Source organism: Pyrus communis, chromosome 8 (assembly GCF_963583255.1).
Source record: "Pyrus communis chromosome 8, drPyrComm1.1, whole genome shotgun sequence".
NCBI lineage: Eukaryota > Viridiplantae > Streptophyta > Magnoliopsida > Rosales > Rosaceae > Pyrus > Pyrus communis.
In genome coordinates, this window is record NC_084810.1 from 11,114,489 (window position 1) to 11,186,577 (window position 72,089).

The 72,089-nt window shown below is 36.9% G+C and overlaps 3 protein-coding genes across 3 annotated transcripts; all 3 read left to right on the forward strand.

The window, feature by feature from the left end:
* Positions 1–28,460: 28,460 nt before the first annotated feature.
* On the forward strand, positions 28,461–31,361 carry LOC137741488 (uncharacterized). The gene is made up of 5 exons (XM_068481192.1): positions 28,461–29,131; positions 29,436–29,735; positions 30,007–30,234; positions 30,285–30,494; positions 30,828–31,361. The coding sequence occupies exons 1-5, from the start codon at positions 28,655–28,657 to the stop codon at positions 31,230–31,232; spliced, it is 1,620 nt and encodes a 539-aa protein (XP_068337293.1). The 5' UTR covers positions 28,461–28,654; the 3' UTR covers positions 31,233–31,361.
* A 5,929-nt stretch (positions 31,362–37,290) lies between these two features.
* Positions 37,291–39,643, forward strand: LOC137743313 (uncharacterized). The gene is made up of 3 exons (XM_068483180.1): positions 37,291–37,431; positions 39,137–39,237; positions 39,319–39,643. Exons 2-3 carry the CDS (start codon positions 39,144–39,146, stop codon positions 39,462–39,464), a joined length of 240 nt encoding a protein of 79 aa, XP_068339281.1. The 5' UTR covers positions 37,291–37,431; positions 39,137–39,143; the 3' UTR covers positions 39,465–39,643.
* A 5,791-nt stretch (positions 39,644–45,434) lies between these two features.
* LOC137742946 (isoeugenol synthase 1-like) lies at positions 45,435–45,905 on the forward strand. The gene is made up of 2 exons (XM_068482882.1): positions 45,435–45,623; positions 45,741–45,905. The coding sequence occupies exons 1-2, from the start codon at positions 45,435–45,437 to the stop codon at positions 45,903–45,905; spliced, it is 354 nt and encodes a 117-aa protein (XP_068338983.1).
* The last annotated feature ends 26,184 nt before the right edge of the window (positions 45,906–72,089 follow it).

Sequence of the window (72,089 nt, forward strand, 5' to 3'; positions counted from 1 at the left end):
CCTTCTCTGCTCGCAAGCCTCATCCCAAAATGCATGCTTCTCTGCTAGAGCAAATGAGTCTGCTAGAGTTAGATCTTCTTTCATGATCATCTCTCTGAACAATAGGTGGTTTGCTGGGAGTCATTTTTGGAAGGCTACACTTGCTATCGAGTCGTCGCATCCAACGATCTTCGCCTTCTTCGCTTTCAACCTCTTCACGTAGTCGCGGAGTGACTCCGTTGGGTTCTTCTTCACGTTGAACAAGTGGTCGGACTTTTTCTTGATCGAGCGGTATGATGAGTATTCTTTGGTGAAAACTAAAGAAAGATCATTAAAACTCCAGATGGATCGTGGTGGCAAGGTGTGAAGCCAATCTTGCACCTCACCTTGCAAAGTAGTGGTGAAGATTTTGAACATAAGGGCATCGGTGCTTCGATAAAGCACCATCGCGCTTCCGTAATGCTTCAAGTGCCTCTCCGGATCTCCATCTCATTTGAAAGATGTAAAGTGTGGCATGCTAAACTTACATGGAGGCTCTGCCTGCTCAATTTCGTCCGTGAAGGGTGACCTGTTTATGTTGGTTATATCTTGCCGTAGTGCTTCATCGGCTACTTCGTTGCGTTGGAAATCACACAATTGTTCATTGAAGAGTCTCTCTACCTCTTCTTGGATTTGCCTTTGTTGGGGTAACGGAACTTTAGGCTGCCTCTGGTCTTAACCGGCTGGTCTAAGCTGTTCTTCTATGTTCTCGACTCGTCTACACTGCAGTAGCGAGGCATATGGTAATCTCCTAGTATGCGAGGGAATTCTTTACAGTCTACCGGTTGAACTTGAGCTAGATTGAGTGACCGCTTCTCTCCATCCATCATGTTGCCTGCTCTGATGTGATGTAGATGATACTCCTTACAGGCCTAGCTGCGAATAAATGCTTTGCCTAGAAGGCTGCTTATGTTGACCATCAGAGTATGGCCCTAACCGTGAGTGTATACTTACCCTTAGGCCTGGTCAAGAGTGCACGCTCCTCCGTGCACTAAGATGGGAGTATACGTTATCTCGGTGGCCCAATCGAGAATGTACACTACCCGAACACTCGGCTCGTGGTTGGTCGAGTAGCTGCTTGCTAGGATGCTTTTGGAAATGCTCGTCTGCCCTTGTCGTACTTCGGGACACCTCATCTGGGGTACGTTGGATCTCGGTGCATTGCAAAAGTTGATTCACCAAGGTCGTTTGTTGTGCAAGGGCGCTCGTCAACTCTATGACTTGTCAAGACAAATGTTGTTCGCCATTTGGATTGGAAGAGCTTGGAAGGAAAGCGCTTCCTTGAGTAGTGGAAGGGTGGTAGACTCCAAATGCAAGATTTAAGTTGGGAAATGTCAAATCCGCAGAGAAATATGGTGAAAATGCCCCATGCTCGATGGTTGGTCTGGATGGTTGAGATATTCTTGGGCTGACTTGGGTTACTTGGGAAACCATGGGAGCAGACAAGGCTACGGAAATAGGCAGGGCTACGGGAGCAAGCAAGGCTGCGAAAGTAAGCTGCTCGATGTGTAATGCACGCGGGTGCGAGGCTTGGGCTATGGCTTTGGTGTTGTGGGCTTTGGATGGCATAGCTTGGACTTGGGCCCGTGCAAGCTTAGATGGCACGCCTCGAGCAGTGGTAGTGGTGCCATGAACCGCGCCACGGGTGGTGGTGGCCGTGGTGGCCACCGCGGTGGTTGCCATGGTGGAGTCCCGTAGCGATGGTGCCGCTCTTATGATCACATTTAGCCTTGTGGATCGCCCGATCCCATTTCTTGAGTACTGGAAATTTCACTTATGAAATTTTCTAAATTTCTAGCCATTGTATTTATCTTTTACGTTTTATCAAAGAATCTTTGCAAATAAAAAATTCTAATAATAAGAACGTATGAAAATCTACAAATGGACTAGAAAATAGAAAACCCTTTTGATGCGAGAATCTTCTACGAGTGTGTGACTCTTCTCTCAATGAAAACACAAATTTCTGGATGCAAATTTCTTCCTCCTTGATCTTGGACAAAATTGCACCTACAAAACAAATAACACCTTAGTAGGCCAATTTCTGGATGCAATCTCAATATGCCTCAAGGGTATTTTTGTCCTCTTATATCCAAAAATCCACGTGTCGCCTTGTGATTATTTTTGGCTCCACAAACATAAGCATCGATTTGACTTAGTAGGCCAAAAACATATGAGCACCTTCCAATGAAGTTCTTCAAATTGGAGATGGAACGAAATTTAGAGAAAGTAGGGGATCTTGGAGAAAAGGTATTGGCCCATTGGGAGTGGACTTGGTACGAAGGAAGAACTTAAGTCTTAAACCCAGTGACAAGAAACTCATATCTCAGCATGACTCAAATTAAATCATCACAAAGGAAATCACCACAAGCAAATATTATCCACACTAAGAAAAACACTTAAAAAAAAGGGGGGGGGGGGGAAGAGAAAGAAGGAAGTAGAGGCGTTCTACCTCATCCACCTAGGGATGGCAACGGGCAGATTGGGTTCGGATGTGCCATCCCCATAACCGAACCCGTTTAATTTCTCCGAACTCGAAACTGTAAAATCCCCAAACAGGGATTCCCCGTAACCGAACCCATTGGGTTCAAATTCCCCATTGGGTAATGGTTTTCCCCATTATGATATTTCTATCTTGTGAAAAATTAAGCAAATGTTTGTAAAACTTTCTATATCAATGTGTGGAGAGTATACGAATTCCATATCAATGTTTGTAACACTTACATATGATTTAAATGTGTGGAAAGTATATGAATTCCATATCAATGAGATAAGAGACCTTGTATGGGCTTATAACTAGTTGGGCTATTCTTCATATTGTATATTAGTTTTAAGGTGAAACCTCAACTTTTTTATAGTATCTGAGCATGTCCCATATATAAATTCCAACGAAAACACTAACAAAATGGACTCCAAGATATTTTATTTCTTAGGTAGCGTTTTTTTCACAATGCCATTTTATCCTTCTCCACAGTCCTTACTTTTTTTTAACAAAAAACAATCAATTAAGACTACCAATTATTTGAGTCTTTTTGTAGGCCTATTTGATTGAACAATCTAGGGTTTAGAGAGAGAGAGGGGCCGACTACACTTAAAGAGAAGAAAGATTGATTTAATTGTGAGGTGTGTTTGATTCACTCCATCATGCCTTTATTTATAGTAGTAGGATAGGTAAAAACCTTTCCTTTAGTATTACAACATTTAATAGGTAATCAACTCCTAATAAGAATATAAGATACACTCCCATATCTACTAGGATTTACACAATCACATTCCTATTCTAAATATGACTACAACACTCCCCCTTGAGTGTGTAAATACTTAACAAACCATTGCATCAGATCTTCAGCAGATAAGGTAGAATAGTTGATGAAGTCATCGGCACAACAGGTGATCACGAGTCTTAAATTTAATTGAAGTATGCATTTGTAGTAAAACTCACAAAACCTCGCTATGGTAAAACGTAAGGCATGGGAAAAACCCATAGACTAAGAAGAAAAGTGAGAAGTATGCATAATGTCTTTAAACAAACGTCAAACAGGACGAAGGTAGTGAACTCAACAGAGTATGATCATCCCAAGATGAGTGCCTCAATAAAACCTTGTTAGGTAGCAAAAACCCTGTGGAAAAAATGCTCCTAATCGTAGGAAAAAGAGTACATTAAGATCATGTGAGTATGATTCTAGATACTCCTCCTGAGTTAGACATAACTTCTAAATAAGAGAACTATAAGCTATTCAACTCAGATAATTTACGCATACCGATTCCTTGGACGAGCTTCTGAAATGCAGACTTGGGCAATGACTTGGTGAAGAGATCGGCTAGGTTGTCCTGGGAACTGATTTGCTTGACTTCAATGTTCTGATGCTGCTCCTGTTGGTGTGAGTCAAAGAACTTTGGCGCTATGTGCTTAGTGTTGTCTCCCTTAATGTATCATTTCTTTAATTGCTTGATACATGCTGCGTTGTCTTCAAAGATCATCGTAGGAAGGTCAACAACTAATGTACGACCACTAGTGCTTTGGATATGTTCCATAACTTCTCTTAGCCAAAAGCACTCACGTGATGCTTCATGCAGGGTGAGAATCTCAGCATGGTTCGACGAAGTCGCAACTAGCGTTTGCTTGGTAGACCTCCAAGATACAACGGTGTCTCCAACGGTAAAGACATAGCCCATTTGAGAACGTGCCCTATGTGGGTCAGACAGATATCCAGCATCTGCGTAACCAACAAGGCAAGAATCAATCCGAGGACCATAGGCGGCGGCAACACTCGGAGATTTGTGGGTATAGAACAAGCCCAAATCCGTTGTACCTTTAAGGTAGCGAAAAATGTCTTTAACACCATTCCAATGCCTGCGTGTGGGTGCATTGTTGTATCTTGCCAAAAGATTACCAGCGAAGGAGATGTCAGGTCTACTGCACCGAGCCAAGTACACTAAAGCCCCAATTGCACTTAGGTAAGGAACTTCAGGTTCCAAAATCTCTTCCTCATCCTCCTTTGGACGGAAGGGATCTCGTTTAGCATCTAGTGTCTGAACAACTATGGGTGTACACGAAGGCTTCGCTTTATCCTCATTAAAACGTCTCAATACCTTTTAGGTGTAGTTCGATTGATGTACTAGGATTCCATCCGAACAATGATCAATCTCCAGGCCGAGACAGTATTAAGTTTTCCCAAGATCCTTCATCTTAAATTCCGATTTCAAGTGTGCCGCAATTTCCTCAAGCTCTACAGGAGTCCCAATGAGGTTCATGTCATCGACATAAACTACAACAATTGCAAATCTGGAATGTGACTTCTTTATGAACACGCATAGGCATAATTCGTTGTTCACATAACCCTGACTTGTCAAATATTCACTCAGACGGTTATACCACATCCGCCTGGATTGTTTCAATCCGTAGAGTGACTTCCTCAACCTAATTTAGAGAGTGTTTTGTGATCTAAAACTATTTGAACCAGTCAATGGAAGTCATTCTGGAACTTTCATGTATATTTCCCTATCTAGATCCCCATAAAGATATATAGTTACCACGTCCATAAGCTGCATATTTAGTTTTTCAGAAACTACCAAATTGATTAGGTAGTGGAACGTTATAACAGCCACGACGGGGGAATATGTCTCCTCGTAATCAATCTCAGGGCATTGAGAGAAGCCTTGCACTACAAGTCGTGCTTTGTATTGCACTATTTCATTCTTCTCATTATGCTTCCTCACGAAAACCCACTTGTAGCCAACGGGCTTCAAGCGTGGTGGTGTAGGAACCATAGGTCCAAATACCTTATATCTCGCGAGCGAATCGAGTTTGACCTGGATTGCTTGTTTCTAGTTTAACCAATTGGTTCTATGTCAGCATTCATCGACGGAACGTGGTTCAATGTCATCGCTAAGCATGATGTCAGTAGCTATTGAGTACACGAATGCATCATCGACGATCTTCTCATTCCTATTCTAAACCTCATCCAATACTGCATAGATCATCGAAATCTTGCAATTCTCAGGAGGTCGGCATGTTTCGTCTGAAGCATCACCGTAATCTAGAATAACCTCATACGTTGGAACGGATGAGTGAGCGATGGTCAGATTCAAACTAGGGTCACTAGTTGGTGCCATTTTCCTCTTCCAGGGTTGTGAATCCTTTGAACCAAGGGTCTGCCACGCTTAAGGGTCGGAGCAAATGATTAGTTAGCTGCCAATGTACATTGTCGCGTGGAAGGTGCGACCTCCCCACCTTCAGGGACGGTCCTACGCGGGGTATATCTATCCTTGCAGGTGTGTTTGCAGCGGGTATATGTGATCTTGTCAACTTTGCTAGATCATTAAAAGCATCCAGCATGCTTTAAGCAATGCTCTTAAGATCTATAATTCATCGCACCTCAGTTTCAGACTGGGTAGTGCGGGAATCTAAATGAGACATAGTGGAAGCATACCACAACAATTCGCAGTGTTCTACGGGAACGTTAGCATGCTTATGCCCCCTAATGATGGGAACACTGTCTCATCAAAGTGACAATCTGCAAAACGTGCGGTAAAAAGATCTTCTGTCAAAGGTTCTAAGTAGCAAACAATTAATGGCGAATCATAACCGACATAGATTCCCATTTTTCTCTGAGGACCCATTTTGGTACGTAGCGGCAGTGCTATTGGCACATAAATGGCGCACCTAAACACCTGTAAATGCGAGACGTCAAGCTCGTAACCAGTGACCAATTGTAACGGTGAATGTGGTTGAGTAGCAGTGGGCCTCAGGCGGACCAACATAGTTGCGTGCAATATTGCATAGCCCCAGGCAGATACTGGCAGTTTAGTTAGCATAACCAAAGTCTGAGCGATCAATTGAAGGCGCTTTATGAAAACTTCTGCCAGGCCGTTTTGGGTGTGAACATGGGGTACAAGATGTTCCACATTAATCAGGTTAGATGGGCCTGAGGGAGTTGTCAAATGAGCTTTCTTGGGTATTAAGTTAGTAAAATAATGTTGTTCACGCAAGATGGTGTGCGTGGTTACACTATCTGCCAGACAACTAACTTCCCCACTAGACATACCTAGAAATAAATTGATTGAATTGGTCACATGCATAAATATAAGTCCATTCATTCAATTAAGCAATTTGAGAAAATAATATCTATTCAAATAACAATCCATAATTCAAACAAACTAAAACCAAACAAATTATTCCAAATACTTAGAAAAATTGTTCAAAATTAAACCATAAACCTAGAAAATAAGGGGGTAGGGGCTGGCCACTCTTAGTGGGTTCGGCCACTAGGGGTAAACACCCTAAAAACATGGCTAATTTATTCATCTATGGGCATTGATGCCTCCTGAAAATTCGATATCTCTATTGATGTAGTTGCAGCTTCCGAATGATCCACATGTGCAAAGTTAGACTCACGAAGGGAATGATACTTAGCAATAGCCTCAGGGGAATCTTGGCATACACGTGACTAATGATCCCTTCATCCACAGTGATCGCACATGTCCAGTTTAGTAGAAGTAGGCTGAACGAGAGCTTTGCCCTTGTTCTTGAAGTTTGGGGCCTTAGGGGCAAGTGGTGGACGCTGCTGGGTCGTATTTCCTCCTTTAGGTGTGGCACCCTATTGACCTTGGACCCGTGGTTCGGCTTGCCGCCCATTGCCACGATCACGAGTTTCTTTCGTTGTTTATGGTTGCTAGAATGGGTCGCATGTGTTTCAGTCGGGGTGTTCGAGCCAGTGGGTCGCGCTTAATGATTCTTCATCAAAAGTTGGTTATACTTTTTCAGCGAGAAATAGAGATCAAATCTGAAAACTTGTTGAATTTTTGTGCCATATATTGTTGCTGCAAGACAATATTGGTGGCATGGAAGGTCAAATAGGTTTTCTCTAGGATATCTGATTCAGTTAGTTCCACTTTGTAGAATTTCAACAGTGAACGGATTCTACAAACTTCAGAGTTGTATTCATTCACGGACTTAAAGTCTTGGAAATGAAGATGCTGCCAGTTGTGTTTTGCTTCAGGCAAGTATATGTCTTTCTGGTGATCAAAACAGTCGGCCAGAGCAAGCCAGAGGGTGCGTGGGCCCTCCTTAGCGAGGTACTTAGTTTGCAGTGCATCATGGATGTGTCTTCGAATGAAGATTATTGCAATAGCCTTCTGAGCTTCGTCAACAGGTTTTTCGGCGATATGTGCCTCGATGGTGGCTCTAATACCCTTTGTAGTTAGATGGAGTTTCATGTCTTGAACCCACTTCAGATAGTTTCTTCAGAGACTTCTAGAGCGGAGAAATCGAGCTTGTTCAAGTTCGACATTGTCCCTAAAACAAAGGGAAAAAAAAAACGTGATTAGTCATATGGTAAGCCATAGATATATATCGTAGAACATATAGGTTCTATAGACATGTATTGGTTTAATTTATGCATGAAAACTACAAGTTTCATATGGTATGTTTTGAATGAAAACTTCGGGTTTCAAAGGCACTAAATTTGAAACTATAGGTTCAATTTAGTTTTATGAACAATTAGTTCATAATGAGAGGTTCCTGCAAGAAACACAGAATGCAATATACTAATTTAAATATAGTGGATTTGAGGTTCTTCGGGAACTCAAGTGTGAGAGCTTCGTTACTACGAAAGTATGTTACGATTCAAAGTATAAAGAACAAATTATTGCATCGTTAATGTCCAAAAGTGATCTTTAGGTCAATAATTTTGGATTCATTATCAGATTAATGGATTACAGGTCACTTTTAATTAATCAATAAATCGGTCCATATGGGGTCGATTGTAGAAGCAAAATAATATTAAAATAATATTATTGGGTCGAAAACATAGCCCCAAAAATAATTGGGCTCGGGTTGGGTGCCTTGAGTAATGGGCAAGGCCCTAAAAAGGCCTCAGGAGTGGACTGCAGGCCACGGGGGGTGGGAGACACCCCAACCGCAGTTGGGTTTCATGTCTAAGCTGAGGTGGGGCACGGGTCAAGGGAAAAATCCTAGCCAATTGGGCTGGATTCGATGGCTGCAGGTCAAGGCAACGATTGGGCTCGGGGCTTCAGGCCCTGCCAAGGTTAATTACAGGCCAAGGCCTGGTTGCTGCTTCCACAGTGATGCTGCGGTGGGTGTGCCACATCATGTCCAATTCCCCTTTCTTTCCTTTTTTTTTTTTTCGAAATCCCCTAGGGTTTAGGAGACCTTAAATATGCTTCTAATTTAATTTTATACATTGACTCACATATTCCACATAACAATTTAATTGTGCAATGCATGAAACAAATATATATATATATATATATATATATATTGACAAATATATGAACATATACAATATATATATATATATATATCGTAAGGAAAATATAAACATAGAGGAGTTCATGCATCATGGGGAATGTGTTCATGCTTCGTGGACGTTTCAAATATCTTCTTTTATTTTAAGTGTACTTGATTAGCAGAAAACGAATAAGCCTTTGAATTTTGTAGAAGATCGCCTCCTCCTACGATGCTTCAATTCCTTAGCTTCTGGCAAGAGCGTGCTAATAACGTGTTGTAGGCCTATTTGATTGAACGATCCAGGGTTTAGAGAGAGAGCGAGGGGGCCGGCTACACTTAGATAGAAAGGAGATTGATTTAATTGTGAGGTGTTTGATTCACCCCTTTGTGCCTTTATTTATAGTAGTAGGATAGATAAAAACCTTTCCCTTTAGGATTACAACATTTAATAGGTAATCAACTCCTAATAGGAATATAAGATACATTCCCATATCTACTAGGATTTACACAATCACAATCCTATTCTAAATATGACTACAACAAGTCTCCCTTTTTGTTTTTATAGGTTGGTGTTTTTTGTTGTGATGATTCAAAATATGTCATTTAGGATTTCATTAGAAGTATTGGAATCACGAACAAAAAATTCGAAGTTGGAAATATTTAAACAAGAGTCTCTTAGGGTTTTATTAATTTACTATAAATTCTAAATGTTAAGACTTTAAATTCATAACACTTTTTAATATAAAGTAAAAAACAATATGTGAAGAGGGGGATTAGATTATAGGGATCTCATGATTATGATGCACAAAATATTTTTAATTACATGAATTACAGGCCACTTATAAGATAGACTTGTGTATGCTCCTATTACCACCAATTATTTCCATCTTAACCACACTATATGCAAAGATGGAACCATAAAATACCAGAAAAATATTTCATAATGTTGAACAATTGTCAATTCTTCAAAAATTTCAAAAACTCTAGCCGCTCTCTTCTCACACTCCTTCCTCTTACTAAAATCCTAATCCCAAAATCCATAGCCACCGGCCCCTTTGTGAGAGCCCGTATTTTATATTTTCAGCTAGTGAAAATCACTGCTATATTTGTATGACAGGAGCTTGTTTTCCGGGATTTCGAATCCACTGTCGATTTACATCACCACGCAGCAACAACGGATCAAGATTAGTTCATTTGGTTTTGATCTGTAGCCACCCAAGCCAACGAATTAGAGGCTAGTGTTGGCCGCCTCATTTGTATAAACAGGAGCAATGCTCAATGTATTTATACCATCAAGTAGCATGTCATGTAAGAGTGCTCACGTAGAGAGTGAGGGGAAGGGAAAAGAAAGAAGAGAGAGGAAGAGAAAGAATTCACTTGGTGGGGTTCGGTAGATAGCTTGTCTTGACGAGGTTCTAGCTATCGATTGAGGTGAGTGGTTTATATAGTGCTGCAAAACTTCTTATTTTTCATACATACAAAACCACAAAGTATTGTGGGTTTGATCTATTTCCAAATGTCCCTCTATTTTAAAATCAAGAATGTTTGATTTCGTGTATTGTTTGATATGTACAAATGCATATTGTATGGATTGTTGAGATTGTTCATGGAGCATGAGAACTTTAGCATTGGGTTATCTGTGTGATAAATAAATGTCTGGATGAGAATTTTAATGTTGGGTTATCCGAGAGATAAATGTATGGCACACGAGAAACAGTAGGGCAAAAAGGCCAATAAAAGGGTTAGGTTGTGAGCCGCATTTTATGAAGGATAACGAACTCGTGAAGGGATAATGTGATGTGAAATTATGTGGCTAAAACTTTGATATTATTATATATTTTATAGTGTGGGTAGAATTAGCAAGCTTGACTGCATATCACATATTCTAGTCACTAGGCGACAATGGTTGTTGCTCACCCCTTACCCCTTTAGTTTCAAATGAGTAATTTGGCAAGACAGGTGTTAGAGGGAGATGAGTTTGTAGAGGAGGGAGATAAGATTTTTTATTTATTTGTGTACATCTGTAAGGATTTTCAGATTTTTTGAAAAAGATTGTTTCATTTTCGTTATTTCATTTTGGGCTTTTATCAGAAATAGTCCTTGAAATTGACCCACCCCATCCACGTAGCAATATTTAATTAGACTTATAGGATCCAGTTATGTGACATGTCGTCACTTAACAGAATTTTTAAGTATTTATGTGGATTGCAGAATATCTAACTTTCATGTGACTTGTAGGACCCAGTTATGTGACTTGTAGGACCCTAGCCTTCCTCATTCCTTTTCTATGGATTGCAGAATATCTAACTTTCATTTTAGTATTTCTGTCAATAAGTACCTCCTTGGTGTGGTTATTTGTGAGTTTCTCCTATTAAGTATTTTAACTTGTGTTGGTGTGCTATTGGCTCTTCCAATGTCTACTTGTTTATTATAATAGGCATTTTTGTCAATGTGGTTGAGAATATAATTCATGTTGGTATGGACATTACATGGTTTGTTATTAGTTCTTCTTTGGAGTCGTCGCTGCGCATTGTCAATGAGTGTCTTCATGTTCATTATATTGTAGGTCTTGTGCATAGAACTTCTCAAATGCCAATTCGTGAAAATTGTTCGACCTTTTAATCAGGAATGAAGTTCCTTTGTCGTTGGAGTGCCTTCTCAGTCTTCAGTGTTTGGGTATGGGTGATTTCAAGACTTGGATGCATTTCTTTGCTCATCCTCCAGCTTGTCTCGCGTTCAAATCTACAAGTACGGAGTCAACTAGTTTGTCCTAGTTGGTCTTTTATATTTTGGTAAAGTGTCTTTAGATTGAAGACCACTTTTGAATATTATCTCTACTGTCTTATTTGATATTTGTAATTTTTTTTTTTCAGACTCATTGATATTTGTATAAGTTCTTTATTATACAATAAAACCACTATCGTTTCGTCTAATAAAATTGTGTTTTATCGGAGTTGAAAACGAAATTTTGTTACTTCTTTATATCTTATCTCACATACTCTCTCTCCATTTTCCGAAAATATGAAAGCTATGATCTAATTATTTGTTAATAACAACCAATACATTTAAATAAAAAAAAAAAAAAAAACCAAAAAACTCAAATTTATTAAATTGAATTCAACAATGTATACTTCCACTTGTTCGTTGTAACCGAAAACAATTACAGAGATGCACATGTGATATATGTATATTGAATTTTCAAACAAAGTCCAGTACGGACAGCTGCCTCTAGTGAACCCATGCTGTCTCCTACCAACTATATGTGTGCCCGAGTTCAAATATCTCCACATAGAAGCCACCAAAAACTTTGATTTCTAAATTCTAATGCATGGTTTTAGCAAATTTTTTTCCGAGATGCAACGTCCCACTTGCCCATTCTATGTATTTTTCAATAATAGGGCGACATTGGAGGTGGAAATGATTTGACAATTAAGGGCCGGTTGGTATCTTATTTGAGATCCATTATTTTAACTCAAAAAAAAAGTTTTGAGTTACAAGTTCAAGATTCTTGTATGGTAGGCAATTATCAACAACACAACTAAAAAATAACTCGAATACAAAGCCCTATTCGTTTAAAACACAAAAAGTACGTTTTTAAACATTTTGGATCCATCCTCTCTCTCTCTCTCTTCTCAGTTAGATGCCTATAGCCACCGCCTACAGCTTTCCCCTCCCGAAGGCCAAGTATACTAAATTTACTTGAATTAAAATCACCAAGAGTGGTCTATCCATCTTTTGCAACATGAACATTATGCGACTCTACTTGGGAAATCAAGGACATTTGAGGCTCTACACAGGCAACAAGGGAGGCTCTAATCACCATTACGGACTTTCCACTCCAACCTACGGACTTTTTGAGGCATTTTGAGAATTTGGATACCCGTGTAACTTTAAGTGTGTAGCATGGATACCTTCGGAGTCATTTGGTGAATAGGTCTACTCGATACACATTGTTTTGTGCCTTGGTAAAACTATCATCTAATCACTACTACATTAAACACTTTTCACGACCAGAGAGTATTTGTCGCGCAAAGCATTTCCAGGTCGCATAAAACCTATGGCGACGCAGAAATCGTCGTGCATAATTTGTCACACAAAGGTCGTGAAGAAAGACCTTGCGCGACGAAGGGGCAGTTTCGTCGCACAGCAAAACACGCGCAGGAAAACGATTTCGCAACGCTTTACTACTCGTCGCAAGAAAGGTATACAGACAAAGGTTTTCGTTGCACGATATAAGAGGGTACAAGTGTGCTTTTTGACGAGAAATTTTTGGGGACATCTATGGTTCGTCTCTAAAATGTTTGAATGACAGATGAAGCAAGATTTTGAATAAATTAGATAACATACATATTGTCACCTTAATGTTTGGGCGATGAAACATGTAAGACATGCATGGTTTTGCACAATGACATATCTTCATCGTGCAAGTGTAATTTTTAATTAAAAAAAAAATTTAATAAATAGAATGTTATTAAAAATATATATTTCATACAACTGACAAAAAAAAAAACAAATTAATGAATAGAGAAACAATTTATTTATAATATAAATAAAAATGTACGTACAAATACAAAGTTTAAAAAGAAAGTGGGAAAAAAAACTACGAAAACAATGAGGCATAATTTACGGGCAAGTCATTCGGAGGTGTTTGGTAATCTTGTTGCTGGAAAGGGTTGGGGTTGGGGATGGGGTTGGAGGTCGACGGGCCTGATTGTTGTGTATGCTCGGGGTAAAGGGGCTCTAACGGCAGTCATGCAGAAAAATCAGGGAGACAGATCCTGGAGGAATTGAAGGCCTGTACAATCAATGACATCTGAGTCTTGTACGATGCGAGTTCACTCCTCAGGTCAGCGACTTCCTACGTTAAAGTCGTAACCTCGCCCTTCGACTACGAGGATGAAGAGGCTCGACTCTCCCGCCACTTGGCATTTCTCATTCCCTGACAATATGTCCCTGGCCTCCGACCGAAAGTCTGGTCCAGCATCTCTAGAAGGATGTGAAACCCCGCATCCTCAAGAGGGATCCACAGACTCGATCGGCCTGTCCGAGGGAAGCTGGGAGGCGAACTCCTAAAGGATCGACTAACCCTTTTCCACCATAGTTGCCTGTGAAATAAAACATGGAATATTAATAGCAAACAATTTGAAATAATTAGTATAAATCTTGGATGCAAAAGAAATTAATTACATGAAGGGACTTGGTCAACTCATCCTCGGGTCAAACATAAATGTCAGCAAAGACGTCGATCTCCGGGAATTTTGAATCCCCCTGGAATAGAAAAAGATAAGGAAAATGTTAGAATGGAAAAAAAAAAAAAAAAAAAAAAAAAAAAAGATTATTAGCAACATTTTAAAATTGGAAATGAAAGCTTTAATATATACCTTCTACCGTGCCTTCATCCTATATGAGAAAGACCTTGAACTCGAATGGTGGAAAAGAGTCTTCTTCTCCCGATTGATCTTGTTTGCCTTCGCCTTCTTCTGTTATACACAAAATAAATGTATTAGTTGTAATATTTTAAAAAAAAGTAATGAACATTAGTAAAAATTTAAAAAGGTAAAATGAAAGAATTCCTATTTAAAAACGGACACATAGCCCAGCTCCTAAAATGACCGCAGAGCCAAACCCAACTATCTTCTCGATCCTCGAACTCCTTCGGGCAACCCTCCTCAAGAGCAACCTGCGGATCATCAAACATCTCGAAATACTGGTGCAAGTCACTCTTCCACTACTTGTAACGTTCAGAGAAGAACCGATTGAGGTACGCCAACATGTCCTCATTGATGTTATCGAAATTGTAGTTTGTTTGCAATGTAACAAATATTACGAAAGTATAAGTAATAAAAGACATTAATAAATATGAATATATAAATTTCACATGAAAATCATTAAAAAGGCGACAATACTTACCAACAAATGATTGCGCACCATGTTCTTCAGCTCCTCCGGCATTGCCTTCCAAGACTTCCATCGCATAGGGAAAAAGGTCAGCACAACGTGCCCAATGTCGTGGGCCAATGCACTATGTTGTTCCGTCATTGGTGCTGGCCGATGTTGCTTATCGTATCCGATTATGATACGATCATTGGTCACTCGGGTGACCTTCGCTGTCTTCAACTGCCGACAAGGTTCCAGAGTGTTTTTCTTAGCTGCAAAGAAATGAAAAATTAATGTTAACCTAAAACTAATAACAAATCCTACCAAAATTTCGGCAGAACCTCCCTATAATTAAAATATTTCCCAAAACCCTGAAAATAACATAGACAATATATGTATCCAACACAATGATCACAACTGTTCAATAATGGGTTCGGAACGATGACAACAATATATATATATATATATATATATATTAACTTTTTAATCTGTAAATGACATAACTTAACAAACTGAACCTAAAATAACAAAACTAAGTTAACATGGGAATGAGGGAGTTAATTAGGATAGTATACCTGGCTGTGGACCCGAGGCATCGGTTGTGGATCCCGATGGCGACATCTGCTCCGAAGTGCGGGGACGTCGGTGAGCATGTCGAGGCGCTAACAGGTAGCACCACCGAAGAAGTTGAAGATGCCGGCGCCTGTGGGATTGGAGGACCAACTGGGTCAACCAGATTCACCAGCCTATGATCCATCTCTGCCGTAGCAGTGGTGGCAGTAGTAGGAGGTGTAGTCATCGGACGAGGTGTAGTCGTCATCGCCTTCCGGCTTCTAATGAGCTATGACATCTACAAAATTGAAAATAAACCATTACAATCCTAAATGTAACTCACTGTCCTAATTCGAAACCCAAATTTAAGAACCCTCCCCACTACCCTAATTCGAACCCTTTACTTAAAATTATTAACCCCCAAATGTAAGAGGGAGTGTTACGATAATCAACGATTTACTATCAAAGTGGGGTTATTAGATATCCAAGAATCAAGGAAGAAATTGACTTACCTGTTATATATTTGATTTTTAACATAGAATATCTTAATTATAGGAGTTGTTTTTGCTCTTCGTTGTAAATATAAGCCCCTGTACTATACTCACATCAATATACAAAGAAAATAATTACCCAATCGTTTTTTTTTTTTTTTTTTGAACCATGACTTACTGTTTGCTCAGGTTTATGAAAACATAAATTAATTTATAATATAGTTAATATGAACTATACTGTTATGGCTAATGTATTATAATATTAATAATTTGGACAAATTCTAATCCTAATTTATAATATTAACTTCGAATATTGTATAATATGGATCTGGGGTACAAAGAGCGGAACGGAAATCTTGATTCAGCACATGTTCTTAACACAAATGATCCTGTAACTTCCGTGATGATGAGTTTTGCTGGGTCTAATTTGAACTCAAACATCTGGCCAAAATACACCTACACTTATACTCACAGTCTAACATTATGTACAAAATATGCGGCACTGTGTGTGCCCCCTTCGACAAACAATGAAATCTAAATGTTTTATGTAAACCAAATGCTTCATGTATTCCCATTACGTATCCACGAGATTGAAGAAAAAGAGAAGAAGACGATTAGTGCATTTCTTACTTTATTTTAAGTTTACATGATGCAGCAAGAATGAAGAAACGCAAAAGGAAAAATATAATGCAATGTGTTTTGAAGAGAAACTTACATGTCATGTACACTTTTACTTCTTCTCATTTTCTTATATTTTTCTCGTGTGATTCAGTAAGTACGTTACTTGTAAGAGAGAAATCCAATAATTACTACATAGCAGAAAAATACGGCACTTGTTTGCTGGTTTATTTGTCCCGCAAGTACTGGAAATGCGATGGGTAGGATTTGGGTCGGTTAGGACAGCAAGTTGTTTTAAAATTTGTGAGACATCCAAAAATTTGTCTTTAGATCATTTTTCAATTGATAAAGAATTTACTTTATTAGGTAAAAAGGTTAATCCAATTCCAAGGATATTAATAATCCATATAGGCAGATGTTTAAGTCAATGTTAAATTCGCTAATTTTATTCTTATCCGAGAGTGTGAGTGTGAGAAATGCAAAAAACTTGACATATTTGCTAATATATGATATAAGCACATCCATTAGCAGAATTTGGTTTTCTTTATTTTACACCATTCAAAATATTACCATACATGAGATCAATGCGATAATTTTTCATTGTATTTTGGTCTTTTTGTTCACTAGGATGTAGGATCTGTTTAATCAGTCTTTATCATTATCTTTTAACAGGGTAATACAAAATACTACTTATATTCAAAATTAAGGTAATTAGTATAAATATATACGGACAGAAAGATTTACATCTAAAGTGAATAAATAAAAGATCCATAATCCATCACAAACAAGCAGTTCAATGTCGAATTACTAACGAAATAACTGCGTCCGGCCAAATGAATACACAAATCATGGCACACAAACATTATCATAGTGAATTATGGAAGCATGTAATAATAGCAATATCGTCATAATATGTGGGATTAATATTATTAAAGAAAACAGTATAAATATGGAGTATTTATCAAATATAGTCAAATATTAGTCTCTAATTTCAAAAATGTCGGTTTTTATAAAAGCTTTCAAATATATCCAAAATATCATTTAAATAGACTCACATACCCTTAATTCATACAAATAACTAGTTGTTGATTAAAAGATTCTTGTGCGATAATCAAGTGGTGCTTTCACTAATTTTTCTAATATGCACTTGAAGAATTTCTATTCTGTAAACCTTAAAATATGTTTTTTACACTTTCTAAGACACAACAAATCTCTCGATTCACTACCACAGTTAACGATAACCTTCAAAACAGAATTCGGACATGGAAAACACCCTTAATAATGCAAAGGTGGAAAATTAAATACGAAGCACATTTAATCCAAAGGAAAATTGAGAAAAATAATGTTACAAAAATTGATAGTTCATTCTTCCATAAATATTCAATCGAAGGAAGAAACTACAAAAGCAAAGAGAAAACGTAGACGAGAAAAAGTGCAAAAAATTAACTATCTACACTCATCTTCGTTTAGGGATGCACAATTCTTCACCAACAGTCGATGCCTTCACTAGGTCTCCTCCAATTTTAAGGTTTAGCTATGAGAACTTTTCATCTAAAAGGGTTTTGGTTTTTTAATTTATTAAGTTTAAAGCTTAGGGTATTTGTGTCTATTTAAGTGATATTTTAGATATATTTGAAAGTTTTTATAAAAACTGATATTTTTGAAATTATAAGCTAATATTTGGCTATATTTGATAAATACTCATAAATATGTCCATGAAAATTTTGAAGTTGCAGCATCTATTTGTCTTTTCTCTTGATTTCACTCAATCCAAAGTTCCAAACATAGCATCACTAATAAGCACCCTAAATCTAACCCCCACTACCCTAATTCTAACCCCTAACTTAAAATTAAAAAACCCCTAATTCGAACCCCTAATTGCAACCCACTGCCCTAATTCTAACCCCTAATTTAAAATCAAGAAAACTAATTTAAGAACCCTAATTGCAACCCACTGCACTAATTCTAACCCTTAATTTAAAATCAAGAACCCTAATCTAACCCTAATTTAAAATTGGAAGCAAACAAAACCTAAAATTCGAAGAAAAGGGAATGCAAATTAAGACGAAATTACCTCTTGGAGATGAAGACACGACAACTGGAGATCAATTGGAGATGAGGCCAGGTGAGCGACAAAGAAAGGGGCTGCAATGGCGTCGGAAGAGAAAGAGGAAGGAGGGAAAGGGTATCGGGAGGAAGAAGATAGAAGTGAGGGAAAGAAGAAGATCGATATAAGTATATAGAAGCTTGCGCGACGGAGTCTTTGTCGTGCAAACTTCTATGCTTCGTTGGGAATTTTTAAAAATTTCCTTAAAAAAAAAAAGGCATCTTTATTTTCAAACACTTGCGCAACGAAGACTAGATTTCGTCGCTCAAATATCCTTTGCGTGACGAAATATAGGTCTTTGTTGCGCAAGTGTCTGTATTTTGTTTTTAGTCAAAAGATAGACTTTATTTATAATCAAATCCAAATGTTTACATCCATAGCAAGTGTCTAAAAATTAAATCCCCTCATAAAATTATAACGCTTGCGTGATGTAAAAGTGTTGTGTGTCGTGCAATTATGTTTAAAAATGTTTTTTTTTGGTACAATTTTGATTACAATTTATTATAAAATACTAATAAAACAAATTTATTTACAAAGTAATTCACATATAAAATGCATTAACCATTTAATGTATTTCACAACAAAAATTACAAATAAATTACATTAATCTTCATTCAAACTATAATAACTTTCACTTTTATCGCTATCATCATTCTCAGTGTCCCATTCCTCATCATCATCGATAGGTACATCACCATCGTCGTTTGTACGCACTGGACCATCGTAGCGCGGAACCAAGGTCAATTGTGACTGATTGAATAGGTATTTCGATTAAAGATACTCCTTCTATCTGAAATGGTTCTTATAAGATTAGTCTGCACCAATTTCCATCGAAGATTCTAGCTGTTGGTCAGCGACATTGTTGATGTCGTCATCAGTTGGATCTTGTTCTGGTATAGTATACACGTTCCTCTGATCAATCTTCTGAACAACTTTCCAACCCTTCCCGGCTTTAGGGTCTTCTAGATACAAAATTTGTTTTGCCATGTTTGCTAAGATGTAAGGGTCGTCATCGTACCAAGTTTTGGTAGTGTTCACTGATAATAATCCATAATCTCTTTTAACACTTCCCTACCTATTTGGGTTTGTATCAAACCATCGACACTTAAATAGGATCACTTGGTCTGTCTTTGTAAAGCAATTGCACGACATTTGTTAGTTTGCCATAAAATTCAATGTTTGTACTTTTGCCTCCACCTGGGACATGAACACCGCTGTTTTGCGTACACAACTTGTCATCTCGTGCAGCCCTTAAGAACTTGACACCGTTAACATGGCAACCCAAGAACAATTCAACACGAATCGGTCTGAACGCCAAGTTATATAACTCTTCAGTGTACGTTGGGGAACTCAATGCTTTCAATTAATTCACCTAATATTTCATAAACACTTAAATTTGTTAGTTCGAGCAAAATAATTGGTACAAAATATATGTCCAATACAAAACACTTCAAAATAACTCTTGGCATACAAATGTGAAGGATGTGCCTGCTTCATCATATCTTCATGCTCGTCTAGGTATGACATTATCTTGGCAAAATTGTTGAGTACGAACCAATGTGCTACCTCTATGTCCTTTTTGAAAAACGACTCGCCTTGTATTGGATCTCCGAAAGGTCGAGCGATTTGGGCAAAAATTGAAAGTTTCTCCTTTCTCACACCCTTGTCATTATTACGAGGATGACGATTGAAAGTTGTCTCCACATCCTTTAAATACTTTCCACAAAATGTAAGTGCCTCATATGCCACCCAAGCTTGTATAATTGATCCTTCGAGCTTCGCTTTGTTTTATACACTTTTCTTCAACTCTCTGAGAAGTCTGCCAAAATAAAACAATACGATACAAATTTTACTAATCATCAGATATTGATGAATAAAATAACGAGGATTATATACCTTTCTATTGGATACATCCATCGAAAGTTGACTGGTCCAGCAAGCAATGCATCTTCCGGTAAGTGAACCATCATGTGGATCATACTTGTGAAGAAAGCTAGAGGAAATATCATCTCAAACTTGCATAGAACTTGCACAAGGTCATGGCACAACTGATTAACGTCCGTCTTTCGCAACGATCTTGACGTTAATTGCGAAAAAAAGCTAGACAACAACATGATTGGTTTCACTACATCGACTAGTAAGAGATGTCGAATAACAACAGGAAATAGGCATTGTAGAACCACATGGTAGTCATGACTCTTTAGTCCAGCTAATTTACCCCTGTCAACGTTCATGCAATGCGCGATATTTCAAGCATACCTATCAGGAAAGTCTACAAACGATAAAAACTTTAAAAATTCTTTTTTGTCATTCGGTTTCATGGAAAAAAAATGCAAGATCCCTTCTGGCTTTATCACTATCCTTATTCATCCATAAACCCAGTTGTATTCCCATTCGTTCCAAATCAAGACGAGCTTTGGTCGTGTCCTTTGTCTTGCCCTCGATGTTTAGAATTGTGCCGACCAATGTGTCAAATACATTTTTCTCAACATGCATAACATTGAGGTTGTGTCTCAATTTTAGTTTCAACCAATATGGGAGCTTAAAAAACATAGACTTGTGTGTCCAGTTCATATGTGTAGAAGGTCTGGTCCTACTTACAGTTTTTGTAAAAAAAGCAAAATCCAAACGGTTAAGATGTTCAAAAATCTAATCACCAAACCATTCTATAGGTTTGAGGCAAGGCTTTTTTTCATGTCGGACTCTTTATCCTTCTCTCGCCACTCGTTGTCCCATAGCAACCATCTCTGATGACCAAGGTAACAAACTTTTTCGGCGTGCCAACTTGATGTTATGTCTTCTTTGCATACAAGGCATGCCATATAACCCCTAGTGCTCTACCCAGAAACCATTGTATATGCAAGGAAATCATTCATAGTCCACATCACTGCTGCCCGCAAAGTGAACATCTTACCAGTACACTTATCGTATGTGAGCATACCGTGTGTCCATAAATCCTTTAACTCATCCACCAATAGTCGTAAGTATACATCGATTGACCTACCAGGATCCTCAGTTATCAATAGAGTCATCATCATGTATTCTTTTTTCATACATTTCCATGGCGGCAAATTATACGGAATTACAAAAATCGGCCAAGTGTTGTGGTGTTGATTTAGAACCCCGAACGGATTGAATCCGTTAGTGGCAAGTTCCAATCTAACGTTTCAAGGATCAGTAGCAAAATCAAGGAACGTTCGATCAAACTCTTTCCATGCCTCCCCATTTGCAGGATGCCTAATCACATCATCATCTACTCGTTTTTCCTTATGCCATCTCATGTCCGTGGCAGTATGCATTGACATATACAACTGCTGCAACCTAGTCTTCAAAGGCAAATAACATATGACTTTTTGTGGGATCTTCGTCGATCTATTCTGAGATGTCATTTTGAACCTCGACTCAATGCATACAGGGCATTTATCCAACGATTTATTCTTCATATAGAACAATATACAATTGTTTTTGCAAACGTGAATTTTTTCATAACCCAATCCGAGACCATTCAACACCTTTTGAGTGTTTCTATGGTCTTTCAGGAAACAATTGTCCTTTGATAGCATTCTTTTGAAAACCCCCCACAAAGTAATCAAAACATTGGTTTGACATACGATACTTTATCTTGCCACGCATTAGTTCCACAATAGTTGTGAGAACCAAAAAGTTCTCACACCCCGGGTATAATTCTTGGTTGGCATTTTTTTAATAGTTTTTCATATTGTTTGAATTCTCCATTATCCATTGGTGTAGGCATGTCATCTTCCACTTCCTGATTGGTATTTGTCGACACAAATGGAAAAACATCATTTAAGATTTCCATGACTTGTTCATTAAGATCCATATTAGGTTCAACATTGCCCACTCTTGTCACGTTTGAAGACGAAGCATTGTCTAATTGTTCCCCGTGATGGTTCCAATTATTATAGGTCTCTACCATTCCATTCCTTACTAAATGAAATCAAACATTTTCAATAGTTTTCCTTAACATGTTGTTACACCTCCTACAAGGACACTAGATTCTAGTTGCACCCGGGTTGTGTGTACATGCAAAATTAGTAAAATCCTCGATTCCGTTCAGGTATTCGTTGGCGCATTTGTTCTGGTAATGCATCCATGTTCTATCCATCATTCATGCAACCACAATAGCAGTACAACAATCACAACAACTTCAACATGATCTTGTCACCTTATGCCTCAGGTAAGGGCCCTATCCCATTCGGGAATGCAAAATTCTGTCACTTCATTTACGGCAGCATCTCTGTACTGTTCTTCAAGTGCATGACATAGATATGAAATACCTATATGCCACCCGAAGAACGTACAGAGATAACACCGAAGTACCCATGACCGAAACCTAATCCTTTAACTGTAAACTACGCGTCATAACTTTGCATTCCCAAAATGTCCAAATAATGGGACAATTCAAGAATTAATTGGACCGCATTCATGCTTTTGCGTCCATGCCTAACATCCAACTAATCCTCAAACAGGAAACTAAGTTTTACTATAAAAAACGAGTACGAAGTTAATTACAATTAACTCCTTCCATCACAATACATATTTGTACGTCACGTACAAATTTTTACATTTACTATTCAACATTATACATCATTATAACATCAAAAATTTTGTTATAAATATAATTTAACAATGTAATATAAACATAACAACATAATTTCAATATAATTTAACTAATTTATATTGTTAAAAAATAAAACGAAGAAAATACCTTCCAAATCGTTATCCACCGAGTGCTAGTCATACACAATATCCCTATACACAATGAATTTTATGGTGTTGGTATGAATTGACATTGATACTTTTAAATGAAAATAACAAAACCCTTACCAAACACACCTAAATAGCTCAATCAACCTAGAGAAGATAGAGATTTAGATGAACGAAGTATTAGAGGAAGAAATTGAGAGAAAATGGGAACGACGGATCCCGAATTGAAGAAAAATGAAGGGAAATGAGGTGCAAAGGTGAAATCTGAAGTTTTTCTACGGTTTTTCTACAGTTTTCTGCCTCTGCAGCTAAAATCACGTTATAAAGATTACTTTTGGAAGAATCACTTTACGCGACAAATATAGAATTCGTCGCGCAAGTGTCAATGTTTTTTTTTTTTTTTTTTTTTGCAAAATTCTTTTTTTCATTTTCTTTATAATTTAATAATGTAAACTATTTGTGCGACGAACACTATATTCGTCGCGCAAGTTGCATTATTTTTTTCCGTTTTCTTTCTAACTAATGTAAATTTTTTTTATCCAATTAAAATTATTAAACCAAATTATATATTATCAAAATATTTATTAAAACTAATTTATTAACAAAAATATATATTATAACTAATGTAAACTTTAAATCGTCCATGTGACATAAATTTTAAAAATAAAGTCCAACATAATGTTCAAATAAATCCTATTTCATAAATAAAAAATAAAAACTAAATTAAGTTCACTCTTCCTCTGGGTCATCAGCAAGGGCATCGGCAGCGACATCGTCAACTCATGTGCGCTCTGCAACCCGCTGTACATCGAACTTCCATTGCCGGAACTGCATCTTGAAAATGTCATCCACATACTTCTGCTGCTTCTCATCGGTTTCATCAGCATCTCAAACAACCTGTAATGGCAATAAAATTAAATTAGTTATCACAAAAATATTATTTTTAAACAAAAACAATTACACTTTTTTTAATACAAACTTACCGATAACACATGCACCATGAAGTTTTTCAAGTCCACATGCACCATTTTCCAAGACTTAAACTCGGTAGAACACTGCTTCAGCACCAATCCCCATATATCGAACCTAAGTTCGGCGGACGATTTAGCCGAACTTTTGTCATCAAACGAGGGCAATCGCTTACGTTGGTACCTCTCTATTGTCATCATAGCTTTCCTCATTTTTTTTCCTACCACAAAAATTTAAAATGTAATAGCCTATTAAAACAATAATTGCAACCATATCAAATGTAAAACAACTAATTCAACAATAATTTTTTTTTTTTTTACCTTTCCCTTCACGAGAGCCTTCTCCCTCGCAACTTTTCGTTGAATCTAAAACCGAATCGGCCATCATTTGAAACAAAACCTTTTGTAAAATAGGGTTTTAAAACTGTGTTTAATGTGTGACTGACTATTTTCATCAACACTTTGCGCAGCGAATATGTAGAAAAATTCGTCGCGCAAACTTTTGGCACCAATTTTTATTTACCAGCCTTTTCTTGCACAACAAAAACATTCGTCGTGTGAAGTTTTTTTTCTTATGAATTCTTCCGATGTTTGTGCGACCTAAATGTGTTTTCGTTGCGCAAGTTACACTTATGCGACGAAATCTTGTTCGTCGCGCAAGCTGTTTTTTTTACTAGTGAATCCAAGCTACCAAGAAACAGAAAAGTTCTTTCTTCATCAATATACTTATGTCGAATTATTGCATCTCATAATATTTCATCGAAATTAACGATAATCAGATATTGTTACTATTCGTTTGAGATGAGTACTGTTGGACTGTTTTGATGTACTCAGATCGGTTTCCAAAATACATTGTAGTAGGTGGAATTCAAAACCAAAACAAACAAACAATAACAACTTCCAATTTAGGCAAGTGAAGCTGGCAACGACATTGTTTGATTTGAACGCGGTGCATGTTTCTCTCCGGTGGCCAAGGGCGGAGCCAAGTACAAGGCTCCCCTAGGCTATAGCATAGGGAGAGTTTGGTTCCTCAAGCTTAAAAATATTAATTTTTAGATTAGTTTATGATTTTTAATTGTCATATTTCACATAAGAAATGAATTTTTTTTTTATTAATAAGCCTATTTTTAAGAATAATAAGAGCTAATGATGTTAAATAAACTCATCACTTTAACCAATATTATATTTAATAGTAATAAATTAAAATTTTCATATCACAAATGGTTCCTCATTTTATTCACTTGAAAGCTTTGAAGGCTAGAAACCTAGAAAACATAGCATAAAATTTTTGCTTCAAATTACTACATTCCAGTTTTACTATTATCTAATTTTATGTAAGCAACATAAGATTAAAAACTTGATTTCGTAGTAATAATTTTAGCTTAACCCATCGATCGAATAATTTCTGGTTAGCCATTGCCCGCGGCCAATGCATTAATAAAAGAGTTCCAACAAAGCTTCTGTCGGTGTGTTCTGGATTTTCGTTCGAAATCTAATTATCTAATTGAATTAATTAAATGTAGTGCCGGAAAAAGGTACGTTAAGACCGAGAGAATCAGTACAGTTTCTGACTGTAGAGTGTTACAGAGTCTTCACTGCAGAGAAAGAAGGCTTAGGAATGAGGTTGTCAGTGTGTCTCAGCAGCAGCGTTGAAAAAATACCCAGACGACAGAAGTAGCCATTTTCCATTAACTTTGGTGATTTATTACAACATTTGTTAAACCCATATATAACAACTTCAACGGCACGGACCACTGACCACTTCATTTACTAATCATTTATTTTTCACTGATAGAGATACTGTGTGTGTGTGTGTGACAACCTACCTTGGTACGTGCGACTCCAATCCAACGTCTACTTATAATTTGAATTAGCATCGCAGCATGGAGTTAAACTATGAGCAACATGATTTAATTAATCACATCAAATTAGGTACATCATCATTTCATCAAATGACATTGGTCTTTATTCATCAAAAGTAGTAATAAGTTAAAAGTTTTGTGAGCGACAGTCGCAGATTAATTCAAATAAGAAACATTAAAATCAAAGTTTTCTACTATAGAAGTTTGATTATAAACTTTACTAGTAGAGTGAGCTAAGTAGTATTTGTTACTTAGTTTTGACACCTTACTAGGACAGTAAGCTGAGTAGTATTTGTTGGGATCCGCAACAAACTTCTTGATCTATTCCTTTTCCCCCTTTTGTTTCTGGTTGTAGTCGCTCTCATTATGTTGAGGAGAGGCTTCAATTCAAGGTTGTGGTCGCTCTCTTACTTTATGAAAGAGAACTTTCGTGGTTGTGGTAATGGTCGTGGTGTGTTTAATCTCATATTTTAGAGCCGTGATTGTTGTTCAAATGTGAGGTGGTGGTGTTTGTGGTTTGTACGCACAACAAATGACTATGAGAAAGAAACTGAACATTTGTTGGAGATGACTTATAGTAGGGCTTCTTTACCAATGATTGCAAAATAATCAGAGATTGGTGTAGTCTTTTCCTCGTGGAGCCTCTAAGGGTCTTCCATGATTGAAATTTTTTTGTGTTTGTAATTGTAGGGTTTGGTGTTATTTTGACATGTGTAGCCTCTTAAATTGTTTTAAGAAACACGTTAACATGTTTGTCGTATGTATGTTTTTTTATTATTTTTAATGCAACTTGTTTCTCTAAAAAAATTCTCGATTGGAATCTAGACACATAAAATATAAAAAATTTATTCATATGCTTGACCTTGGTTCCTAATCTACTTCTCAATTAATCATTCCAAATTTTGGTTAAACTCATTTATACGGAGGAGGATGGGGCCAGACCCGCGACACCTACAATTTCCCTTGATATAAAATACACTACAACAGTGGGTTTGGAAATTTTCAAGATTTAAGCATGTTTTGGACGTCTACACCTACCATAAGCCTACACCAAGTAACCAAGTTACCAACTACAACTTCATCCACACCTCACTCAAACCTGCGACACCTCTCTCTCTCTCTCTCTCTCTCTCTCTCTATGAGGCCGTTATACTATTCAATTTTATTTTATTTCATACAATAATCTTCTACTTGATGGGGAGATAATATTCTACTCCACAGAAGCAAGGGGATTGAGCTGAACCATAAAATAAATTGGTATTAAATTATAAATAAACATAATACGTTTTTGTCATTTATATGAGTCGAACCTGAAACCTTTTATTACAAAATGAAAAGAAATACTACTAAAACTTAGTACTAGTTAGTTATTCAAATTGATATTTCAATGTTCAATGAAATTGTGATGTCAATAATCATATAAACCAAATATATATATCATTAAACAAGCCTTTCAAGCTTAATATTTTAAAGCAAAATCTTGTTAATTTGCAATAAGAGAAGGCACCAAAATGGCTTTGTAAACAAGTTAAATTAGAAAGTGATGAGTAGCTAGTTGATGGATTTTCTCATCCAATTGTACTTTTTTAAGGCCTCGTTTAGTAGAGAGGATTAGATTGAAATGCACAACTCTCTAATTTCACACATATTAAAAGTAGAAGGATTAGATGAGGATTATACATGAATGAAGGGAACTTCTCTTTTGTAATGCAACCATTTTGTGAAGGTTTGTAATGATAAATTTTCTTCATGAGTAACTCATCTCCTACCAAATTGGTCACAATTTTTTCATTCATTCCTTCAACATAGTTAAAAAATAGTGTATTATCAAATTCAATCTAATTTCCGTTGTCTACACCACAAGGGGCCCAAGTGTATTGTTATAAGGGTACTTTGTTTCTTTCAAATTTACTAATAAAATTATCCTTTCTTCTTTCCAACTAAACTCAAAGCTCAAATGGGTAAGGGTAGGATATAAAGTGGAAGATTTATGAAGTTCAATTATTATTGTATGAAAAAAAAAAACTAAGCTAAAAAAATGAAGTATTGCCACTTAGTATTACGGTCTAGTAGTATTCCTCTTCATTTATAAGTGAGATATCTTATGTTTAATTCTCGTCAAAGGTGAATTTAAACCACGTTATTTTTAGTCCATTGTGAGGCTTAGCCACTCTCACACCCTCTTAATGTAGATAATATTATTTGTACAAAAGAAATGAAAGAATTGTAAGTTTTTTGTGTCAAAAGTGATTTTCTTTTGATCATTTCTGTAAATTCTAGACAGATACTAGAAGACTAAAATGGTCAAAATATAAGGAGCAAACGATAATATATGATCCAACACAAAAAAATATCATTAAAATGAAGACCATGAAACCGTATTCAAATTCCAATAAAACCATAAAATAAAAGACAAAGGGACCATGGACGATGCCAATAAATTTGCCCAAACAAAATCAACAGCAGCTTTCATTTGAAATCCCTGTTTCTTGCACTGAACGAGGTTGCACGCTTTCTCTCACACCTCTCCTCTCTCTCTCTCTCTCTCTCTAACCCCCAGATGTTAAGCTACAGCCTACGGTATACCAACAAACAAAATGAAGCCTAACGTCTAGTTTTCTTCATTCCTTTCATTTCCAAACCCAGAAGGAACACAAAGTTTGTGTCTTTTCTAATCGACTGCAATGTCATCCTCCTCTGCAACTGCATTAACAGCAACAAGAAGGCTAAAATGGCAGTATCCACCACCCCAACCAACCCCAAGAATCCTCCACCTCCCGCGGAGGCCACGCCGGAGAGCTCCCAAGAGCGTCCATGGTGGAAAACCCAATTCAGGGGAGGCCAAGAAGGTCCACATGGGAAAGCTGGAGGCTCTGTTCGATCAAGAGAGAGCGTTTTCGAGAACCCATTTGCCGGTTGTGCTTCTTGAGTGTGGGGATGGGGAGGAGAGAGAGAGGAGGAGAGAGAGGGTTAGAGAGGGGGAGGATGATGATGGTGGTGGTGGAGTGGTGGAGGAGGAGAGGTGGAGGTTTCAGGCTGAGATGTTGAGGGCGGAGTGTAATTTGTTGAGGATGGAGAAGGAGATTGCTGTTAAGAAAATGGAGAGGACCAAGGTTAAGATGGAGAGGACTCTTAAATCTGCTGTGCACACTCTTGTTTCCGTAAGTCCCCTCTCTCTCTCTCTCTCTCGTTTTGTTTTGTTTCGTTTTTATTTACATTGGTTTTGAATTGTCTGTTTGGCTGATGAGAAAATGCTAGAAAGAGAAGGAAAACCCAACAGGGTTTTTCTGTTTGGTTGCTCAGAAATTATACGGAATTAAAAGCAAGGAAAAAATTCAAATCTTAAGCCGTGCTTCTTCTGCATTCATAGTTGTATTCTTATTATATTCCTGCAAGTTTTTTCTTCAAGAATGAGTGACAATGGCATTGTGTGAGACAAATTTTGATGTTGAGACGGGTTTTCAGGGGCGAAAGAAGATTTGTGACGGAAAGAATATTAGTATCGTATTGGAGGAAGAGATTCAACACTTGGCAGAGAAACTAGAGAAGTTGCAAAGAAATTTAGGAGTTAAGGATTTGGAGGTTCGGAAGAACTCTAGTAATTTTGATAAACAAGCCTATCTTCTCCAAAGACAGCTTCAGAAGTTTAAGAGGACATCAGATGAGATATGTGTGAAGGAGATGCAAGAGATGGCAGAAGCAAGCCTGTCGATCAAAACAAGCTCTCGAGTAAATGAGAACTCGGTTTCAAGTGGCAAATGCAATGTGAACATTATCTGTCTTTCGTTGATCTTGCTTTGATACTTCAATTTCTTAGCTCCATATATTGTACGAGAGAATTAAAGACACGGCATGACCTTGAATCTTATGATTTACATTGTTATAATGTGTGTGTCAATTCTCAACTGGATCAAGTTAGTTTTTACTTTAAAATTGATAAAGCGAGGAGATTCTCGATAGCCAGGCATGCATTGTTTTGCTCCATGATTTGCATAGTTTTATGTGCCTAATCGGTTCCATAAAAAATACTACGCAGGTGGAGATTCTGAGAAGGAAAATGGAGGGATTGTCGAAAGGGATGTTATTAGAGAAGATGAAGGAAGAGTATGGTTCAATGCTGTCTACGGCCAATAGTTCAGTTGCCAGTTCTGCCTCTTCTTCCCAGAGAATTGAAGCCGCAAATTTGTCCTCTTCCTTGGTACAACAATTTCATTGGGTAAATCCTTGCAAGAGATTGACTAATTTATTGAATAAAGAAAACATTGTTAGTAGACAGAATTTAAAGGTTGACAATTTGCTTTGCAGGAGAAAGAGTCTCGTGAAGAGAACGTGTGCTCAGGACGTTGCAAGGCAATAGTTCGAAGAATTGTAGAGCAAGTACGAGTAGAGACAGAGCAATGGTCTCAGATGCAGGAGATACTGGGGCAGGTGAGGGAGGAGATGGTAGAATTGCAGACTTCTCGGGACTTTTGGGAGGATCGGGCTCTAGATTCTGATTATCAGATCCAATCCTTACGCTCCGCTGTAAGATATTCCATAATAGATTGTTATATTTTTAGTTATAGTTCGCAACTGTACATGTATCTAGATCAAGCTGCCACCGGAAGAAGCATTCCTTTTGGCTCTTTTTGGCTGGCGCTATATGAATAGCCACATTGCTCTCTTCAATGTTTTGGTAGAATCTGTTATCGATCGAAAAGCAATATATTTGGAATAGCCTTCATTTCTGCATGATTTTGAAAAAGGATTGACAGGATTCTTATGATGCTTAGAAGTTAGAAGGCCTGGAACTTAGTTTAAATAATTCCTTTTGAATATCTTCTTGAATGCACTCTAAAAAAGTCATTTCTTTTGCAGGTGCATGAATGGAGACATAAAGCTGTTTCAGCTGTGAGCAAAACAAAGGAGTTAGAAGCACAAGTGTCAACGCTCCACGGAGAGCTTGACAGGTTGAGGAATGAAGAAAGCACAAGAGTCATGAGGGCCAACAGTTCGCCACTTATTCCCCGAAATCCACAGAATGAAATGGAAAAGCGGGTACTGATTTGTCATTTGAAGGAAAATCAGCTTACCAAAGAAGACAGCCGCAAGCAAAGGGTGGGTTTAACAGATGGAAGAAATAAACCAGACACATGCACTAACAGAACAACTATTGTGCCGAAGAGATCACCATTTCGAGACATGGGAAACACCTCATTTGCTGCCAGGCAGAACCCCAAAGCAATCTTCCATCTGCCTTGTCATCCACCTTCCAAAACATAGAAAAGTTTTGAGATTCAGTACGTGGATAATCTTGGGAATCTTCATCTTCTGTAGGAAAATCTTCCTCTTTTCTGACCATGTTAACTGTACGGCACATTGGAAGGTCTTTGTTCTAATTTCAATAGGAGATCGAGCATTACCAATTCAAGAGGGTTGGTGGGTTGAAATCCTGAGTTTCCAATAGTTGTCGTGGATTTCGACTTATTGAATCAATTACATGCCAACAAATATGGTCACTTATGGTACTTGCTCTCAAATTGCTTGATGGGTGTCGAGATGGGCTCGAGTTGTTTTCTCGAGAGTCTCGGGCAATGAGACTAGACAAACAAAGAGTTTTAATGAAATTAAAAAAATAAGGTTATTAGGTTCAATTCTCGCCAAAGAAGAGTTTGAACCATATTTTTGTTAGCCTATTGTAAGGCTTAGTTGCCCACCCGCACCCCCTGCCCCCAAAACCGCATTTGGTATAATAAGTTCAAGACACATAAGGGCTCTAACCATATTCCGGCTCGTGATCAATCCATTGGATACCAATGGAAAATAAGTACATGTTCAAGCATTGATGAGGCGATATTTTACTATATATTTTACCCTATTCTTAGTATTAATCTATTTGTTATTTTGGTAGAATGTTGATATTTTGTTATATATTTTCAATGTAGGACATGCGACTTCATGTGGAGCAAAAAGTGATCAAATGGATGAATTTTGGAGTGATTCCAATTGGAGGATGTTCGTGAGTCTTTCAAGATGATTGTATCAAAGTTCCAGATTTTTCTACCAAGCTGTTTGACCGTGGCAATGAAATAAAAACCCAGCATGCAACTTTCCCAAATTAACGTTTCTGGACGTTTTGGGTATTTTAAAGGTCAAGATGGCATATTTTGAGGAAGATTCCCTCTACAAATTTGTTAATGACATCTCAAGCTTTAAAAGAGACTTTTGGGACCAAATCAGAGTTGATTTAGTCGGTCAAAAGTCTTATTTTCTGATAGGTCCGAATTTCAGTTTAAATAGGAAACCTTTTATTTTATGTTTTATTATTTTATTATGTTTCCTAGTTTTATTCTAAGACCTTTTAGGGGTTTATTTTGTAGTAGTATAAATAAAGATATTTAGCCATTAGGATAGGAGGAGAGAAAAGAGAAGAACGCACAGCTTTTGGATTTAATTTTATTTTCAAGGTGTTGTCTATCAGTGATTTTAATTATATTTTGTTTTATGATTGTTCGTAACTAGTTTCGTTTGCTAGGGTGAGGCCACAAGCCTTAGCAAGAATATGTAGTTTCTTTTTAATTTGATTATGATTTTACGCATGCGGGTTTTGAATTATTAATCACCAGTTTAAACTATTTAATTGTCTTGACGATTGTCCACCATTAAGATATTTAGAAAAGTAATTTGATGCAATTTTGGTCGAGGGCTGTCTTTGAATTTGGTGCTGGCTTCTTGTGGTTAATATGTGTAACATCTTATAATGGACGACACAGCTTAAGGGTTATATGGTTTTTCAAAAGGTTTTCACAAAACTTAATGAGTCTTGCATGTTCACATTCGATCTGGTACATTCTATGTTGGAGGTTCCAAGTAGGGCATACTTTAGGAAAACCTAACCTTCAAAATATGCATGGGTAATTCATAAGTGATTGGAAGAACTACGTAGGATTGTTAAGGGTATAGTCTTTCATGTGATGTTCACCTCCCGCACCACACGCTCATCTTGGATCCAAGTTAGGTGCACAGTCCTGTCGTACAAACCACTGATAGGAGCATATTTATGCGACTTAGTTAGCTTGTTTTCGTACATTTATGTTGTTAGTTCATAGTTATTTTAGTAGTTTAAGCTATTTTCGTGCGTTTTTAGGTTCATATGGCTAAGGAAGCAAAAATGTGCATTTTGGAGCAAAATTGGACTTGGAATGGATAACATATGTTTGGAGCAAAAGGAATGAACGAAATTGAAGACCTAAAGGTGTTAGGATTCCTAATCACAAGAGGATTCCTAATCAAAAGAGGAATCCTAGTTAAAGAAGGTTTCCTATTTGAAGTAGGAAAGTTAAGCCAAGGTTTCCTATTTTGGTTTAACCTTTCCTAATCCTAAAAGAACTTATGTTTCAGCAACATTGAAGACTCCTATACATTTTAGGACAAAAACCAAGCCTTCCTTGCAACCTAATTGCCCTTGCCGTGCATTCCATAGAGTTTCCCTTCCTTGTCGTGCAAGGGAAGTCCTTATTTCCTATTCTATGTCATAAAATCACATTCCTTTTTACCCCATTCTCAGCCGCACCTTACATACCTTTTTTTATCCCAAATCCTTGCTTAATTTCAGCATTAAATCACATTCCATTTCATACAATTGAATGCCGCAAGTTTCTTTCCCCTTTCCTTTTGATTTCTGATTTTATATTTCCTTTTCCTTATGGATTTCGGGTTCCAATCCTTTCCTAAACTATGTAATAAACCTTAGGATTCTTGCTCTCAAATAAAAACCAAAGCCGCACCCTTATTCTTCCCTAATCATTCATCCATACAATCTGCCATCTTTCACAAACACTTAAGCCTTTGCCGCAGCCTTCAACTTTGCTTCCACCATTCATACACTTCCATACCTTCACCCAAACACCCATACACCATTCCCAACCTTTGCTGCACCACCCTACCAACCTAAATCCATTCACAACCCAGAAATCCATCCAAAATCACCCCTAGACTCTTGTGCCAGAACTTTGCAAGGAAGAAGAAGAGAAGAAGAAGCCTTGGACGTTTGTGCATTTAAGTTGGAGTGTTGGAACGTTTTTAGGTGTAATCTATCTTTTGTTTTTAATGTTTAATTCAAGATTTCTTTGATCTTCTTGCTAACGATCGGCATTCTTTTCTTCCTCATTCCGGCATGATCAAAGAAGCTATGGCTAACCTGGCCCCCTTTGAAGACAAGACCTTCCTTTTTCTTTCTGTGCTTTTCAGTTTTATAATTGGGAATGAACCCCCTCTGCTCCTCTTTCTTTCCTAGCGCACTGTTTTGTTGTGAACATGAGAGGCTAAACTCGTTTTAGCTAGGGGAGGCTTTGAAACCATGATTATATTTATAATATGAATTGATTAAGTCCAGTTGTGATTTCATAAATTGTGAATGCAATTTACTTAACCGTTTGATGGATAACTTATTCTTGTATGTTGATTAGGGAGGCCTACTTGATTTGCATGCTTGAATTTGGTGCTAGAATATAAGGGAGTTTCACATAATAGTCACAAACTTATATTCACAAGTAGTTAAGGTTGTTTTCACAATCATGTTAAGTAAACTCCTAGCATGAGTATCATGATGTCATAGTTACAAGTGCTTTGTCAATACTTATGATTTTCATTGAACGTAATGATCTTTGATTGTATCTCTATTATGATGTCATGTAGGGAACTTTTGAAGAATGCTTTGGGTTGTCGTATGATGTCACCCAATCCAATAACTAAAGGAAAATCTGAGGGTTAATTAGTGATGTCACGGTTAATCTGGGGTGTTGAGGTTTATGGTTTATCGAAAAAACAACTGGAAATCAATTTGTGTTTGAATGTATCATGTGTGGAAAAGTATCCTCTAGCTATCTACCCATCCTTTGTTTTTCCCAAATTCGTCCAAAGTTTACTCAAGTCTTTTAAGTTACTTGTTTTCATTCTAAATTTGTCCAAAACCCAATCCCCTTTACTTACTTGTTTCAAATCTGTCCTAAAGTGTGTTTTTGAGTATTTTGAGTCAAAACCAATTCTATTTTCGTCCAAATTGAGTCCTAGAGTTTAAATTGAGTCTTTTTGATTGTTTTGAGTTGTTTTGAGTCTTTCAAGTTTGTTTTGAGTCATATAAGTTTAGTTAAGAGTCTTTGAGTTTGTTCAAGTGTTTTTAAGCATATTTTTGTGTCTTTGAATTAGTTTTCATTAGATTAGCAATCCCTCCTAATCCCTGGCCTAAAACGATCCCTACTTATATCTATACTACAATTGTCAAAAAGAGGGTTTAATTTGAGTGCTATTATTTATCACATCAACCACTATAGGTGGTTTCGACTCGTAGGTGACCCGTGATTATTCGCCCAGTCTTCACGTGATCGTAGCACTTGTGCGTATTTATTTACACCCAATCCTGTTGTACAGACCACTTTAGGTGGTTCCAACTTGTGTGCAGGTATAGTTAGTGAGTTGGAGATTTAAGCTCTAGATTCAGCCATACAGGTCACGTTAGGTGACTCCGGCTGACATATTACATGACATTGATTGACATTACCTGAGTACTTACATTTTATGTAGAGACATTCGACATGGCATATTTTTTAGCATGTTTTCTATATATGTGTATATTCTATTTTCTGGGAAACTATACAGGTTTTACTGCGAGGGGTTAGAACTTTTGATAATGAAATGATTTTGAAAAGCTTTGTTTTTGCCCACTCACACTTTCTGTTTTGCGCCCTTCCAGGTTCTTGTTTGGATTGCTCTTTTGGTGGCTCACGAGAGATTCACGGCATATCTGACAGATTATCACCAGTGTAGGACCACCCCTGGGTGTGTTTAGTTAGTGTTTATTCCCCTGGACTGCACTAGGTCTTCTGTGCTCTGAATATTGTTTTTCACACTTACGCTTGCACATGTATCTTATCCACTTAGTGTATAGCTTGGTTTTTATTTGTTCATACTTTATTATTATTCTTAGTTTCCGCACTGGGCACATGGTTACGTCACCCTCACGTGACGGCCAGCATGCCCTGATTTTGGTCGGGGTGTGTCATTAATCATATAAATAATAGATCAAAATTTAACCGTTGATTGTTGTTTACATTTACGCTTCATTGTTCTTATCAAATTTTGTTTTTTCAGATTTTGTTTTTTTGAAAACATGATCTATTAGAGGATGTAGGAAGATGAACAGTATGAATCGTTGATATTATATTTAGAGTTTTACGGTTAGTGAAAATATTGCTTGATGTTTATAAAGTTTCTACAAACTATATGACATCGACTCATATTTCAGTTAACAGTAAATATCGAAACGTGATATCAAAGATCTAAGCCGTTCATCTTCTTACATCCGCCAGATGATCATGTTTTCAAAAAAGAAAATTTAAAAAATGAAATTCAGTAAGAAGAATAAAGCGTAAATGACAATCGACGGTTAAATATAAATTTAAGGTTTATGGATTATAGTGTTGGATTTTGAAGCTGACCCCTTCATGAAAGTTGTAAAGCTTATTACTATTAGTGATTGTATATTTTTTTTTACATTTTTTACACTTCTACAATAATTATTATTAATTTTATTAATTGTTCCCTCAAATAAAAATCATTATTCATGAGGGTTTGGAGGATTTTAAAAATTTAAACGATAATGTAAGTGTAACCATTATCTACTCATGGAGGAATAATGATGAATCACGAGTGTTTACTTATTCTTTCACATTTTTCATAGTTATATGTATGTCTTCTTAATTCTTGACTATACAAATACTATACTAGTTTATTTTAATTTTGGACAACAACATGTTAAGTAAAATTTATCCTAGTAATGATAACAAGGAACTCTCATAATAAAAATAAATAATGACAAAAACTTTTATTTTTTTCTTAAAACTTATATAGAATAATAATACAAAACTATATAGTTAATATAGAATATATTGTATATATTAATATGGCTATTGTATTTTATAATAAATCTTTTAGTTATTAAACTTTAAAATTATCAAAATAATTTTTTTCTTAACGGGTCGAAACGGGTTACTCACGTGTTACCTGCGTGTATATCCGTTAAGAACCCGTTATTAACGGATTCTTAACGAGTTATTCAATAATTATCCGATTAGTTATCATATTAATTCGAAACCCGTTATTTTTGTGTCATGTCAGAAATTGCCGGGTCTAACATGAAGAGAAATACAACTAAATCGTGTAATATAAAACATTTGATAAAGGTATAAAAACACTTCCCATATAAAATGGGTGAGAAGAGTTATGGGTTTACATCAGGCCAGCCCGTTAGCCATGGGTCAGTCCAGAGCACGACCCGTCTAGTCCATTTCGTAATATTAGCAGACACCATTAACTGTGCGCAGAATTTGTGCCTCGATTACCGATCTGCCTGCCATTTGCATCGCCGTCAACGCTGAAGCTCCTCCTCGTCGTCGTCTAACCTCGCTCCCGTTCCAGTTCATCCGTGAGTTGTCCGTTTCATCACTTCCGATTCCGAATAGAACAACGTCTGGCTCTTAATTATATATCTGCCGATAGATCTAGGGTTTCCTTTATTTTCCTTTGGATTTTCTCAGATTCGTAAATTTATAGTTTCCCAGATGAATAAATTTGAATTATTTTATGTTTCCATTATGTTCGAATTTTGAGAAAAACATGGGATCATAGACTGAAATATTGGATGCTAGTTTGACGTTGCTGTATTTAGTTTTAGCAGATTTTCATATATTGATTGAGTAAATTAGAAACTTTATACATTGAAAGATGTTAGGTTTTGCATAGGATGATTACAAACAGCCCTGTCTAACTGTTTAAAGAATTGGTTATGTGAGTATCCGCCACTTTTTTCGCTCTTTCATATGGTCGCGCTTTTGTTCAATCACTTGCTATATTTCGTGTCATCGTGACTTGGTGTAGGTTCTTTGTAGCCTTGCCGAGTTAGCGCATTAGGTTTGACTTTGAACAATGCTCTCATGTTTATGTTGATCGATACTAATCACAAACACTGAGTTGCTTTATATTTGGTTCAAAATTTTTGAATGATCTTTTATTTAGCTGGTCTATATGCACTGTGCAAACATGCCCCTGTTTTTCCGTATCAATATTTTTCAACTGTAATTTCTATTTGTGTCAATTTGCTCTGTTCCGTGTCGATCTTTTTGTTGTGGTGAGGATGATGGGGATTCTAGAGTTATAACTTATTGGTTTTAGGATTAATTACTCTAGTGCCCCTCTGAAACTAGGGTCAAGTCCCACTCCCTCCCCCGCGGAAGTCACATTGACCTGTATTTCCCTCTACTTTCATGTCAACTAATCTGTCAAAGCTGGTGATGCGGCATGAACGAACCACTGTTTTTCTGAAATATATGCCATGTGGGTGCCATGTGTGCAATAAAATAATAAATTCAATGATTAAATGTACATATCTTCTCGAAAAAACAGGTCTTGTATTTGGATTACTTTTGGGGTCAGTTTTGAATTTGGGGTTGAACAACTTGGATCTGCATGGGTCTTGGCCATGAATGTGTGAATCTCTTGGCTGTGAATTTGTGGTTTCCTCCCTGCCCTCCGCTGCCATGACCACACCCACCCTAGCCACCACCTCTCTCTCCCTCTCCCCCAAGCAGAAGGCATGTTTGTAGGACTAAAGATCTCTTGGATTATTTTCTTGTAAATCACCCTTATCTTATGGAGACAAGTTCAAACCAGGTTCTAGGGTGTCTTGAATGAGATTCACACATTTCTTCGTCTCTTGAAAATTTGAACTATAGGTTTATTTATGAAGAGTGCTTTAGCTGATTTGAACCCATTGAAGTTCGCGTGCATAATTTCAAATTAGGACTTGTCAAAACTGTTATCTCAACTCAAATTTGTAATCTTTTAGTCATCAGTATTTTTCTTATTTATGGTAATATTGTTAGAAGCTTGGTTTGAACGATGATCGCAGATTCATAACTTCTTAAAAATTGTAAAATTGTAAGTGATGCTACTCCTTCTGATGTTGTGCTTGTGTAGGCGATGAGTGTAGAACCTCTAATCACTTCCTTTTTTCTTGTACACTTCTGTTTTATTGAGTTTACTCATTCCGAAACTGTTCATAATCAGATAACTGGCACTTCTCGCTCGGCATTTCTCCATTTTCCTTATTGTTATGTTCTTTATTATTGCAGTTGAAAAATGGCAGCAAAGTACATCGTAGGATCTATTGTGGGAACCTTTGGGCTTGCTTATGTTTTCGACACTACTATATCTGACAAAAAGATATTTGGAGGTACTTCTGATATAAAACTGCTTGATGAAATCATTTACTGTAATAAACTTCGGTGCAATTTAACAATTAAGTTATAACCAGGTAGTACTCCTGGTACTGTTTCAAACAAAAAATGGTGGGAAGAAACTGACAATAAGTTCCAGGCTTGGCCACGCACTGCAGGACCTCCGGTTGTGATGAACCCCATTAGTCGCCAGAATTTCATTGTCAAATCAACCTCAGGGTAGTGAAATGTTTTGTCCTGGACTCATAACTTGAGCTGTTATTGTTTCTGGTTTGGTGGAAGATGAATTAAACTTCCGCAGGCGTTTTTATTCACAGAATTCCTTTCAGTTACTGGTCTTTTGCATTTGAAATAAGAATTGCGCACTTATTCGAAATGAAATATATATTTTACCGATTGCGAGATCTTGCTCTTTGGGGCAGTTTTTATGTACGGATTGCGTGAATTGAAGTTATTGCTGATTTGGAATTTCAGGCCATAGTTACATCTGTTTATTCCAGTAGGGATGAGTCTTCTGGGTGGATAGTCCTCTTTAGGTACTCAATATTTCTTCCAATATAAACATATAGGTGTTAAGGATTTGATCTAGCGGCATTCCTCTTCACTTGGGATTAGAAAATCTTAGGTTTGACTTGGGGGTAACAATTTCGATACCAAGTTATTATGGTTGGTTTATGTTATCTTTAAAAGTCAAGACGGAGAAACAAATTCGATACAAGTTATAGTAACATAGCCACATGTCAAACATGTCGTCAATGCTTATGACTGGATCCGTATCCCACTAGTTTGGTTTCATTTCAGCAAACCTAACACCACATATCAACCCTCCCTTCTCTTTTTTTTTTTTGGGCAAGTGATTCTTTATTGGTGGAAAGGAGTTGAGCTTTCGCATGACGATATGGGTTCAAATTCCGTCGGTGGTTAATCTAACAAAAACTACCGTTTGACAAAAAAAAAAAAAAAAAAAAAAAAAAAAACCTGACACCTCTTTATAAATTGGGTTGCTACTCGTCCTTTTGGATCTTCCGCCTCGAAAGGTTGTGTTGAACTCATTTAACGTGGTTTAGCTCATACTATGCTAAGGGGAAGTTTATTTGAATCCCTACAGCGTATCTCTACACCTAACTTACTCTCTACATCTATATCATTTTTAATTAAACTATCAAAATCTCTTTAAATCCAAATTTATTACCTAAACTACCATCGCAAACCCAATTCACTATGCAAATTTATCTTTACAATCATTATTTTTACATTAGAAGCTACTCGGATCAGTCTCATGAAGATCCATGTTAATTAAATCTATTAATCTAATTAAACGCAGTGCCATGAGCCTATGAGAGTCAAACTAAATTAACTAAGCCCTAACTAGTTTAACAAATGCATGCATATTTTGCAGGCCAGATTGTAGTATTGGGAATAATACCGAATTATCGGACTGACACGCTTGATTCCCCTTTAGCCACCCTTTTGTCAGAGAAACCCTACTCTTACAATAAGTAGGGTTTTGATCTCATATATAAAAGGTAGCAGTACTAGTGAAAGCATATGCCAACTCTCTTATCCTCCTCCACCTTTTCTTGTCGTTGACCTTGATAAGCTGTTGCTTGTTGTTTTGGCAGCAGTAGTAGTACAAGTACGAGTAGGTTTCCTACAGGTGACTAGTAGTGTTGGAGATATGGTGGTGGTGGGGTTAGTGGGTGGTGGTGGTGGTAGTCATGATGATGATAAAAAAGTTGGAGGATCCAAAACTTCAAAATCACCATTCATACGTAAAAAAAAAAATTGGTTTTTATTTCTATGAATGCGTCTTAGGATTTTTGTCACAATAGAATGTCGAAGAAAGATCAGTGATGGTTAGTGTTTGATTATTTTGAGGGTGGGAGGGGGTATATTGATAAATTTTACTTTTATAATAAATTTTATCGTGTACATCATGATAATTATGCAATAGGATGATAAAGACATTTCATATTTAAAATTTAAGTTGGGTGTAGAGAGAGGTTAAATGAGTTCAAATAAAAGTTTTCTTGCGCTAATCCACGGTGATGACGAATTAATGAATGGAGATTTCTCATGAATTGTCAATTACTTATAATTTCTAGATATCGTCAAATTTGAAGTGTTCATTTAGCCAGTTTTGGCATCTTTCTTGTCTTCCTTGGTACATTAGGTTTGTGGTGCAACTGCCTAACCGGTAACCTAGACTCTTTTGAAAAATTAGGCCTTTACTCATATGTATTTGGACAAACATGGTGTCCCATCAATTTTATGCACAAACTAAAAATTAGTTATTAGTTATTTGATGTTTGGTAAGTGCCCAAGATTGCTGTATCAAAGTTTCAAAAATTTCTACAAAGCCAACTTTTCAGTTTTACGTACGAAGATAGTCGAAGCTGTATTCCATGTATTCTGTCTAGCCTAATAGACACATCTATGGAACTCATCTTCTTAACGGCCCACCATAGACTATTTGTCAAGGATGGTTTACACCATTCTTTTTTAGAACTACACACGTGGATTCTCTTCCCTAGAGTTATGTAGGCAATCCTATTCGAATTCAACCACACATCCCAATCAACTCCATTCTCCCCTCGCTAGAGATCATGGCCAAATTTGACCGGATTTCGCTTCCGTCCATGGATGTGCGCAAATTTGATTCCAACAATCTAATTTAACTTGATAATCAAATCATTTTTATAGTCATAAAAAAATTAATGCATGTCACTAACTAGCTAGTTGTTTGATTTCATCATGTTTATTTTTATGCGTTGATTCTCGTTGATTTTATTCAATTCAACAACCGGAAATAAACAAAGGTGTAAACATAAAGAAAAAGAGTGCGCATAAATCAATTCAAGTGGAGGATATGAAGGTGTCGGGGTTCGATTTGAGGGACACGTAGGTGGGGCATTCGGTGGCGTACGAGTTCGACGTGGAGGTGGACAACAAGGTCCTGCCTTTCAAGCTTCTGGAGGACGTTGACTTGCCCGTTTTTAGGGTCGAGGACGAAAATGGGTTGGTCTAGAAAGGCAAATCGGCTGGTGGGAGGTGGGGATTCTGGGGAGAAAGGAAGAGAAGAAAGGAAGAAGAAGGAGAGGAGAGAGAAAAAAAAAATCCAAGTCACCTCTGAAGAGAAGAAAGAAAGAAAGAAAAATAAATCCACGTGGACCCCTTAATGACACATGGAGCCTAGTCATTGTCCACATGGGTGCCATGTCATCACTTAACGGGAGACTTAACAATTTGACTAACTGATAGGTATGACTCTGGGACAAAAAAAACTTGATGTACTAAATGTTGAAAACCACGAAACATGAGGGTAATAAACTGATATTTACCCTATTTTTTTCCTCAGTTTGGCAACTAGTGATCATTAGTCTCCATGCATAATTTGTGGTGTTGTGGTATGAAAGCGTCTGTTTTCGACGTAGTATGATTGAACACGAGAAAGACAATATGAGGATAACAAACATCAAATAACTAGTTTTTAGTTTTTACATAAAATTGATGGGACATAATGTGCCTAATTTTTTATGACTCTAGCTTACCAGTTAGTGACATGCGTATTCCGGTGTCATCAAGACACCAAGATGGACACGTGTTGGTTGACATCCAAGGGTGACGAAAGCCATCCTAACATGCTTATGCTATGAACATGTAAAACAAGCATGCAATTTATGCTGAAAAGAACAAACAAAAATAGAAATATGTAACGTTAAATATTAAAAATATGGGAATGCATGAACATGTTCAGAGCATACCACTAATCAAGAATACAATGGAAGGGATATTATAAAAATGTATGATTACAAAGAAAGAGGTCCTACATAGAGAGGAGGATTCGAAGCTACCAATACAGGATGCCTTAATGCCGGGATTGTACACCTCGTTTCGAACTCCTAAAGGGGGAGCAAAACAAAGAGTGAGTGGACTAAAGTTTATAATAACAATAAGTAAACCGCTTTTTTTTGAACATACTAACCCCTAGTTTTGAGAACACAATATAATACTCCATAGTAGGTTTTTCAGAAAACTCTAGCATGCCATAAAACCTTTGTAAAACATATATCATAGTGTACTTATTAGTGGTATCATAGCCGCCCAAAGGCGAATCCATCACCCTAAGGTGAAGCTATACAACACTAGGTTACGTCAGTGAAGAAATATGGTCCACTACCGGAAGGTGAAGTTGTACGACTCTGGGTTTTGCCAGAGAAGAAATGAAAGCTGTACAACACTGGGTTACGCCAGTGAAGAAATATGGTCCATTGCTTGAAGGTGAAGCTGTACGACTCTGGGTTGTGCCTGAGAAGAAATAAAACATATCACACCGACACTAGCATTGACTACTGAAGTTGGGAGTATAATCATAAGGTACCTCAATACGCGTAAACTTGGTCATATGGCCATAGATAGGTACGCACTCGTGTTGGGTGTATGTGTTGTATAATTACCCACTAAGTAAGCACAGAAAACATAAATAAAAACTTTCATATCATATCATTGGAGCTTAAAAGCTCAAAGCATCATATCTTAAATCCATAGGAGCATTCTAACTCAAAAGATCATCATAAACCATATTCATAAGCATATCTGTAAATATTTCAATGAACGTAAATTCAATAATTCATAAACGTTTCATAAAACGTAAATCATGAAATCATGCTTTTCATGTATGCATTCCTAATATTAAAATCATGCATTTAGGAAGAGATCCGCTCACATATACTCCATAATTGAAGAACCGTTCAAGTTAGGGAGGATGGAATTGCCACTAACAAACACACTTAAGCACATTAAAAAACCAATTAGTAAAAAGCTACTAAAACAATAGAATTTAGGAAAACGGACCGCTAAGTAAACAATGAAGTAAAGCTCCTATTTGGGAAAACGCACCTAAGCGCGCGCGCATACATATATACATATATAATCTAGGTGAACTCTTATTGCATGCTGCCTTATTTTTCAAACTCCACAAACAACGAAGTAAAGCTCCTATTTATACCAAACAGAGGCGGCTACCAACCTATTTTGATTGGATGGAGTGACGGCAAGGATGAAACCGTGGACCTATCTAGTTCTTCTATAAGCTCAGGCATGTAAAGATGAGGAGAACTAATACTATGCATGCAACACCTATTGGCTTAGTCACCTAGTTGATGCAAGATGTGTCAATAGCAACTCAAAAGATTTAACCTGCACCTGCCACACCTCAAATGCAAAAGTGCTTACAAGCGCTGCACCTTAATTTAGATAGCTAAGGACCAAGTCATGACACGTCAAACCTTAGGTGGATCTCCAAGTTTGCTGGAATTACAAACATACTAGTCTGCATGAAACATTTAAGCCACCTCCCACTATTTGTTTTCCTAGTCATGTCTCTACAGCCCACGTATTCTTATTCTAGAGTATTCCAACTCAACTTATCTCCCTAATTAATTAATGCAATATCTGATAACCATTCTACAATTATGCAGAAATCAAACAAATTCAGAGGAAATCTTAAGAACAGATGAGAGAAAACAGATGAACAAAATGTGATCTTTTGTATTGATAAATCTTGATTGAGTTATATTTACAGGGCTGAGTTTGTTATATAGAGCTGTGGAGACTTAGCAGCCACGCCAATAGTTCTAACTAACAAAACAGACTTCTAACAAACTGCTAAAAACTTCTTAACAGCCTTTGCTGACATGGCACTCAATGCTGACATGGCTAAGTCCATCATATTCAACAATATCTTCCACCACAAACTGCCACCTCCCACCTTTAATCCTCTCAACTCAAAGCTTAATCGTAAAGATAAATAGTGTCAATGTGCATAATTACTTGCATAATACGTCCACTTTGGTGGTTCTTCCTAGTTAGAAAAATAATATCCATAATAAATTCTAAAAATACAGGATCTTACAAGGCTTGGGTTTTTGGAGTGGAGTTATAATATTTAAATACTTCTTTTCTCATAGATATAGTTGATGTGGGATATTTCAACAGTATCGGATACTCTAAATCTTTTTATTGTAAGATCTTTGATAAAAACACAAAAACCAAGATGCAACGGTTTAAACGCTCAAATATCCTATACTCTAGAGCATTGCATAATTTTTGTCCCATCTTCATCATGCACTCCTTTTCCCTATATTAAACACAATAGCCCTTGCTTAGAAGAACAATATTATTGAAGAAAGCCATGGCTTGTGAGAAGAGCAAGATACTGATATTTGGAGCCACAGTTTATCTAGGCAAGTACATGGTGAAAGCAAGTGTTTCTTTGGGCCATCCAACTTATGGCTACGCCCGACCAATCAAACCCAACACTGACCCTTCCAAGCTTGAGCTGCACAAAGAATATGAAGCCATGGGACTCACCATCTTCCAAGTAATTAATTATATAGACACTAATGCTAATTAACCTCTCATTTCTCAGTTACTCAATTCAATACTTAGGAGGTGCATTACCTGTTAGAACCAATTTGATATGGTGTGAACTGAACAGGGTGAACTCGATGAAAACGAAAAGCTAGTCGCAGTGCTTCGACAAGTTGACGTTGTAGTATCTACGCTGCTTGTACCTCAGCATCTTCAACAGTTAAAAATTATCAACGCCATCAAAGATGCTGGTAATATAAAGGGGAAAATATATTTGAGAAATGTTCTTTAGCGGTGACTGTAAATTTGAATCACTGATTATGTGAATATTCTTTGCTACATTACTCAGTCAAGTTCATTTACATATATGTTCATGTCTAACTACGTTCAATATAAACATGTTGGGACTGTGAAATCAGAGATTTATTCCGGCAGAGTTTGGAGATGATCTGGAAAGAGCAAGCACGCTGCTGCCTATCGAGGCTCTATATGAGAACAAAAGGGTGATTAGAAGGGTGACAGAAGTAGACTTGGCAATTTCTTACACAACACATTAACATGACACGTAAATGACATCACTAGTAGAAAAAATAGCTTGTGCAACAAAAACAAAGTGTTGTCGCGCAAAAGAGATAGGAAAGAAAAAAAAAAAAATTTTTGCTCGACAAAAGTATTCATCGCGCAAGAACACTTAACGCGACGAACAAGCCTTGTCGTCGCACAAAGTCAAGAAGAAAAACGCACGAGTGATTATTTTGGTGTGAGAATCTTATGCAACAAAAAATGGACCTTGTACGACGAATATGGACTTTGCGCGACAGAGGATTCATCGCGCAAGGTCCTGAATTAACTGCAAGTGAATTAGAGGAATCAATACCGCATTTAGTACAGATGTTTGAGCGACGAATAGGCACTAACTTTCCTATAAATAAGCGCTTCTATTGTCCTTATTCTTCACAATTCTATTCTCCTTATTCACCACAATTCTGTTCGTGGTGAGATGGAGGATAAAAACAAGGATCAGAGTGTGACCGAGGTCAACCTGAATGATTTGAGGCAGCATTTTCAGTTTGCGCATGCGATTGCTGTAGCCATGGGGAACAATTGTTCTACTGCTGAGTGGCGTTCTTGGAAAGATGTGCCCGAGAATGCGAAGAAGGCGGTGATGGAAGAATTATTAGTAAGTATATTGTTGATGGATCAATAAGTAATTTTGTGAAAATTTTTATTATATGTTGGAATTAATTATTCGCATATATGTGTAACAGTGTAAGTATACTATTAATGATGATATGAATGAACAGTTGATGAAGTTGATGGAGGATGCGTTGGAGGGAGGTTACAATAGGTGGCGTTATGAAGTCCAACGGAATGGAGGACCATCGAAGTAGCAGTTTTAATTTTTATGTTTAGTATGACAATATTTAAATTTAAGGTTTTTTTATTTTTTTTTATTTTTTTTTATAAGTTATGTATTTGGATTTAATTAGGCTTTAATTCCTGTTTGGGTTTTTAAATAATTGAATGGATTAAATCAATTTATTTAAGGTTTTAATTATTTGTAGAATAAATATTATAACTGAATATTTGTTTGTAATGATTTAAGGTTTTAATTATTATGAGGAAAGGTTTTTTTTTTTTTTTTTTGTCTTTTGATGTTTGCGCGATGAACAGTAGTACGCGTCGCATAATCTTTGCGCGATTAAGAGCCATTCATCGTGCAAGATCACTTTGCGCGACTAAGAGCCATTCGTTGCGCAAATGGTTTTGAACGCAGTCTAACTAGTCAGCCAATCATTAAACGCTAACATTTATAGCTGGCAGTTATGAGGACCTTGCGCGACCAAGAGTTTGTCGAGCAAAGTGTGTGGAGTTATATATAAACACGATTTCAGAACCCTATTTTGCAAAGGTTTTGTATCAAACAATGGCTGATTCAGTTTTAGAGTCAACGAAAGGTTGGGATGGAGAAGGCTCTAGTGATGGAAAAGGTAAAAATAAATTATTGTTGACTTAATTGTTTTACATTTGATATGGTTGAAATTATTGTTTTAATAGGCTATATTACGTTAAAATTTTTGTGGTAGGAAAAAAAATGAAGAAAGCTGTGGTGACATTAGAGACATATCGGCGTAAGCGTTTGCCCTCATTTGTTGACAAAAGTTCGGCTGAAGCATACGCTGAACTTATTTACGATATAGGGGGATTGGTGCGAGAGAAATGTTCTATTGAGTTTAACTCTTAGAAAATGGTGTTTGTGGACGTGAAGAACTCGATGGTGCAGCAGTTATCGGTAAGTTTATATTATAGAATGTGTAATTGTTTTTGTTTAAATAAAATTTGTTTGCGATATTTAATTTAATTTTGTTGCCATTATAGGTTGTTTGGGATGTTGATGAAACTGATGAGAAGCAGCGGATGTATGTGGACGACCTTTTCAAGAAGAAGTTTCGGAAGTGGAAGTTCGATGTACAATGGACTGCAGATTGTGCACAAGTTAATAATGCCACTATCGATGCACCTACTGATGACGTAGAGGAAGAGTGACCTAATTTGATTTTATTTTTTATTTTTTATGAAATAAAATTTATTTCAACGTTATGTTGGAGTTTATTTAAAAATTTCTGTTACATGCATGGAAGGCTTAAAGTTTACATTAGTTATAATATATATTTTGTTGTTAACTTTCCTAGTTTAAGTGTGATTGTGTAAATCCTAGATTATATTGGATTCTAGTTATCCTTTCCAATTATATATTGTATTCCTTTGTGATGAAGGAATTTCTTCTCTCCTTTTACTACTATAAATAAAGGCACTATGTGGGAGGGATAACACACACATTCCCCTACAATTTTACAAACACATCTCTCACTCTCTCTTCTCCTTGCCGCCTGCCCTTTTACCTTTGTCAGATAAAATAGGCTACAACACGTTATCAACACGCTTCTACCACTGCGCTTAGGAATCTAATGTTGAAGAATTTTTCTACATCAAACCAGTTCATCCATATCATCACTCAATCAGGTTCTTTCAAAACAATGGTTTTTATCTCGATATTTTTGTAGTCCTGATAGCATGAACATTCATCATAATGCATGATCCAAATTTATGTTTTTCGAATTTTAGATTCTACATAAATTGTGTATGCATTATGTTCATAATTGTTGAATTATGTGAATTTGATATTTGCCTTGAATTGCATCAAATATATGTACATGCATTAAAAATATTTGAATTGAATATGCATAGAATTAAATTGAACTGAAAAAAAAAAAAATCGGAAAAGGCAGCGTTAGGGTTATTCGAACCCAGGACCTCGATTCGCTTAGGCCTGCAACTTGTGTGGCTGAGCCGAGCCAAGCTACCAGCTAAGAAGAGCCAGTAGCTATCTCTTCATGAAAACCAGAACGTCGTTGTTGATGGCATCGTCCCCAAAACCCCACTCGCCCGCAGATGAGTCACGGCACCACCGCCGACTTCCATTGAAAACTATGACCTGAAGTTGTGATTTTTGGGACAAATTCATCGTCCCTGATGATATTCATTGAAATTCCTATCGAATTTCATTAGGTATTCAAGGATTTCGATTCGAAATCCCTATGGTTTTTTACACCCAAACATTGAGAAATCAAAATTTCTCAGTTCAATATAGGGTTCTAGTTCGAACCTGTGCTTCCATCGACCAATATTCACCCAGAACATGGCCACCAAAAATGGCCGCGCTCCAGCGACTTCACCCAGCAAACGCTGGGATGTTTTGGCTCTGACCCGAGTCCACTTAGGGCTCAACTGCATTCGAACTGCACACCAGCCCCTTAGGCTTTGGCGTTTTTTTCTTTGAAACCCATTAGTGTGATATAACAATCTAGGCTCCCAGATTGCAGCCCATAACCTGAAATCTGGCCCAAAATGTGACACCAGCCCGAGGGTTATAGTGTCCTATAAGCTGTGCCACACCGAATCATACCCTTTTATGGGCTCCTTCTTCGAATCTGGACTTCTCGTCTAGGCCACCCTTTTTAAGCCCAATCGTTTCCTCTAGCCTATGTGAAAAAGAAAAAAAAACAAAATTTTTAGGCTTGCCTAAAGCGGGCCGTGTGCATTCTTTTTTTAGGGGCTCGCTTTCAACGGCCCGATGTTTTTTTTCCTCTCCCCATGGGCCTGCAGTCCCATCTCGAGACACCCCAGCCTAATTTTTGGGCCTGGATCACACAGACTAAAATTGCTCTGCCGACGCGTGGGCTTTGGCCTATCTTTTTGGGCCCCGAGCTTTGATTGTTTAATGTTTTAAAATAATTTGTGTTTTATATTTTTTCACCCACACTTTTAATTTGGCCCGAAGTCCAAATAATTAATTCAATTATAATTGTAGAACTGAAGTTCTATTTGCATATTTTTGTTGCATATTTTTGTGTATATTTATGTTTGCCTGCATGAACATATGAACCTGAAGTTCAAAATTATTTTGAAACCTGAAGTTTCTTATAAACATGCCTTGTTTGAAAACCTGAAGTTTTCTTTAAAAACATCACCCATGAAAACCCGAAGTTTTTTCATGCAAAATTAAACCAATACATGTCTATTAGAACCTGTATGTTCTACTTCTATGGGAATGGATTGATTTTTGTCCATTACACTCACCACATCTTGTCCATCTATTTTGTGATGGGAACATGTCAAATTTGAACAAACTCGACTTCACTGCTTTAGAGGTCTCTAGAAAGAACTACCTCAAACAGGTCCAAGATGTAAAGCTCCATCTCATTGCAAAGAACTTGCATCCCGCCATTGAAGAAGAAACGGACAACCCTGTTGATGAAGCTGAAAAAACCACTGCTATGATCTTCATCCGAAGACATATCCATGACACCTTAATACCTTGATGAGGAGGATCCACATGCACTATGGCTCGCTTTGGCTGATTGTTTTGATCACCAAAAGGACATATTCTTGCCTGAAGCAAGACATGATTGGCAGCATTTGCACTTCCAAGACTTTAAGTCTGTGAATGAATATAATTCTGAAGTTTGTCAAATCCAATCGCTTCTCAAGTTTTGTAATGAAACTTTGATCGAAGAGGATCTCATGGAGAAGACCTATTCGACATTTTCTGCTTCTAATATTGTCTTGCAACAATAATATAGAGCTCAAAAGTTCACTAAGTTCTCAGATTTGATCTCTGTTTTACTTCTCGCTGAAAAAACAGAACTAGCTGTTGATGAAGAATCAACAAGCTCGACCTACTGGGGCTACTACTGTGCCTGAAACACATTATAGCATAAACGAACGCCCAAAACACCAAAAGAGGCTTGCTAGGGGAGGCCATAAGACACCCCGTGAAGGTCAACAGAGTCAAGGCCCATCAAAGGGAGGAAACAAAGCCTAGAAGTGCTTTAATCTTGCTCCCAAGGCCCCAAACTTCGAGAATAAGGGCAAAGCACCTGAAAACATAGATGCGGATATGTGCTATCGTTGTGATTCAAAGGATAATTGGTCCTGTGTTTTTCGAGCTCCCAAGAAGGTTATAGCTGAATATTATTCTCATCATAAGAAGTTTGAATCAAACTTTGTGTAAGTGGACGAACCGGGGACCACAAAGATGAAGGTTTCTGACTTTCAAGAGGATACCACTCCTATGGAAGATTAGAATCTTAGACATAAAACAATTTTAGTTAGTTAAAATTGCACAATGGGGCCGAATTCCACCTAGTGGCCGACTCCTCCTTTGTTTTTGGTTGATTTTTCAACAATTTTCCTTTATTTTTGGATTATTTGATTTTGGATATTAAGTTTTAATTAATTACCATGCTTGAATAAATGAAATTATTTTGAATTGATATTTATTTTTAGAACTTTTATGCATGCGACCGATTGAAACTAATTTTTCATTCTAGGTATGACTGGTGGGGAAGTTGGTTGTCCGGCAGATAATGTAACCATGCACATAGTTTTGTATGAACCCCATCTATTTCACTAACTTCATACCTAAGAATACACCTCTGACAACCCTCTCAGGCCCATCCAACTTGATAGAAGGATACGGTAAGGCACGTATAATGTTGTCCAATGGTACAATCTTGACCATTTCTGAGGCACTGTATTCTCCACGTTCCGGAAGAACATTGTTAAGTTTCAAGGGCATTAAAGATAACAATTACCACGCTGAAACCCACATAGAAAACAGAGTTGAATTTTTGTGCATAACTTCCTATGAATATGGCTAGAAGCGTATTCTAAAGAAGATGGAGCGTATCCCAAATGGTCTGTATACTACGACCATACGCCCCATAGAATGCCACTATGTGGCCGACCCTAATACTGGGACTGTGCACGAAATTACACTTTGGCATGATCATTTGGGACATCTTGGACGAATAGCGATGCGTCGTATCCTCAAATCATCACACATGCATCCATTAACCTGAAGTTTAGGTTCGATCCAAGGAATCGTATGTCAAACATGTTCAATAGGAAAGCTTATTACTAAGCCTTCTTATGAAAAGATTCGTTCAAATCCTCCTATTTTTCCACAACGGATTCACTGGGACATTTATGGACCAATTCACCCTCCCTGCGAACCATTTAAATACTTTATGGTTTTGGTTGACACTTCCACACGTTGGTCACATGTGTGCTTGTTGTCCATAAGGAACACTGCATTCTCCAAACTGTTGGCTCAGGTTATCAAGCTTAAGGCTCACCACCTTGATTATCCGATCAAATCTATTTGATTAGATAATGCTGGAGAATTCACATCTAAAACTTTTGATGATTATTGCATGTCGGCTGGGGTTGGAGTTGAACATTCCTTACCCCATGTTCACACTCAGAATGGCTTGGCAGAGGTTTTCATTAATCGCTTACAAATGATTGCTCGATCGTTGGTTATACGTACCAAGATCCCAATCGCTGCTTGGGGCGATGCAATATTGCACATAGCGAAGTTGGTTTGCCTGAGGCCTGTTGCGACACAACCATTTAGTGCCCTTTAGTTGGTTACTGGATATAAACCCGACATATCACATCTGCACATTTTTGGTGCGGTATATGTGCCGATCTCGCCGCCTTTATGGACAAAAATGGGGCCTCAACGAAGGATGAGAATCTATGTCAGATATGATTTTCCTTCGATTATTCATTACTTAGAACCTTTGACAGGCAATATGTTTACCACTCGTTTCGCAGATTGTCACTTCTATGAGACAATCTTCCCACTATTAGTGGGAGATAAGAACGTCAATGTTCTTCAAGAACGACGCGAATTATCATGGACGACTCCTACTTTGTCTCATTTAGATCCCTGCACCGCTCAGTCTGAAACTGAAGTGCAGCGTATATTAGATCTCCAGAGCATAGCTTAGAGCATGCCAGATTCTTTCATTGATCTAGCGTGCGTGACAAGATCACATATTCCAGCCGTGAATACACTTGCAAAGATAGATGTACCAAATGTACGACGGACTTCCCTCCTGGAAGCCCGAGACACCAATCTTGGTGATCCACGTACATTTGCGGCTAGCCAATCATCTGCCCCTATACAAAAGCATAGCAGACCTTTTGGTTTAAATGATTCACACCCTTGGAAGAGGAAATCCACGACACAAGGTCCTGAAGAACCTACCATGAATCCGACTATTGCTTACTCATTCTATACAACTCATGAGAAAATTCTAGATTATGGAAGTGTCCTTGAAGAGACAAATCCTCATCTCGTCGTGAGATTTTGGTCTATTATGCTAGGTTAAATAATGTGTGGCATAGAGATGAGATGATTGTCGACGATGCCTTAGCATTTGCAGTAGCTACTGAGATAATGTTAAGCGATAACATTGAATCATGTTCCGTTGATGAATGTCGATATAGAACTTATTGGTCAAACTAGAAACAAGCAATCCAAGTTAAAGTCGAATCGCTTGCGAAACATAAGGTGTTTGGACCTGTAGCTCCTACTCCTCTACATATGAAGCCCGTTGGCTACAAGTAAGTTTTCGTTCGGAAGCGTAATCAGAAGAACAAAATTGTGCATTACAAGGTTTCTCACAACGCCCCGGGATTGACTATGACGAAACTTATTCACCCGTTATGGAAGTGATTACTTTTTGCTACCTTATCAGTTTGGTAGTTTCTGAAAAACTGAGTATGCAACTGATGGACGTAGTAACTGTGTATCTCTATAGGGATCTTGATATGGAAATTTACATGAAAGTTCTCGAAGGACTTACACTGACTGGTTCAAATATTTCCAAACCCCGGAACACGCTCTCAATTTGGCTGAGGCGTTCACTCTACGATTTAAAACAATTTGGAAGAATGTGGTATAACTGTCTGAGTGAGTATTTGACTAGTCAGGGATATGTGAACAATGAGCTATGCCCTTATGTGTTCATTAAGAAGTCATATTCCAGATTTACGATTGTTGCAATATATGTCAATGACATGAACCTTATCGAAACTTTTTGAAGAGTTCGCCAGAATTGCCGTGCACCTGAAGTCAGAATTTGAGATGAAAAGATCTAGGTAAGACTCGATATTGTCTCGGTCTCGAGATATAGCATTATTTGGATGGAATTCTAGTACATCAATCGAACTACACCCAAAAGGTGTTGCGCCGTATTAATGAGGATAAAGCGAAGCCTTCGAGTACTCCTATGGTCGTTTGATCGCTAGATGCAAAATGAGATCCCTTCCGTCCAAAGGAGGATGATGAAGAGATTTTGGAGCCTGAAGTTCCTTATCTAACTGCGATAGGCGCTTTACTGTACTTAGCTTAATTCACTAGAGCTAACATCTCCTTCGTTGTTAATTTTTTGGCAAGATACAGTAATGCACCAACATGCAAACACTGGACTGGCATGAAAGATATCTTCTATTACGTTAAGGGTACTACAGATTTGGGCTTGTTCTATCCTTATGGATCCTCGAGTAATGCCGCACCCTTTGCTTCTCGAGTCGATTCTCGCCTTGTTGGTTATGTCGACGAAAGATACTTATCTGATCCACATAAGGCGCGTTCTTAAACGGGTTATCTCTTTACCATTGGAGGCACCGCAATCTCTTGAAGGTCAACTAAACAGACCTTAGTTGCCACTTCTTCTAACCATGCTGAAATTCTCACCTTACATTAAGCAACTCATGAATGCTTTTGGTTGAGAGCAGTAGTAGGCCATATTCATAGCTTCTGCGATCTTTATCCCGTCGTTGATGTCCCGATGACAATCTTTGAAGACAACGCAGCATGCATCGAATAGCTCAAGAAGGTTACATCAAAGGAGACAACACCAAGCACATTGCACCGAAGCTTTTCATTTCACATCAACAAGAACATTAGAAGATTGAAGTCACGCAAATCTGTTCACAAGACAATCTGGCCGACCTCTGCACCAAATCACTCTAAAGATGATGTTTCAGAAGCTTGTTCATGGAATTAATATGCATAAACTTTCTGAGTTGTAACATTGCTATTTCTCTTTAAAACTTTGTCAAACTCAAGGAGAGCATTCTGAAGATACTTGCTTGATCTAAATGTACTTTTTTTCCCTACGATTAAGAGCATTTTTCCTACTGAGTTTTTGCTACCGAACTAGGTTTTAACGAGGCACCCATCTTGGGCTAGTCATATCCTTGATGACGTCCCATAGACGTTTCTTTTGACTTTGCATTTCTCATGCATTTTTCCTTGGACTTCGGATTTTGTCCCTACTCGGGTTTTTGCCATAGCCTTAGGGTTTCTTAGTGAGACTCATTTACTTATACAGTTCTTATCTTATTGAGAATAAGCGTTGTTCCTTAGAATCAGTGCTAACAAGTCGACTTCCTCAACTTCTGCATGATGCTAAATATACCTTGAGTATTTACACACTCAAGGCGGAGTGTTGTAAACTTTCCTAGTTTAAGTGTGATTGTGTAAATCCTAGATTAGATTGGATTCTAGTTATCCTTTGCTATTACATATTGTATTCCTTGGGGATGAAGGAATTTCTTCTCTCCTTTTACTACTATAAATAAAGGCACTATGTAGGAGGGATAACACACATATTCCCCTACAATTCTACAAACACATCTCTCACTCTCTCTTCTCCTTGGCGCCAGTCCTCTCATCTTTGTCAAATAAAATAGGCTACAACATATTTTAGTTAATAAATTAGTTTTAATAAATATTTTGGTAATATATAAGTTGGTTTGATAATTTGAATTGGATATTAAAAAAAATTTACATTAATAAGAAATAAAAAGGAAAAAATGAAGAAAATAAATAAATAATGCAACTGGCATGACGAACCTAGTATTCGTCACGCAAATGGATTATATTAAAGTATAAATAAAATGAAAAAGAAAATAATGAAAAAAAAAGACACTTGCACAACGAACATAAAATTTTTGTTCTGCTAAGGGAACTTGCGCGACAAATTATATGTTCGTCGTGCAAAGTGGTTGTCCCAAAAGTGATCTTTATAACCTGACATTATAAGTTGCAGAGGGAGAAAACTGTAGTTTTCTCCCCTGCAAATTATACCATCTGTTTTCTTTAATTAGGGATCCGTCGGTCTAATTTTCTCTCAATTTCTTCCTTTAAAACTTCATTCATCTAAATCTCTAGGTTGATCAAGGTATTTTGTTGTGTTTGGTAAGGGTTTTTGTTATTTTCATTTAAAATTATCAATCCCAATTCATACTAACACCATAAAATTTGTTGTGTATAGGAATATTGTGTGTGACTAGCGCTCGGTGGATAACGATTTGGAAGATATTTTTTTGTTTTATTTAAAGAAAATATGAATTAGTTAAAGTATGTTGAAATTATGTTGTTAAATTTGTTTATATTAAGTTGTTAAATTATATTAATTTTTATGTTATAATTATGTATAATGTTGAATTGTATATGTACAAATTTGTACGTGATGTACAAATATGTGTCGCGATGTATGGAGTTAATTGAAATTAACTTTGTACTTGGTTTTTTTTTATAGTAAAACTTAGTTTCCCATTTGAGGATTAATTGGATGTCACGCATGGATGCAAAAGCATGACTGTGGTCTAATTAATTCTTGAATTGTCCCATTATTTGGACAGTTTGGGAATGCAAAGTTATGCTGCATAGTTTACGGTTAAAGGATTAGGTTTCGGTCGTGGGAATTTCGGTGTCATCTCCATACGTTCTTCGGATGGCACATAGGTATTTCATATCTATGTTATGCACTTGAAGAACTGTACAGAGATGCTGCCAAAATTTCTCCACATCGAAATCTAATCCGAAGTAGCTGTAAATTACGTGACATAATTTGCATTCCCGAATAAGATAAGGCCCTTATTGGAGGTATAAAGTGAGAATATCATGTAAAAGTTGTTGTGATTATTGTACTATTATTGTGGTTGCAGGAATGATGGACAGAACATGGATGCATAACCCGAACAGATGCACCAACGAATACTTGAACGGAATCGAGGATTTTATTGACTTTGCACGTACACACAACCCGGGTGCAACTAGAATCCGATGTCCTTGTAGGAGGTGTAACAACACGTTAAGGGAAACTTTTGAAAATGTTCGATTTCATTTAGTAAGGAATGGAATGGTAGAGACCTATAATATTTGGAACCATCACGGGGAACAATTACACAATGCTTCGTCTTCAAACATGACAATAGTGGGCAATGTTGAACCAAATATGGATCCTAATGAACAAGTCATGGAAATCTTAAATGATGTTTTTCCATTTGCGTTGACAAATACCAATCAGGAAGTGGAAGATGATGTGCCAACACCAATGGATAAGGGAGCATTCAAAGAATATGACAAATTATTAAAAAATGCCAACCAAGAGTTATACCTGGGGTGTGATGGATTTTCTGTTCTCATAACTATTGTGGAACTGATGCATGGGAAAATAAAGTATCGTATGTTGAACCAGTGTTTTGATTATTTTTTGGGGGTTTTCAAGAGAATTCTACCAAAGGACAATTGTTTGCCGAAAGACCATAGAAACGCTTAAAAGGTGTTGAATGGTCTCGGATTGGGTTATGAAAAAATTTACGCAATGAGTTGAGGTTCAAAATGACATCTCAGAATAGATCGACGAAGACCCCACAAAAAGTCATGAGCTATTTGCCTTCCAAGCCTAAGTTGCAACAGTTGTATATGTCAACGCATACTACCACGAACATGAGATGACATAAGGAAAAACGGGTTGATGACGATGTCTTGAGGCATTTTGCAGATGGAGAGGCATGGAAAGAGTTCAATCGAACGTTCCTTGATTTTGCTGCTGATTCTCGGAACGTTAGATTGGGACTTGCCACTGACGGATTTAATCCGTTTGGGGTTTTAAACCAACACCACAAGGCTTGGCCGATTTTCGTATTTCCATATAATTTGCCGCCATGGAAATGTATGAAAAAATAATACATGATGATGACTCTATTAATAACTAAAGATCCTGGTAGGTTAATCGATGTATACTTATGACCGTTGGCGGATGAGCTAAAAGATGTATGGACACACGGTGTGCGCACATACGATAAGTTTACTGGCAAGATGTTCACTTTGCGGGCTGCAGTGATGTGGACTGTGAATGATTTCCCTACATATGCAATGGTTTCCCGGTGGAGCACTAGGGGTTATATGGCATGCCCTATATGCAAGGAAGACGTAACATCTAGTTGGCACGTTGGAAAAGTTTGTTACCTTAGTCATTGGAGATGGTTGCCTTGGGCCCACGAGTGGTGAGAGAAGGATAAAGAGTTTGACTAGGAGAAAGAGCATCGCCTCAGACCCAGAGAATGGTCCGATGATTAGATTTTGGAATAGCTTAACCGTTTGGATTTTGCTCCTTTCAGGACCAATGTTAGTAGGACCAGACCTTCTACACATATGAACTGGACACACAAGTTTATGTTTTTTGAGCTCCCGTATTGGTCGAAACTACAATTGAGACACAACCTTGATGTTATGCATGTTGAGAAAAATGTATTTGACACATTGGTTAGCACAATTCTAGATATTAAGGACAAGATAAAGGACACGATCAAAACTCGTCTTGATTTGGAACGAATGGGAATACGATGGGGTTTATGCATGAATAGGGACAATGAAATCGAATGACAAAAAAGAACTTTTAATGTTTCTATCGTTTGTAAAGTTTCCCGATGGGTATGCTTCAAATGTCACGTGTTGTGTGAATGTTAACGGGGGTAAATTAGCTGGCCTAGAGAGTCATGACTGCCATGTGGTTCTATAACACTTACTTCTTGTGGGTATTCGACATCTTTTGCCAGCCGATGTAGTGAAACCAATCATGTTGTTATCCAGTTTTTTTTTTTCGTAATTGACGTCAAGAACGTTACGAAAAATGGACGTTAATTAGTTGCGCCATGACATTGTGCAAGTTCTATGCAAGTTTGAGATGATATTTCCTCCAGCTTTCTTCACAAGTATTATCCACGTGATGGTTCACTTACTAGATGAGGCATTACTTGCTGGACCAATCAACTTTTGATGGATGTATCCAATAGAAAGGTATATATTCCTCATCATTTTTATTAATCAATATTAGTAAAATTTGTATCATATCGTTTTATTTTGGCAGGATTCTTGAAGACTTGAACAAAAGTGTACGAAACAAAGCAAAGCCCGAATGATCCATTATAAAAGCTTGGGTGGCATATGAGGCGCTTACATTTTGTGGAATGTAATTAAAGGATGTTGAGACAACTTTCAATCATCCTCCTCGCAATAATGACGGGGGTGTGAGAAAGGAGAAACCTTCAGTTTTTTCCTAAATCGCTCGACCATTCAGTGATCTGATACGAGGCGAGTCGTTTTCCAAGAAGAACATGGAGGTAGCACATTGGTTCGTACTCAACAATTGTGATGAAACATTGTCATACCTAGATAAGCATGAAAATATGATTAAGTAGGCACATCCTTCACATTTGTATGCCAAGAAACACTATGAATTGTTTCCGCAGCGGTTTCTCGAATATGTAAGTTTGAAGTGTTTTGTATTGGACTTATATATTGTACCAATTAATTTGCTCGAACTAACAAATTTAAATGTTTGTCTAATATTAGGTGAATCAATTGAAAGCATCGAATTCCCTAGCGTACAGTGAAGAGTTCTATAACTTGGCGTTCGGACCGATTCGCGTTGAATTGTACTCGGGTTGCCATGTTAACATCATCAAGTTCTTAGCTGGTGCATGAGATGGCAAGTTGTGTACGAAAAAAAGTGGTGTTCATGTCCCAGAGGGAGGCAAAAGTACATACATTGAATTCTATGGAAAACTAACAAGTGTCGTGCAATTGTTTGACAAAGACTAGTGCCAAGTGGTCATATTTAAGTGCCAATGGTTTGATACATACCCAATTAGGCATGGAAGTGTGAAAAGAGATCATGGATTACTATCAGTGAACACTACCAAAACTTGGTACAATGACGACCCTTAGATCTTAGCAACCATGGCAAAACAAATTGTGCATCTAGATGACCCTAAAGCTGGGAGGGGTTGGAAAGTTGTTCAGAAGATGGATCATAAGAACGTGTATGCTATACCAGAACAAGTCCCTACTGACGACGACATTGACAATGTTGCTGACCAACGTCTAGAATCTTCGATGGAAAGTGGTGCGGAAACACTTCAAAATACTAATCTTATCTAAGAACCCTTTTAGATAGAAGGAGTATCTTCAATCGAAGTACCGATTCAGTCAATCACAATTGACCTCGGTAATCTTCCACGATACGATGGTCTAGTGTGCACAAACGACGATGGTGACGTACCTATTGATGATGAGGAATGGGACACTGAAAATGATGATAGCGATGAAAGTGAAAGCTATTATAGTTCGGATGAAGATTAAGGCAATTTATTTGCGATTTTTTTTTTGTTGTAAAACACATGAAATAGTTAATGCATTATATATGTGAATTACTTTGTAAATAAATTTGTTTTATTTGTATTTTATAATAAATTGTAATCAAAATAAAAAAAAAAAAAAAAGTAAAAAAAACATTTTAAAACATAATTACACGACGCACAACAACTTTTGGTCTCGCAAGCGTTTTAATTTTACGTGGGAAGATCAAATTTTTAGACACCTACATGACAAATACATATATTTTGTCGTGCAAAGCGTATTTGCACGACGAAACATATGTATTCGTCGCACAAGAGTCTGAAAATTCAATTAGGGCGCTTTTTTTTCACGGAAATTTTAAAAAACTTGTGCCACAATTTTTTAACCTTGGGCAACAAAGTTTTAATTTCAAGTAAAGGGTTCGAATTAAGACCGTGGGGTTAAATTTAGGGCCTTGTCTTGCTCTTGATTGAATGTGAATAGAAAATAGGGTACTTTGTTTTTATTGATTATTCTGGATGTAAATCTGTATTGGTAATGTTTTTTTTTTTTTTTTTTTTTTTTTTCATAGAAATATAGCTAGATTACCTGTAAAGAATATTGATAACTAGGTTCACAGTTTCACACTTGCGATTCTCATTTTCCTTGTTTGATATTCCTATCGTTTCTCAGGAACCAAACAAAGCTTTAACTTACAACTTGTTTCGATCGAAATTTTCGCTGCAAGTGTTGTTTCTGTGTAATTTTCAATGCAATCATCACATAATTTTGACTGCTTCTGTTTCTGTGTAACTAGACCAGAATACAGATGAACTGATTTGTGAAATTTTAAGAATTGCGTGTTGGCTGTGTTTTCAAATCGTTAGGGTGTAGATGGCTTCGATGTTAAAGCATCAAGCAAGAGACAGTTGTAGGATTAGTGCATTGCCAGATGTACTTGTTTGTCAGATATTTTCCTTCCTTCCAACACTGTATGCAAAGTGATTCAGTGTGTTGAGGAATAATGGAAATTAAATAAGAAATCAAACGCATGAAGACATAAATAGTGCTGTAGCTTAATTAGTTAGTCATACAATTGAACAGAGATAGTTATAGAATTACGGCCGTGGGGTTTTTTAATTAGATAGTCATACAATCGGACATAGATACTAATGCTTATCCCTCGAAAGTCTTGACTCCTAAATTGATAGAAAGTGTTATTTGCTGCTACTCACTCTTTTCTAAATATATTGCATTGTTAATTATTGCAGTTAGCAAGCTCTGTTTTTAACTAATAGTCATATGATTTCTATATGTAATGTGGATGTTTAAAGAGACTGAGAATCACTTTATATGGTCCATTTTCTTATTACTACCTATGAAACTATTAAGTAATTATGGTGGAAATTGTTTGTATTTATGTTGCTTAGTACATACACATATAACACACACACACATAGCGCACATACACAACTTGCACACATCAACACACACACACATATAGAGTCCATTGAAAATTAGCATACATCAACACACACACATACCCAAAATCGGCATACATGGATACACACATAGACAGAGTACATACACACACCCACACACACAGAGCACGTACATACATACAGACACATACACTCATAGACTATGATTTTGCCTCCAACTACTCCTTTATGCTAGTTTCTTCTTATAAGTCATAATTGCTGGGTCTATATCCTATCTGAATTGATTAGTTTGTGTATAGTAGATCGGTTTTAAGTTTTGTTTCTGCCAAACTTGAATTAGGTTTAGAATTAGGGATCGTAAATTTCGTTTTAAATTTAAGTTGAAATTATTATGCATGTGTACGGTAAGTTAAATCTTTGTGTATGAAACAAATTTATTTCCAATTTTGTAGATGTCTTAGCTCATTAGAACCTAAAGGGCGATGATTTCTACACCTAGTCCAACGACTACACCTATTACTGCCGCCACTGCTCCGACAGAGATGGACCATAAGCCGGTGAGTCCGGTTGACCCAGTTGGTCCTCCAGTCCCACAGGTGCTGGCATCGTCGACTTCTTTGGTGGTGCTACTTGTTAGTGCCTGACGTGCTCACCGACGTCCCCGCACTCCGGACCAGATGTCGCCATCGGGATCCACAACCGATTCCCCGGGTACACAACCAGGTATACAATCCTAATTTACTCTCTCATTGCCATGTTGTTATTTTAGGTTCAATTTGTTAAGTTATGTCATGTAAGGATTAAAAAGTTGTCATCGTTTCGAACCTTTTATTAAACTGTTGTGATCATTGTGTTGGATACGTATATTGTTTATGTTATTTTCAGGGTTTTGGTAAATGTTTTAATTATAGGGAAGGTTATGCCGAAATTGTAGTAGGATTTGTTATTAGTTTTGGGTTAATATTTGTTTTTTTCATTTGTTTACAGCGAAGAAAAACACCCGGGGACCTTGTCGGCAATTGAAGACGGCGAAGGTCACCCGGGTGACCAATGGTCGTATCATAATCGGATACGAGGAGCGACATCGAGTAGCACCAATGGCGGAGCAGTATAGTGCATTGGCCCACGACATCGGGCACGTCGTGAGGACCTTTTGCCCTATGCAGTGGGAGTCTTGGAAGGCAATGCCGGAGGAGATGAAGAACACAGTGTGCAATCATTTGTCAGTAAGTGGCGTCGCCTTTTTAATGCTTTTCATGTAAACTTTATATATTTATATTTATTACTATCTTTTATTACTAATACTTTCATAATATTTGTTACATTGCAGACAAACTACAATTTGGAGGACATGAACAAGTATATGTTGGTGTACCTCAATCGGCTTTTCATCGAATGGTACAAGCAGTGGAAGAGTGACCTGGACCAATATTTTGAGCAGTTTGATGATCTATAGGTCGCTCTCGTGAAAGGTTGCTTGAAGAAGTTCAAGGATCGACAAGATAGTTGGGTTTGGCTCTGCGGTTATCTTCAGGAGTCCGCCTCCCAGCTTCCCTTGGACATGTCGATTCAGTTTGTGGATCCCCTTAAGGATGTGGGGTTTCACATCCTGACAAAGACGTGGACTAGACTTTCGGTCGGAGGCCAGGGACATATTGTCAGGGGATGGGAAGTTGACAGGAGCATATTTATGCGACTTTGTTAGCCCATTTCCTTGCATTTAGTGAGTTAGTTTCTATTTATTATAGTGATTTAAGCTATTTTTGTGTGTTTGTAGGTTCAATTGGTTCAAGTGGCAAGAAAAGGCAATTTGGAGCATTTTAGAGCAGTTTTGGGCTGGGAATGGATAACACATGCGTGGAGAAAGGTGGATGGACGAATTTGAAGTTCAAGAAGGGCTAAGAATATGCTAAAGAGATGGAAGAGTTAATTAAGACAAAGAAGATATGGAGCTCAGCAAGAAAGAAGGAAACATGAGCCAAACTACCTTATTTTATCTTAGCCAATCCTAATCCTACACTACTTAAGTTCCAGTTGCTAGGGGGATCCCTAATTATATTAGGACACTTAAATATATGATTCTAGAAGGCTTAATCCTAATTCTACAAGGGTCCCGCACCTTTCCTTCTGGAACACCCATGTCTTGCCATGCACTCCCTTTCCCTTTCCTTCCAAGATCCTGCCGCACATTTCTTTCCCTTTTCCCTCTTGGATTTTGATTTTAATTAGCCTTTTTCCTTGAGAATTTAGAGTGCAAATCTTCCCCAAAATTTAATTAATGCCGTGCCCTTCTCCCTTTTAAATAAATACATTCTGCCATACCAAAGGGGAGACCACTCAGCCAACACCCACATACTTTAACCTATTTTCAGAGCCAAACACCTTTGTGCCGCAACTTTGCAAGGAAAAAGATGATAGCTTGGAGTCGTATCTGCCATTCAAGACTTTTGGATTGTTGGAGCGTTTCTAGGTGTATTCAATCTTCTATTTTCAATGTTTAATGTAAGTTATCTTTGTTTAATTACGAACATGAAGAGCTAAACTTGTTTTGGCTAGAGGAGAATTCAAAGCCATGAACATATATGTGATATGAATTGATTTCATCCAATTATTGTTTCGTAAAACATGAATGTGGTTTACTTATCTGTTTGATTGATAACTTATTCTTGTATGTTGATTAAGGATGCATACTTAGTTTGCATGCATGAATTTGATGCTAAAATATAAGGGAATTTCACCTAATCGTTATGAACTTATATTTATAAGTAGTGGAAGTCACTAGTCATAATTGTGTTAAGTAAATCCATGGCAGGAGTATCATGCTTTTCATGGTTACGAATGCCTTGTCAATGCTTATGATTTTCATAGAACTTAATGATCTTTGATATGTATCTCTATCATGTTGTTCATATGAGAACTTGATAAGAATAATTTGATTGTGTCACTGAGTCCAATTCAACGAAATTAGGGAAATCTGAAAGTTAATTTGTGCAGTTCACAATTAATTTGGGGATTGTCATTCATGGTTTATTGGAATAATAATTGGAAATCGATTTGTATGCATATGTGTCATGTGTGGAGAAGGACCCTCTAGCTAGCCTATTACCCATCAATTCACCCAAATTCGTATCAATTTACTTTGTTTCTGTAACTTGTTTGTTTAAGTTTTAAATTCGTCAAAACCAATCCCCCCCCTTTAATATTTTGTGTTTACTTAGCTAGGACCTGTTTAAATCTATTTCTTTTAGTGTTTTGAGTCAAAGTAAGTTAGAATTCGTCCAAAGTCATCCTTAGTTTCTGTTTTGAGTCAATTTGCTTGTTTTGCGATGTTTTGAGTCATTCTAGTTTGTTTTAAGTCATTAGAGTCTAGTTTTATGTTTTTGAATCTAGTTTAGTGTTTTAGAATTTAAATTTGAGAGATTAGCATCCCTTCTAATCCCCCGCCTATAACGATCCCTGCTTATTCATACTACAACTACATAAAAATGGTTTATGTTTGTGTACTATTTTATATCACATCAAATGCAAGGCGGCGGGAGAGTGGAGCCTCGTCATCTTCATAGTCAAAGGGCTAGGTTACGGCTTTGACGTAGGAAGTGGCTGGCTTGAGGAGTGAGCTGGCATTGTACAAGTCTCAAATGTTAATGCTTGTACAAGCCCTCAGTTCCTCCGGAATATGTCTCACTGGTTTTTTTGCACCACCACCTTTAGAGCCCTTCACATCAAGCATGCACAACAATCAGGCCCGTCGACCTTCGATCCTGTCCCCAACGCCACCCCTACCAGCAACAAGATTACCAAGCACCTTCGAACGACTTGCCTATAGATTATTCTGCATTTTTTTTTTTCATAGTTTCGTTCCCGCTTTCTTTTAAAACTTTGTATTTGTAGGTACATTTTTATTTATATTATAATTTATTTATTTTTATTCATTAATTTGCTCTCTTTTTTTTTTGTTTTTTTTTGTCATTTGTATCAATTTATTTTTTATAATTTTTCTTTTATTCTATTTATTATTATTATTTTTATTAAAAATTACACTTGCGCGACGCCGACGGGTTATCGTGCAAAATTACGTGCCTCTTACATGTTTCGTTGTGCAAATTTTTTTGAGACAAATTGTTGACGTCCCCAGAAGTTTCTCGTCACAAAGCACACTTGTACCCTTTTATATCATATGACGAAAACCTTTGTCTGTATAACTTTTGTGCGACGAGTACTAAAGCGTCGCACAATTGTTTAGGTGCATCAGGAATTTGCACTTGTTCATCGCGCAAGGTCTTTTTTCACAACCTTTGTGCAACAAATTTTGGGCGACGATTTGTGCGACCCAAAAATGCCTTATACAATAAAGTCTCCCTCATCACGCAAACTGTTTAATTTAGTTAGTACATGAAAATAATGGGTTTTGGGTCAACAAGATAACTAATCGGGTCATTATCGGATCACACAATAAGAACCCGTTAATAAGGGGTCCTTAATAAGTTTACATGAGGGTGATACGCGGGTAACTTGTTTCGACACGTTAAGAAAAAAGTTATTTTAATGATTTTAAATTTTAAACTACTAAGAAAATTACTATAAAATACAATAACCATAGTGTATATGTATATATTGTATATTAAATATGTATTTTTTGTATTATTATTCTATAAAAATTTAAAAAATTGAAGTTTTATTTATTTAGTTCTTTTTATAGTATACTATAAGCAAAGAGTGAGATTAAAAAATATAAAACACATTAAAAATAAAACTATCAAGTAATTTACAAATAGCAAAAATATTAAAAAATTATAATAATTAATTTACAAGTGCAAAAAAATGTGAAAAAAAATATGCAAACGCTCCTAATCGCATCCTTTATGCTTTGAGGATGGGTACATTGTCGTTTAAATTTTTAAAAGGGAATTTTTATTTGAACCCATGTAGCCTCTTTCTACACCCAACTTACTCTCTACACCCATATGATTTTTAATTAAAGAATTAATCTCTCTTTAAACCTAAATTTATTACCTAAAATGTCATTCCATACCCAATTCAAAATGTTAATTTCTCTTTACACCCATTTATAAAAAAAAATTTCAAACTAAGTAGTTTTGTTTTCAAAGAAGTTCGAAAGTCAAAAATCTTCTAGGTCCTATGTACCTGCTTGCAGATGCAATTGCAATAGCTGAGGCAAGAAAAAGGAGGAAAATTTTCATGAAGCTATAGAGCGTTCATGGCCGGCAATGTTGAACACAGTGCTGAACTTCGATTTGTGTTGACTATAAATTCTCTCCTAGTTTTCATGCAGGTCCTTTTATTTTAAGAGGACTCCTTGAAGATTTAAGTGCAGAGCACATCACCTGACCATGATTATAAAAGGTTGTTGACAATTGACATAAAAGATGTGGCCTGTAACTTAGGTACTTCTTCAAGGCTTTCGCTTGTTTTATATGTTGTTTATTTAATTCGAATGGTTTGAGAGTGAGATGTTGGTTCATCCAACTCCTCAATCCTTGCTGGAAATAGGGTTTTAGCCATCGATAAAAAAAACTTGTTTTTCTCTATAAGAGTTATTAGGGTTTTAGTCAGAATGAACGTAGGATAAACAAGGAGTGATGGTAACGTTTAATTATAATATGTGGGTTTATTGATAAATTGTAGTTTTATTATTAATTTCATCTTGTACTTGATGATACTTATGCAAGATGATAAAACTGACAATTAACATTTAAAATTTAAGTTGGGTGTAGAAAGAGGTTACATGGATTTAAATAAAATTTCCCTTTTTAAAACCATACAAACCCTCATGAATAGTATCTTTAAGGGAGTTCAAAGGAAATAAAATTCATAATCACTAATTTACAGGTCTGAAAAATGTGAAAGCATATGTAAACGCTTATGATTGCATCATCTATGCTTAGACAATGGTTACATGGTCGTTTAGATTTTTAAAACAATCCAAATCTCATGAATAGTTTTTTTATTTATTTGAGTGCAAAATTAATAATAATTATTGTAGGAGTGTGAAAAATGTAAAAAAAAAAAAAATATATACAGTCACTCGTAATGACAAGCTTTATAACTTTCATGAAAAGGTCAACTCCGAAATCCGACACTAGGATCCATAAACCTTAAATTTAAATTTAACGGTCAATTGTCGTTTGCGTTTTATTCTACTCACCGAATTTTATTTTTTAGATTTTCATTATTTATTGATTTAAAATATGTTTTCTTTAACGGTTAACGGGTCGAGTCATATTACCTGATAATATTAATATGTCTATTTCGGGTCGGGTCATATTATCCGTTTACTTTAACGGGTGTTACACGACATAACCTATTAAGATATCGGGTATGTCATGATTATATCACGAAAATAACACGAACACAAAAAACATAACACGAATGCCAAGTCTAGACGGAAGAAGCAAGAATTCTGTACACTTCTGTGTGTGCAAACTCATTTGTTGCATTTTTTGTTGATTATCTGTTTCATCCTCGTGACGAACGTGAGAAAGTCATTGTTTATGGCACTGGTGAAGCCAAGGGTTGCAAGTGGTGTATTTCACTTCTGGACCACAAATATTAATGCACTTGTCCTCATATAAGTTTCACATTTTCTTACTTTTAATTATGTTTTAAAAGTAGTTATATTAAAAGAATTACACCGATTACGTCGCCTGAGAAAAGAAATGGAAAAGATTTTGCCCCTTCAGGTACAAAAAATGTTGTCCATTGCTAAGGACTGTTGGTGTATAAACACTTCTAAGCTGATTTCTAAGTGTCAAAGTAATATTGTTTGAATTTCATTTTAAAAGGTTTTACTTGAGATGCAATGAGAGCCGTAGGAATATAGTACTACTGGCATCTCTAGATAGCTTTCCTTGAAGTGATAGATTATAACAAATGTAAGCACCTCATCGGGTGTCTAAGATAAATGGTTAGAATTTGCTCTGATGTAAGAGAGAGAAGGATCTCCCTTCCTCTCTCCTCTAACGGAAGATCACATTTTGTGTGTGAGAGAAGTCGTGTTTTCTGTGTTTGTGTTGTTTTCATGAGATACCCGATATCTTAATAGGTCGTCTCGTGTAACACCCATTAATGTAAACGGATAATATGACTCGACCTGAAATCGACCCGTTAATATTATTAGGTAATATGATCCGACCCTTTACCCGTTAAAGAAAATATATTTTAAATCAATAATAATGAAAATGGAAGACATATTTGATCAAAAAAAAAAAAAAAAAAAAACATAATACCAAATTAGTATATACATACTACATTATCCCATGAATATTACTTCAAAACATAAAATAAAAAAAATAAAAAAAAAAGCCGTTAGTCTTTCAAGTATTACATACTCTAAAATAAGAGCCTAATGAAAAAATATCAGTACATTACTATAAATTACCAAATGTTCAAGGATATGCAAAATGAAGGGAGTTGCGCGTCAAGGTTGAGAAACCTTGCACGTTTATATATGCTTTCACATTTTTTAGACTAATACATTAATGATTATGAATTTATTTATTTTGAACTCCTTTAAAAATAATATTCATGAGGGTTTGTGTGACTTTAAAAATCCAAATGACAATGTACCCATATTCAAAGCGTAGAGGATGCGATCACGAGCCTTTGGATATTTTCTTTACATTTTTTGTACTTGTAAAATAATTATTATAATTTTCTTTTAATGTGTTTGGTATTTTTAAATTACTTGATATTTTTATGTTTAATGTGTGTTATAATTTTTTAATCTCATTTTTTGCCTATAGTATACTATAAAAATAAATAAATAAATAAAACTTAAATTTTTTGAATTTATATAGAATAATAATACAATAATACACATGCACAATATGTACATATACACTATGGCTATTGTATTTTATAGTAAGTTTTTTTAGTAGTTTAAAAAATTAAAATCATCGAAATAACTTTTTTCTTAACGTGTCGAAATGAGTTACCTGTGTGTCACATTCGTGTAAACCTGTTATGGACTTGTTATTAATGGGTTCTTATCGTGTGACCCGATAACGACCCGATTAGTTATCGTGTTGACTCAAAACCCGTTATTTTTGTGTCGTTTACATATTATGTTAAAGGATCGTGTAAAAAATTGTAAGGTCTAGAAAGAACATTCAATACAATTATCACATTCTCAATTACCTCAGAGTTGTGAGAGAGAGAGAGAGAGTTTGCAGGAGAGAGTGCTGCAGGGAGTGAGAAAGTTGCGAGAAGAGAGAGCTTGAGGGAGAGAGAGAGAGTTGTAGGGAGAGAAAGAGTTCGAGGGGGAGAAAGAGAGAGAGAGAGAGTTGGAGGGAGATAGAGTTCGACTGAGAAAGATGGTTGGAGTACTGAGAAGTTTTGGAAAATGAGAGAAAGAAAGGCTATCTGGAACTAATAATGCGAAGGACTTTGCGTGACGAACACATTCATCGCTCAATTGGAATGAATTTAAAAAAAAAAACCCTCCCTATTTTTGGTTAATTTGAGAACCCTGCGTGACAAAAGGAAAACATTCGTCGCGTATAAGTAAAAAGTGCGACAAATATAGAATATTTTGTCGAGCAATATTCAATAATTTTTTGTTTTTAAAAAGGCGCCTACATTTTAATTTGGGAATTTTGAAGGACTTACAGCAACGAAGTTATCCCATTCGTCACACAATACAATATTGCGCGACAATTCACCCTTCTTTGTTGCCCAATGTTTAATCAACATTTTAAAAAAAGGCATCCATATTTTGATTTTGGGAAATTTTGAAGACCTTGTGTGACGAATTGAAGTTGTTGCATCGTGCAAACCACCAAGTGCGACGAATGTGTCCCTTGCTTCGCGCGAACCTACCTTGAGCGATGAATTTTCTTGTTTTCATCGCGCTATTATGTTATGCGCGACGACTTTCTAGTGTTCGTCACTTTGAATTGACTTTAATTTTGTTTTAAAATCCTTTAACCAATTAAAAATTTAATAAATTAAAATTTGTTTATAAACAAAAAATTAAATACACTTAATTGCATTGCATATAAGTCAAAAGTCCTTATCTTCATCCTCAGTACAATAAATATCACTATCTTCACTTTGATCACTTTCAGTCTCCCATTCATCTTCATCGATTGCTACATCAACAACATCATCCGTAGCCTCAGGTGGATTGTATCTTGGGAAACTTCCAAGATCAGTTGTAATTGAGTTTATAGGAATTTCGATTTGAGGACCTCCAACTACCTGAAATGGTTCTTGGACAATATTAGTATCCCGAAGTGTGTCTGCACCAATTTGTGTCGAAGTTTTGAGGAGTTGGTCGGCAAAGTTGTCATCATCGTCGCTGGCATCAGGATCTCGGTCCGGAATATCATACACCCCTTTGTGATTAATCCTTTGAACAACTTTCCATCCCCTTCTGGCCTTTGGATTATCGATGTAGAAAATTTGCTTGCCCATAGTTGCCAAAATGTACGGGTCTTCACTGTACCAACATCTAGTAGTGTTCACCGACAGTAAACCATAATTCCGTTTAACATTCCCATTCCTACTAAGGTCTGTATCGAACCAACGACACTTAAAAATGATGACTTAGCAACGGTATTTGTAAAACAATTGGACCACACCTTTTAGTTTGCCATAGAAATGAATGTTTGCAATATCTCCCGCTAATGGGAGATGTACACCATTGTTTTGAGTACAAAGCTTGTCATCACACTCAACTCCCAAGAATTTTATGCCGTTCACATGACACCCTGAGTACAGTTCTGCACTTAGAGGTCTGATAGCCAAGTTGTATAATTCATCAGTATATCTGGGAGAATTGGTTTCCTTTAGTTTTTTTCACCTAATTTATACCAAAAAAATTGACATGCAAATATATTTTAGGACAAAATCAACAAAAAAACCTAAACAACTTACTTGGTCTGGAAACTAACGAGGAAACAGGTCACGGTGCTTCACGGCATATAAATGCAAAGGATGTTTCCACTTCATCAATTTTCATGCTCATCCAGGTACTCAATTATCTCGTTGCAATTATTAAGTAGGAACCATTGAGCTACTTGCATGTCCCTTTCGGTGAACAAATTGCCTCGTATTCATTCGCCAAATGGTCGTGTGATTTGGGCAAACATATATAGTTTTTGCCTTCTCACACCACTGTCATTATTATGGTGTGGTCGATTGAACGACGTCTCAACTCCTTGTAAGTACATAGCACAAA

Excerpts from the sequence above, each read along its gene's own strand:
- LOC137741488 (XM_068481192.1), top strand. The coding sequence starts at position 28,655 with ATGTCATCCTCCTCTGCAACTGCATTAACAGCAACAAGAAGGCTAAAA. Across the intron at positions 29,132-29,435 it reads CTGTGCACACTCTTGTTTCC|GGGCGAAAGAAGATTTGTGA; the intron begins GTAAGTCCCCTC and ends ACGGGTTTTCAG. Across the intron at positions 29,736-30,006 it reads TTTCAAGTGGCAAATGCAAT|GTGGAGATTCTGAGAAGGAA; the intron begins GTGAACATTATC and ends AATACTACGCAG.
- LOC137743313 (XM_068483180.1), top strand. The coding sequence starts at position 39,144 with ATGGCAGCAAAGTACATCGTAGGATCTATTGTGGGAACCTTTGGGCTT. Across the intron at positions 39,238-39,318 it reads TGACAAAAAGATATTTGGAG|GTAGTACTCCTGGTACTGTT; the intron begins GTACTTCTGATA and ends AGTTATAACCAG.
- LOC137742946 (XM_068482882.1), top strand. The coding sequence starts at position 45,435 with ATGGCTTGTGAGAAGAGCAAGATACTGATATTTGGAGCCACAGTTTAT. Across the intron at positions 45,624-45,740 it reads TGGGACTCACCATCTTCCAA|GGTGAACTCGATGAAAACGA; the intron begins GTAATTAATTAT and ends TGAACTGAACAG.